Source organism: Chaetodon auriga, chromosome 11 (genome assembly GCF_051107435.1).
Source record: "Chaetodon auriga isolate fChaAug3 chromosome 11, fChaAug3.hap1, whole genome shotgun sequence".
Classification (NCBI taxonomy): domain Eukaryota; kingdom Metazoa; phylum Chordata; class Actinopteri; order Chaetodontiformes; family Chaetodontidae; genus Chaetodon; species Chaetodon auriga.
In genome coordinates, this window is record NC_135084.1 from 4,454,503 (window position 1) to 4,526,591 (window position 72,089).

The following is a 72,089-nucleotide window of genomic DNA, read 5'->3' on the forward strand; positions in this document are numbered from 1 at the left end:
CAAACATTATGGGGTTCTGCCCGTTCAAGGCTTTAACCCTAACTAATGGTAATAATTGTTTATTTATATGCACACATTTACATTGCAATATTTTATTGATTGAAGCATGACCCAATGTCTGGGATGAGCCCCAGATATCGACTGATCCTAAGAACTGCCCCTGGTAAGAGCCACTCAAAGGTGAGACGAATGTTTTGTTTTAAAGGAGAAAAGACCTCAAACATGAGGACTATGCTTGGTTCAGTTTATGTTCTCACTCTATATGTGTGTCACCAGAGTTCAAATGTCTAGGCTCTTGCCTAATACTCTGATGCCTTTAGAACCTTAGCGTGCTTCCAGTTTAACCTATGCTGTGCAGTCAGGTTTTCTTCAGCTGTCAATGTGTCTAAAAATATATAGAAAAGTGTATCACTCATACTCTCACCTGACATTTATTTTGCCGCAAACTCTGGTTATGGAGGACAAAAATCAGCCCTGGGATTTAAAAAAAAAAAAAAAAAAAAGATTTTCCAGCCGCAATTGAGCAGTATTCTCTCCCTACATGGAGAGTCAGTGGCTTGTGCACACCAGAAGAATTCCTCTGCATTGTTAATCCCCCTCTAGTCCCTAAAAGGATGGAGACTGCCAGAGGACAAGGCCTGTCTGCTGTTTATCTCTGAGAAAGCTCCTGACCACACCCTACACCTTAACCTCTCTTTATCCTTCTTGTGTGTCTTTAACTACCAGTCTATTGTCATGGCTCTGTGAGTGTAGGTGTGGTTCCTCTCCAGAATTACAGGGACATTAGGTAAACACAAGCGGCAAATCCACCTTAAAAACAGAGAGCAGGGCAGGAAAATCAAGCTTTGCAATTGACTTTTAAGCTTGTAACCCACAGTGATTTTGAATGAGATAATAAAAAAAAAAACCAACCCAGTCTTGAAGTTATCAAGGTCTGACCATGTATGGCTAATACGTTCTGTTTTCCTCAAACACATCTCTGCCTGTTAGTCGAGCTCACAGCTCAGCGGGATGGAGCGTCCTTCATTTCAATGCAAATAAAACTAAGTACACACACACACACACACACACACACACACACACACAATCGTGCTTCCATTACTACAGAGGATATCACGTTAACGTACATTCATTTCCTGCAGACTTATCCTACCATAACCACTCCTCGCAGCACTCACTCCACTTACCGTAACCTTAACGTTAACCCAAGTCTTCACTCTAACATTTAATGATTTACGCTACATGGGACTTGTGCTTTGTCGCCAAAAGGAAGCAGTTCCCACAGTGTGACTGTGTAAACATATTTCTGTCCCCACAACAAGAGTAATACACACACAGAGAGAAGCAGGAAGATGTCTTATCATGTCATAAAACAACGTCACGCAGGCTGCAACAGACAGTTAGGCACACTGCAGTGGGCATCGGCACACCCAGAGGCCTGCTTCACAGGAACTAGTGATTCATTGCTCATTACAAAGAAATAAAAGAATAGTTTTTACTGCAACTGTAACAGCAGATCTATTCCTTCACAGTGCAGAGGGTCAAAGGGTGACAGTCTGCTCTGTCTATGAATTCTGATGTTACTCCTTTATGCAGTAATTTAACTGCATTGAAATAAAGTTTCCATCTATGTAGACAGATACAGAAATTATATTCTGTCGAATTCATGTAAAACTAGGGGGCAAATCATGAAACCAAAAAAATGCAACTATCAATCTTTCCCTTGAGGTTTCTGATTTTTTTTTTTCTCACAGGACAACAGGGCAAGTGATTCACCGAGCAGAAAATTATGTTGTAACAGAGCAAAAAGCTGCTCTAATCAATATGTTTTATTTTAAATGGATCAAAGAAGAAGAGTTACTTGTTGTGACAACACACCTACAGACAATTATCAGGTGGCTGTCTGCTGTTACCACATTAGCCACATCAACTTAATAACATGTTGTGCTTACAGGGTTTTCAGGTTGATGCCACCACAGCTACAGGCACAGCCTAATACTGACCAAGGAACAAAAGAAAGACCTGACTGCTATCTTGAATGCTTTGGAAAATTACCTCAAGCCACAGAGAAATGTGATTCATGAGAAATACATGTTCAGGTGTTGCAAACAGGAAACAGGGCACCAGATGGCACACGTGTGAGCAAGAGATGGTATCAAGAGAGGCAGCTGAAATCTGTCAGCTTGCAGAACGAATGGAGAAACACATCATGATTATTGAGGGCCCACAAGTGCAAACTGTGTGAATGCTGTGTTTACGCAAAGCAAGAGGCACAAAATTCAAGGTAAAATGGTTGGGAGAGATCCACCCTGGAAATGTACATACTGTGGAGACAACTGCCCAAGAAGCAGAGAGCAATGTCAGCATACAGCAATGCTTCATGTCACTTCATGCCAAAATATGTCAGGCCAGCAGCAAGTCCAACAAAATGAAAAAAGTCTAGGTGCTTGAAAATGCTGAGCAGATTCTCATGATAGACTGTTTCTGGCCACTGAATGCGAACATGGTTTGTCCACCTGCATTTGATCAATGAAAGGCAGGTATGCCAGCCGCCACCTGCAACATCATGAGCCACAAGACCCGCAGACACCAGAAAAAGCCTGGATGTGCAACAGCCATGCCATTATTATTTGGTTAGTATTTGGAGTCAAGAAAATAAAAAAATGTGGCAAACATTATGTTTGTTGTGATGAACGCTGTTAATTGTTTGCATGCACTTATTATGCTAAGCATGTTTTATGAAGTGTGAAATGGTTGCAGGCACAACAGAAACATTAAAGCGAACCACCCGATATGTGAAATGTGTTTATAGTCCAACAGCTAAAGGAAATATGTTGGTGTAATAACTGATTCTAGTCATACATTTAAAAATCAAATTGATAAAAATGGATATTGACGACCTGTTAATACTGTACTTTGTGCCAAGAAACAAACAAACAAAACTCCCAGAAGAATATGAAATCCCCAAATTCTTAAAAGATGAGAAAAAAAAAAAAGATTAGAGCTATAAAATAGATGTTTAATTTTGGTATGTATGATGTTTGTTTGATGCTAATTGTTAGCTGACAACTACCAGTTTTTCCAGAAACAAAAAAATAATTATTATTTTTTGCCTTCATTTGATAGAGCAGCTGAAGAGAGAGGGGTTGACATGCAGTAAAGGGCTCTGGGTTGGAGTCGAAGCTGAATTAAACAGGATGTGATTTACATAAGGAGCTGTGAATGTGCATGTGCAGAAGCTGGTTGCTATAAACTTAAAGCTGATACAGAAACAACTTTTTTTAAAAGCGGGTCCCTGTTCAGTTTGTTGTTGAGTGCTCTGTGACATGTTGTTTCGCTGATCTACAGCTGGTAGAAACATGCCAAGAACCACTGCCATGTGCCAACAAAGACTGCTAGGAAAATGTAAATATGCAGGTTTCAGAATTATCCAAAAATCAGCTTGGCAGAATGTTTATGAGAACGGAAATGCATTTAAGACATCAGACATCAGGGATACACACAGTGTGTTTCAGCGAGAAACACTGGACCTAAACAGAAACTTTGCTCGTTTACAAGAAAACTCCACAACAGACATTTAAATTATACACAAAGCACAAGAGCAACCTGTTAAAATCCAACAATCGTGCACAGTTTTACTCTGGTTGGTCCAAGTTCCATGATAAATATCATTTTCTCAAGCTTTTAAGATGCTCGCCTTTCTTCACCAGCCACTTGTTTACTTAAACCCTTCCATTCCAGACACGGGTCTGCTCACCTGATCTTGTTTGCTGTAAACTGCTCTCAGTTTCATATCTTACGAATGTTAATGAGATTGGTGAGACTCAACCATTATGTCTTTTTCTTCCAACCACATATAGACTGTATGTAGGTTGGCCGTTCTCAGTGTGTTTGGTACTAAGAGAGCTCGGTTCACATTACAATTGTTTTCAACTGTTAACATCAAATATATTGCTTAAAGCAGGTTGAAGTTTATTGTTGCTCTGCATGTTTGCACACTGGGGAGATTTAGAAATAAACTTATTAGTGTTCGATGCTTGTATTTCTTGTCTGACAGGCATGACAGACTGACAGACAGATTGAAAAACTACAGGCACATGATAAGGTCCTCTGACTCTGAATCCCTGTGCAGGGTTCACACACAGTGTGTTGTGAACTGAAACTGGAGTCTAAGTGAAAGTAACAAAGGCAGCAGGATGGACTTCACCCTCTTTAAACAACAGGCTGTTTCAGACAGGGCGGGTTGGGACCTGCACTGACACACAGATGGGAATGCTGCAAAGCCTGAATCATCAAACTGTTAGGTGTTGTGCAACCATACCTAACCAACAAACCTGTGAAGAATTGTGATGTGGAAGAATTTCTGTCACTAGGAATTAAGCATTATAATGTCATGTATGTCAGTCTCAGCAGTCTGAATTCTGTGATGAAGTCACTGTGAAACTGAAAAGAATTCATGTTTCACTGTTGTTCCCTCTCGGCCGTGTTGAATACAGTCCAGTGCTGGACTGTGTAGGTATAAAGATGATTGAGAATTTGTCTCCATCTGCTGGACTACAATCTCAAATCAACTCTGTTGAAGTAAGACATGCGTAGTTGAGCAAATTTAGATGTGAAAATGTTCTGTCTCCACCTGCTGGTTTCCCCCGTTGCTTAAGAGTTTGTTTCAAACAATCCGGAGTTACTGGTGATAGAACTGATGATGTAAGAACAATGAAAAGACAAACCAAGGAGGTTTTAGGAGCTTTACTGTGTTTGTCACATTTGAATGAAGTATGTTTCATGATGATAAAGTGACCGTGAATGGAGTCTGGTAGTTTTGGTGAGTGATATAACGGCTGTTTCTGCTTAAACAAACCTGATCTTACTCTTTAATAAAAATTTCTGGCTCTGTAGGGAACCATGATGTTGTCAGAACAATCTAGGCCTGTCAGTGGCATAGCTGCAATGCCTTTTGTGGCTGGAATATTTGGAACATCATTTTAGGCCAAAATAACACCAAACACAGACACAATACAGACAATTACTTCAAACAAAGTCTACTAATCCAGTTTTCATGTCTTATAGATAAACTACAGTATGAATGAACAGATACTATAATACCATGGCTCTAGCTGTTAGGGAATAAGACAGCAGCTAAAAGCAAGCTGCCAAGGCCATAAAGCCAATAACATAAAGACAGTGCAAAAGAAAAGAAATAGAAGAACCACACTAGAGTTAGTCCTCACTTTATTAAGACAGGTTTCCTGGCATGAAGATCTTATATCCATCAGCTCTGAAGTCTTGTTCCAGTAGCTGGACCTGGATTATAATAGGATCTTTAAAGCCACTTCCACTTTAAAAATCAATCAGCATATACACAACACTTAAAAATATTATCTTAAGCATCTTAATTACCTATAAAGCAAGGAATCTGTGTGTGTACGTCCTTGTATCTCAAGATCTGCTCAACTTCCGCTTTACACTTGGTGGGTATATCGCTGGGAAGATGTTCAGTGTTGAATTTGGTCCAGGCCGGACCTGCAACATGTTCAGTTGTAATAAACTCAGAATAAACCATAGGAATAAACAAGCGAGAGACACTCTGAGAAGCAATGGGTGCAGATCTTCCACGCTTTTATGTTATCCCTCATGTAAACGGAACATTTCTTACTGCTTCAGATTTGCGTTAAAAGAGAACAACTGTTTTTCTGTTCCAGCAAGAATATTTACATCTCATAGTGTTTTCTTCAGCATCCCATGGACTTTCAGTCAAGTGAAGGGCACTTACCTTGGCAGGGAATTCAGTGTTTTTGCCAGCTCACTGGGTTGACTGCTGTTGGCAACAACCATTTACCTACAAGCATATAAGTCACCGGCATCATCTTTGATACCTATCAGTGATACAGTGCCTGAGCAGCTTAAAGGATCCTATAAGACAATACCCACCACAGCCACAGCCACTTCACCCTGCAATACAGAAGTCTCTGCTGCTGTACCACCAGACTACAGAGCAGCTTCTTTCCTCACTTAGGTTTACTGTTCACTTAAATACAACTGAATTACTGTATATAGAGAAAAACAAATAATAAACATTTGTTAGGACTCTGTATTGGCACATAGTAAATATTGAGGGCACAGGAGCAATACATGTTACTGGGACATCCGTACCTTTGACTGAACCCTGTGACTTTCCAACATCAATGCTAACTTCAAACACAGGCTGTGATTTTATTTGACCTCTGGCCCTATAGGCTATTTCAGAAATCCAATGAGGTTGCCCCAGGTGGATCCAAGCCTATGTGGGAGAGATCACTTTAAGGAAAGGTTTTAGCATGCCTCGAACTTGACTGGGTCATGTGTTACCTACGTGCAGACATTCATTCACACAAACTACACTTCGCACTCTCTGCATGCAGAAAGAATTTGAAGTAGCCGTGCTTAGCTTCTCTTTGTCCAGTTGGCCTGCCTCTGTAAGGGCCAAAGAAGTGTGATACAGTATGCTGTGACAGAAACCATGTCCTGTGCTGCTGTGCATGTCTGCTCACTGTCACGGGTTGCTGGGACACTTAGGAAGAGAGCCTTTGTAATGTCGATAGTAACACTTGTGCTTGTCTGACTTGAATAATCCAGAGTGAATACTGTGGAGAAGGCCTATATCACACAGACTTTCTAATAAATAAGTTGGAAGACTGTGACATTATTATAGATGCATAAATAACAAGATCTGCTTATAATGTTTACTGCAAACTACTGCAAGCCACAGACATGCACAAGATGCCAGATGTCCTGCACTTTATGAACTAACTATGCACCACAATGTCATTGCTGTGAGACACACAAAATCAGCTCACTCAAAAAGTTATGACTATTCTCCTGGCAGCAATTACATTTAGCCGCAGGTTACATTCTACCAAAGTAACCTTCAAGGATTCTGCCCATCTGTAAAATTTGGTCTATTGATACATTTTATTCTTTGACGTTCTCCTAGTGGATAGACCAAGTCCACCTAAAATGTGGTCAGACAAGCCTCAAGACCTTGATGATGCTTTATTATAAAGATTGGTCAGTGCACTGCAAAGAGATAAAGAATTTACGTGATCACTCATTTACAACATTTAACTTATTTTTAACTGTTTTTATTGAACTGTAAACATACTTCTGTGCTTTCCTTTCATCAGAATGTCATCACAGGAGATATTTTATATTTTAGGTAAAAATGCAGACAAGTGAGATGGAAAAGGAACTGCAAAATGTGCGCATTGCATTTCTAATACCACAATGGTGTTGGTCTTTGGAAAATGTGCACACAACAGCAAAGTATTAAGAAAGATGAATTTGAAGACAAATAAAGCACTGCTTAACTTTTCAAACATTTAATAAAAAAATGAAACCAGGATGTGAGGTCATACTTAAGACATACCATACTTCAATGTATTCACTGTAATGTAAAAACAAGTAGGAAAGATGTAAATGTGAAAAAATGTGGCGACAGCCAAACCAAAGTGATATCAATTTCATCTTTTTGCTTCCAGTAGAATTCAGCCTGGGATGTGTTTGACCGTGGCTGGCACAAACACTGGAAGCACACTGGAAAATTCACCTCCAAGAACTCCCCCACTTGCAGTTTTGGTGCTAATTATACTAGATGCACAAGGATGAAATTGATATTAATCTTCTCTTTTGACTATCGTTGACAGCAATAAGCGCACTTCCCAATATGTCAGGCTTCCTTAATGCCTTCCTCTCTCTTCTGATCACACCACTAAAAAAAGAACTAAGCCTAAGAGAAAGGAAAGCAACAATGTGGTTCCCTGGAGTGTCCTGATAAAACTCAACCTTTTTAAGTGCTGAAACTCAGGCAGCAACAAGCTGCCAACATCATCTCAGGGATCGGTCTGGTATGGATATGGAATCTGATGAGCATAATACAACAATTAGGACTTATCAGTCTTCTTCTTCTTTTTCTCCTTCTTCTTCTTTTTCTTCTTATGTGTTTTAGCTTTTGGGGTTTTCCCTTTGTCACTGTCACTACTATCACTGCTTTCGTCTTTTACTTTATCTTTTTCTCTGCTGTTCTTGGAAGACTTTCTCTTGCTGTCTGTGTTTTCTACTTTAGCTTTGTTGTGGCTTCCGACAGCCTGCAGGTCCTTGTTGACTTCCTCCTTGACACTGACATTTGGAAGAAGTGTCGGTCCACTGGACACTGTTATGAGCATCCTCTCCTTTCTCATCTCTTCTTTCAAGGAGATATTTTCCTGGCTGGTCGTGTGACTTCTGTGATCCCTCTTATCTCGCCAGTCTTGTTGATAGTCCCTGTGGTTCCTGTGGTCTCCTGAACCTCTGTGGTGACTGTAGTCCCTGTGATCCCTCCTGTCTGGAGGGTGTTCCTGTTGGTTACTGCTGCTGCTGAAATAGTGCAAGTGTACTTTGCTGTCTCCAGGAAGCTTGTCCATCTGCACTTTTGGCTAAAAACAAATAAAAAAAACAATTTTACAGTGTGAAGATAAAGAAACCAAAGACTCTATAGGCACCTTGAGACTGAGGTGGTCAGTAAACATAGGAAAGTGCGGGACAACAGATTGTTCTTCTGATAGGGCCTTGTCAACAGGGATAAAATGTAATGTTGTTTGTTTGAGAGTAGATGAACAGTCATTGGATTGATAAAATCAAAGGACTTATACCCATTAGAGCAGAGATGGGATGATGTCTGGCCTCTGAGCCACATGCAGCCTTTGTGACCATTTGATCTGGCCCACAAGGCAATTCATAAATACAAAAAAACAACTCAGAAATACAAAAAAAAAAACCCAGCAATCTGGACAGCAATCACTTTTAATATACCGTGTGGCTAAGGTGATCCCTGAATGCAACACACAATAGTTATAGTAGTAGTGTCATACTTATGTGATGTGTCATCAGTGACATGCATCATGGCAACTGTCAATAAAAGTAGATGCAGAGTGTCGTATGTTCCAAGAGAAATGGACAATTTTTTTTGGTTGAGGTAAAAGGCTAGCCTGCGTGCCTAAGTTAGTTCGTGGGGACGAGCTCATAGTGATGAAAAAGGCTAATCTCAAACACCGTTACAGCTCAAAAAATGCTAAACTGGATGAGCTACAAGAACAAGTGCACTTGGATAAGGTCTTCGGTGAAGTAGCTTTCACAAGACCACATTCTGACAATGTTACGCAGGCGCGTTTTGTGGTGAGCAAACTAATAGTTCACCACATAAGCTTAAAATTTTGTCTCCTTATTTTATTATGTTCTTAACCTGAATATATGCAGGACATGAAACCTCATTCAGAAGGAGAATTTGTGATGGAGTGCCTTGTGCCAGGTCTAAGCCAGTACCTTGGTCACATGCACTGACAGGAGAAATAACATAACGTACATGTTTTTGTTTACATGATGGTAGGGGAAACCAGAGCACCTGGAGGACATTTTGGCTTTAAAGCTCACCATGTTATTACCATTTGGGTGATTAATAGGACAACTAAGCCACTGCAGGCTTTTCACACTTCCTGTGGTTCTGGCCATTCTGAACAGATATAACCAATTTCATTTAGACTGAACCGACGACACATATAAACTAGGCCATTTAAGCACACTGAGGACTTAAGCATCCCTTCCTTGTTAAAAGAATATAGTGCCTTATAAAATTAATTACATTTTTCTTGTAGTCAACCTACTCTATAAAAGCACCAAAACCAACAATGAATTATTCCGTCTACAATACTTTCTGACTTTCCTACCCTGTCTGTGACTGTCAGCACCAAGCCCTACACACTGAAGATGTCAATCTTTGAAAAAGGATTAATCCACATTCGGTGCTCCAGTGAATATTTGGGGCAGCAGGATTGTGCATGTTGGACTGAGTATAAACTCTGTGTGTGTACATGGTAATAAAGGAAAATATGACCCAGTGCAACCATGTGGCTCACTGATGTGTTTTTTTATTAATTCTGGACAACAACAGAGCTCCATGGCTCTGAGGAATAAGGTATATCATGCTTTGATACACACACAGTACATTCAGCGTTGATCAAGTCTTTTCATGGGAATTGCTGACAATTAAAAAAAATAATAATAATAATCACCAGACTATATATAGGAAGTATACTTACACTGCTAGAGTTACTATGGTGGTGGATGCTTGAATGATTTTCAGCACTATTCAGATCTCCAATGAACTCCTCACACTTCTGGCAGTAAAACCCAATTACTGGTGTCAGAAAACTCAATGCTGCAAATGGACAAGAAAGGCAGTGAAGTATATGGATTGTTTTAGTGTGTAGAAGACAACAAAGAGGGTGGAATCAGGAAGTACAGGTTTGTCTTTTGAGAAAGCTGCTTTACCATTCTGTTTCAACAACTCCTCCAGTTCTTTCATCAAGGTTTCAATTTTACTCATTCTGACTTGTTTCTCCCTCTTCCGTTCCTCATCGTCACCTGCCTGGGAAACACAAGTGACAATTTCAAAATTAAGGGGTTTTGCCATTCTTGAATGTGTTCAACCACTCAGATCTTGGGCAATAAATGGCACAGCTTGGAGATCCTTTACCTTGTGTTTCTCAGAGGATATTTGAGATGTGCCACTGATATCTCTTTTTGCCCGCTTCTCCTTTGTCGCTTAAGGAAGACAGAACAACAACATAATTCTGTATTCTACAGTAATATCATTAAACAATGAAGACAGAGAACATAATTCATCAAGCCAGGTGGCAGAAGTTTCCAACTTATTGAGCACACCTCCACGTTCAGCTGTCACAAAATCTTATCCTTGACAACTGGAGAGAAAACAGATCCAAAATTAACTTGACACATCTTTTAATTCTAAATGACTACCATTAGGCAAGTAAACGTGCAACAAAATAAACTAGACATTAACAATGCACCCACACCTTTTACAGATGAGTGGACTTTTTTTAGGTGTTGCAGAAGTGAATTGTTTTCCACAGACATATCAAACTTCAGTTGAAAAATGTCAAACAGTTTTCGTCCAATCCATTAATCTTTGTCCATTTTTGGTGTAACTAACTGGGAAACCATAACGCTCAGGCTAAGCCCTGTGTGAGGAGTAGACATAGGCTACTTTGCCAGTAAATGTTTGATCACAGGACACACTGAACCAAGGAAGTTATATACAAAATTGAACATCGTGTTCTGAACGGTTCAGGACCAACACACGTACCATTACACCCCTTACAGCCATATAACAGCTATAATATCAAATATAAATAAACTATCATTTAACAAGTTGAGTGATTAAGTTGAATCTTTCATTGAACAAAGGATTCTCACCTTTGATCAGTGACTGTAGAGACTCCAGAGCTTGCCGTACATTCGGGTCACTCACTGCTGGCAATGCTAAGCTTGCTGCTGCTGCTGCTGCTGCTGCTGCTGCTGCTGGGTCTGAACTGAGAGGTGCAGGAGACAGCTGCTTCCCCTCCTTCTGCCCCTGCATCTTCACCATGATATCACTGATGTTTGCTGGGCCCAGACTTTTTAATATGTTTTTGATTTTCTCACACTCACTGCTGCTCAGATTAGCAGAGGCAAAGCTTGAGGAAGTCATTTGAAGGGGTTGTTTCAGATCAAGAAGATCCCCAAAGCAACTGAACATGGATTTGTTCTGATGCTGCTGACTGCCAAAAGCAAGACTATCCTTTTCCTGTAGGTTTGCATGTTCTCCAGTCTGGGAAAATGCTGAAAAAAGTGCAGTAGAGGAATTATTGGCTGGTTTTCCTCCGATGTCTTCATTCCCATACAAGAATGACTCTTCGTCTTCAAGCTCATCAGCCTTGTGGATTGAGCAGTCCTCTTGATTTTGTGCCTGGAGCCAAGAGAAGTCACTGCCTACTCTGTCGTGAGGAAGAAGCATACTGTCGTTTTCCAACACTGAAATCTCTTGACTGTCATGCTGTCGATGTCTGTGCTCATCAGGCACAGACTCCACTTTTTTGCTTTCATCTGAGGCCTATACAGAAGAGATCACAACAATTACATACAATTAACAGAAGGGAGTGTCGTCACTTTATTGAGTTACAGCCAAGTCTATGCAATTCAGTCATTTTTACTGTCTGTGTTCACCCCTGTATTAAAGTCTTTGCAGGTCAGCTCAAGCAAAGTTGAAGAGGCTGATCGCTGCAGCAGCTGTTAATGCAGTCAGTTCAACAAATAGGAAACTTCCTAAACATAAACAGATATGGAGGTGGATACCAAGAAGGGCACTGCTGCAGACCGTATAGTGTGTGAACCGTGCAGGCAAGAACACACCAGAGCTCATCGCTTAATATTTGTAAAGCATCTATCAATATGCACAGCAGCATGGCTTTTCCACAAAAAATTCTGAAAATGAATTTCAATGGAACTTCATGAAATATGCACAACAGTATTAAAATATTTCGTTATACCAAACATACCAACGCACTGTTCTCCAATCATATCAAGTTATTTGAAGCAGGCTAAGGTTTAAATGTGGTTGTGGAAGTGAATCAGTATTCTCAGGATGAGTATCACAGAAAGGTGAGCCTCTCTTTTCAGAAACCTGTGATTTGACCTGATACATCCTGGCATCGTCCTTGCTATATCAGCAGTGCTATGATGATGTCCTGACTGTTGGGGAAAGAACAGGGCATCATCCTCAGTGCTGTTCATAGGTGCAGGAAAGGGCGGTGAGAACAGTATATTAAATTGGTTACATCTGTGGTATGGGGGTGTGCCAAAAACTAAATTAATTTCCTGAGTAGATATTTGTCCATGAAATGCACTATTTGAACAATAGACAACAGAAATGCCATTTCCACTGCACTACAGCCTCTTAATGCAGACATGCCTCCCACTCCCACTGTACAGACATTAGCATATGTGATCAAGTCTCCTGGTGTTTGCAATTTGTGGATTTGAATTTCACTGCACATAACATGTTTCTTGGATTCGACAATGCCTGTGATTCATCAGCAGAAATGCTGTTTTCATGAATCAAAGAATTTTTTCTCCATTTTTATATTCATCTGCAACAATTGCAGGGGTACTGTTTCGATGGTGCATCTAACATGTCTGGATGCATCAATGGTGGACAAGCCAAACCAAAAGCAGAGTGCCCAGGCTCCTTATTTGTCCACTGCAGTAATCATGCATTGGACCCCACTACGCAGGAAGCAGCGAGACAAGTAAGACTCATAGCTGACGTGTTGCATTTTGCTCAATGGGTTTCTGTGGTCATTAGAGAATTGTCCAAATGCAAGAGTTTGTTCCAGTCTCTTTTTGGCCCAGAAAAAGTGGTGTGCAACATTTTTAGACTATGCCCTACTCAACAGTACATCTGCATCAATACCATTTCACAAGTTATCTCCACATATATGACACTTCTCGAGACTCTAACAGCACTGGAGCAAGACAAGACAATGAGGGATGAGACTTAAGCCAAGATTTCTGGACTGCATAAACAAGCAATGAAAGCGAGGACATATTTCAGCTTGGTGTGCAGCAAGACTCCTTTCAGGCCTGCATGGGCAGAGGCCAGAAGTCTTCAAAACAAGTCTTCTGAACAAAAAATCCACTGCTGGTGAAGACCTGGAATGCATCAAAGTTTTTCCGCAATGGACGCAGGTACTTTGGGAGAATGATTTGCTAAAGCAGCTCATAGCCAAAGTTAACATCTGTGCAGCCCGCAACAGAGTGAGCAAAACCCCATCTTGTCTTCGCAACACTACAGAACCTGAAACTGCAGTGTCCGACTCAGGAGAGGCACAGTTCTAGGGAGCTCTGGACTTAGTCCATACAGAACTAGATCAAAGAATTGACCAAGAGTTGGTGAGGAAGGCTGCCCAGAGAGAAATCACTCATCAATGCTGCAAATCAAAACTTGTCTGGACTGAATGAGGTTCCACTCCACAAACAGACAGATCAGGCCTGCAAATGCAGCTGACTTTACTGGGTGACCTGGCAAAGAACAGACATTCAGCTCTGCCCAGGAGGTTGCCAAATTTCTGACAGCTTTGCACAGGGGGAACCAGGGAACTGTTTAAAGACGTTGAGAGCTTTGTTAAACTTTGAGTCTCCCCATGTCAGCTGCCTCATCAGAAAGGTCATTCTCCATTCTACACCAACTCAAAACTTCGCTGCGAAGCACCATGAGCCAGAAGAGGCTGACTCACCTACCTATTATGCATGCGCACTGTAACATTTTGGACAGATTGGACATATCAAATCTCCTTATGCGCTTCATTAGCAACACACCAGAATGCAAGGCTGTGTTTGGTAGAGCATGTAAAACCGTGATAACCCTGCTGCTGTGCAGTTTCTGGTATTGAGCAGTTGTTGTTGCTTAGCACCTGTAGACAGGCTAACGTAAATGGATTTTGCCAATGATAATGCTGTTGCTGCATAGTTGATGTTGTTGTTGCTGCTGCTGTTGAGTACCTGTATTAGCAAGCAGGCTAACTTAAATGGATTTAGTGTACGTGTGTTTCAATGAATATTCCCATAACAGGACCACATCATTAAAACTGAGTGGGAAAGCTGTTCAGCTTCGCTACATTGCGTTGCTTTGAACCACTGGCTAACAGGAAATCAGTAGTTTAAATTTCCTATGCAACTTGATGCAGAACACTATGACAGATATACAGATGTCCTGAATGAGAACACAATCGCTGGTATGTATGTGTATAGTACATGGCTGTGAGCCTAGTGAGTGGTTGCATGCGTTGTTCCCACTGTCACTGTTACTACTGCGAATGACACTGCCATAGATGCCCTATTCTGCACTAAAAATACATGTCATTACACTTGTATTTTCAGTTGACAGCTCCACTTACTTAAAACATCTTCCTGTGCATCTGCCACTGTTTAGGATTGGGAATGCAGTGATGAGCCAGCAGTCAGCTGCAGCACAGACTAGGGTAATAGTTCAATAATAAATGCCTGATGGAAATGGCTAGGATTTATGTAGGCCTATATCTTTAAATTTAAAAGTCCTTATGGAATAATTGGTGTCTATAAGCACTAACACTACCACTGGCATAATTTGTTTATGATTAAATTAATGTATCAGCCACAGTAAAATTAAATGTGTGACAAGGATCATTATAAAATCTGGCCTCAGTTCATTACCTTGTCATCAGCGTCACCACTTTGTGTCTCCAAAATGTCTGTATGAATGGGTCAGAATTTCCATTGCACATGTTGTTACAGTTATAAATGAAGCTCCTGGTCATTTGGTCCTGCTTTACTTACCGACTGTCATTTAAAATAAATTATGTAATTTATCCATGTTCAGGACAGCATCCCCTCACCTACTTGACACCTCTCTCTGTCTTTGGATTATCTTAATAAAAACACTAGATGCACATCTGTTTATGGTACATGCTAGTAGTTTGTCTTGTGATGTTTTGGTAGACAACAAGCTGCTACGACAAACTGCCTCTCCATGTAGTTGACACAGAATTTTTTGCTTTGAATGGAACCTTTGGATTAGGATGCATTATGCAAATGCCTTTGGTGTACTGAGCACACTATCTTCAAGAATCACACATTTTTGGAGATTTACACTACTCACATACAGAAACAAGGCATTTTGCAGAAAGAATTATGAACTCTACCTTAATAGTGAGGATGGCATCTTTAAGGGTGGGCAGCCGTTCTTCCAGTTCTTTGCTGTTCATGACCAGCTTCAGGCCTTCTAACAGACTATTCCCCATCAGATTCTTACTGCTGCCAAAACCGCTGTTGCAGCTATGGCTGGGGCTCCTCTTTCTTTTTTTGTCTTTGTCATGATTCTTTTCACTGCTACTACTTCGTGACTTTGATCTCCTGACTCGGCTCTTGCTCCGTACATGACTGTTCTTGTTTCGGCTGCGGCTCCGACTGCGGCTCCGGCTCCGGCTCCGACTACGAGCCCTGCTTTTGCTTCTTGCTTGACTCTTGCCACGAGCACGACTTTTGCTCCTTCCCCTGCTTCGGCTGCGTGCTCGGCTTCGTGCTCGGCTTTTGCTTCGCACATGGCTCTTGGCTCGAGATTTGCCCCGGCTTTTGCAACGACTTCGGCTTCGACTATGGCTTTTGCTCCTGGTCACATGCTTCTGGAACTCAGGGTCTGATTTGACTGCTTCTTTCAGGACATTCGCTGACTTAAATGCATCAGCCAGGTTGTATGCCATGTTCCCTTTGAGATAATCTGGGAAAGGCTTATTTGCTGCAATGCATCTTAGGAATTCCTCACCAGCTTTGTCACTGAAAATCAACAATGTGTTTCAAAAATCAGCAAACATGAAAAATACATCCGTGTGACTGTTCCAGCTTAGATTTATACAAAAAAAATGAACACAAATACACATATACCTGTTGTCTGAAGGACGATGTTCCACAGGAGTTGGATTCCATTGTGGGACTTGAGTGTGCGGTGATTCTGCAGGAGGGCCGATCTGCTGCCTGCCTCCCAAAGCATTCACTGTACTATGGTCTATGGAGAAGCTGCTACAGTGGGGCTGAGAGTATTCAGAATTCATGTTATAGTGCTAATCAAGACAGAACTACAACAGCATATGTAAGATATTTGATTACAAATTTACAGATTATAAATAATTTGTAAATACAAGGGACGGTTGTACGCATTCCAAGGTTTAAACGGAATAAAAAGTGCACACAGTACACTTCACATTTGGTCTGTGGATGCAACATAGACAATGTAAAGCATACTATTTGCCTGGGACTCATATTACATCTTACTGCTGATCATTTGCATCTTCTCATAAATGACATGCTCAAAAGACTGACATGCTCAAAAGATTGAAAATGCTCCTCAACAGAAAAAAGGAAGGATATAAAAAAATAATGTGCAGAATACAGAACAACCAGGACAGGTGGATCAATGATTTTCTGTTCGCCTACATGACCAAATAATGCTGCTAAATCTGTGCTTTCTTCCTTTGTAGACCAGTAAACTACAAAAGTATATTATGCGTCAAAATCCTTCAGTAACTGGTTTACTTTTTCTGTTTGAATGTTGAAAAACTAAATAATCTATTCCATTAAACATGAAACATTGTATTCGCCCAAATATGAGACAATATTTTTGTGTCATTACTGAACAGGAGACTATTTTGTGCAATCACCACGTTCACAGTCTTTGATTCCATGCGATAGGCAGCTGTTAATGCAGCGCTGTTCTACAAATTGCATAATGTTGTCTTCGCTGTCAACAATCTCTCCCAGCATTATATACTTGTAGGAGTAAATACTAGCAGCATAAGAAGCCTAAGCCTGGGGATACATTGCACATCAGCTACTACTGCTATAGCAGAAAATATGCATCATTGCACTTTATCTTATAGGTATTCTTGTCAGAATGGTTTTCCTTTTTCATAGTACATCACTACATTTTCTACACTTGATGTACTCAAGACAGTGTTGGTATGATAAGAAAGGCCACAGTGTGTATTTCCAATGGTGGCAGATAAAAGTCAGTCTGCCAAATTAGTCATTTGGCAGACAGACTTTTATCCAAAGCGATGTACATATGAATTCACACACCAATGGTGCAGCATCGGGGGCAGCTTTAGCGTTTCGTATCTTGCCCAAAGGATACTTTGGCATGTGATCGAAACACCAACCTACCGACTGGCAGACGACCACTTTACCTACTGAGCCACAGCTGCCCACATTTGTAGCAGAGTAGAGGTACAATGTGAGGTGTGCCAGTGTTGAGAGCAGAGACCACAGTAAAGATGAAATAACTTAAAGAAAGACAGCAAACAGATTTTCTTTTAAACTTCTGATATATTTTAAATTAACACTAAATTCTCTTTATGGGATAAAACAAAACAGACAAAATGAAGATATTATCATAGGTTACTACACATATAACACAGTAAAATATTAGACCAACATTTCAAATCCTGCTTACATAGATTTTCTTTTGTTTGTAGATAATTGTTTTAAACATTATTTACAGAAAACAAATGTCCTAGTTGTGCCTTTCAGCCAACAAAAAGGTTCAACAGATCAATGACATCTCAGTGAACGAGTTGGAGATTTTCAATAGACTTACAAAAAAATAACATGGACAATAAACACTGAAACAAATTGACTTTTGTTTAAAAAGAAAAAGAAAACTTTGAGGGACAATTCTTCATTCAGGCTTTCAGTCAATCCATCCAATAAATGTCCAAATATTGCACTCTGGACAAAGGACAGACCAACATAATCATCCTTCAGGCACAGTCACACCAGCATTTGAAAAGGGTTTAGCTCTGCAACTGTTGTGATCAGGCCTTTATAATCATGTTGCTAGCATGGCTAAGAATAACAGAAAAAAATGTAGCGATGACATCTTTGGCCCTTATAAAACTTAACTCAAATTGCATTGAAAAAAGTGATCAGCAGCTACAAATTAAATGGATTTCTCTCTCTTTAAGTAACTCAGCAGTGTACTTCCGTCTGCAAGCTTTCTTCCTCTTTACTCCAACTGCACAGGAATGCTGCAAATACCTTTCAGCCTGGTCCCATGCTCTGCAAATCCTTGATTCTTTTATATTTTCACTGGAAAATATAGGAAGCAATTTCAAAGACACTGCCTGTTAGACATTAGTTAATAATTAATAAAAAAAAAATATATATATATATCACAGTATTATCATTTCTGCTAAAATAACCTTGATTATATAGAAGCAAAAGCTTAACTTTGTAACTGTAATAACAAAAAAGTAATAAACTAAGTCTAGCAGTCATTTAGGTTGCACAAAACTTTAAACCGATGCAATATGTAGCAAAAAAAGCATAGCTCACAAACAACCTAGTCTACTTTCCTTTAAAAAGAACAAAAATGATGATCTACTGACCATTTTGATTTATAGCAGACACACAAACCACTGTGGCCAGTGCAAGTGGCTGATCCGTACTGTGCTGAAAAAGTTGATCGCTCTGTCTGTTGTGATGCAACTGAAATTTCCTCTGCAATATGGTCATTTAAATGGGAAATCTGTAGACGGTAACTGTATTAGAGGCTGAGATTTCTTTTAGAAATCCTGAACTCATCATGTGATGAGTTTATATAGTCAGCTTATGCGCGCACGCACGCATGCGCGCGCACACACACACACACATACACACACACACACACACACACACACACACACAGAGTTGTAAAATTAATAGATTCTATATATGTAAAACACTTTATTTAGAACATAACGCTAACTGTTCTGTCTGTCATTAGTTTACCTTGGCATAGTTAAAAAAGGTTGCACCTACCTTAATCAATTACTGATTGCCACGTGACCTAAATCAAACACACCCACAAGGCAAACAGGTGCATGCTATGTTTGGCTAAATGCTAAAATGCTCATGGTGGACCCGCCAGTGTTGATTTCTACATTTACTACATTGCTCGGGAACTTCTTCCTTCAAGTGTGAGGACTTTCTGCTTTGTCTGCTTTGTCTGCTTTGACTTTCTGACTTGTCTGCCTTAATAATGTTTTCTGCTGTTAAAGAGGCAGCATTTTCTTTCCATAGCCTAATATTGCTTGTTGCACTTGCTATGGTGTCTATTGCTCTTTTTATTTATTGTTGGTCATTGTGTTATTGTCTGACTTTTGTCCTCTTTTCTGGTTAATTCTAGTGATATTATACAGGAGAGGGCCATTGTATATGTATAATTGATAATCAGTGGTATGCACCAGCAGCAAAATCTGTCTATACAAAGGAAATTTACTGTTGATTTGGACATCTAGGCTGGGTGGCATGATGTGATGTTGTTCCACTAGTGTTGTTGGATTGACAATGAATGCAATTGTAGCCCAAAGTTGTTCTTCACTCTAAAATTAACATCAGATATCACCAATAATTTCCAAAATATAACAGGGTAATGTTTACAGTACAGTACATTCTAAACAACTTTTTACTTTTACCAAGGTAAGTTATCTTACCTCTCTTTCATGTAACTGTACTTTTATTTGAGTATAATATTCTGGTACTCTTTCCATCTCCGTCTAAAAGTAATCTGAATAGCCAGAACATCAAACCAAAATCTTGCCACTGTCAGATACTCTTATCATCCACGGTTGAGTTAGTTGGACTTTATTTTGTATCATTAGTTAGGGGTAATTAAAAAGTCATTTCTGCATTATTATTATGTAGTTTTTCCACTACTTTTATATTGTCCAAACAGTAATTTTGATGGATCATATGTTTTTCAACTGTTCTAACTTACAAATCACAACCTTTAAGCTTAACTATACAAAAACGTTCCTTGTTTAAAAGAAACATTTAGCATGGCCTCAAAAGTAGTGTCACAGGAGCAACTATTGACGAATCCGCTGAGCCACAAGTCCCAAAGAGGATACATTCAAAACAAAGTACAACCTACAGGTAACTTTTGAGATGCTACCTTTCTTGGTCACATGATCCATTCGTACCACTCTCCTACAACAGGTTTCATCACTGAGAGATGATTTTACTTTTGCCTTCATACTGTAATGTAAGCATTGGCACAAATAGGGTAGAGTTGACCTATTTCCACCTTGGTGGATACCTTTACCAATAGTTTGTTGACATGGGGTCAAAAGACAGCAGAAAGACAATGGGCTGAAACATGCTTCCTGCATCATCTCTTATGAGGACATGCTACTGAAGTATATATGTGGTTTTACACATCTCACACTATTATTGTATAATTACAGCCGAGGGATGTATAAGCACTGTAAACGTGTAAATATGGGGTGGGGGGCACTATACCAAACTGGAGTTGAATGTTAAGCTTAGGTATATATTAGATCAAACGTGGATAACTTCAGGTATGGGTTTACAAAGTGTGAAGACCACCGGCTGTATATAAACAAGCTTTTCTTGAAATACGCTCTACGAGACAGAGAACAACACGTCAAGGAGATTTTAGCTACCTTTGTTGGTCACATGACTCATGTCATATTTGGCCCAAAAAATGCAAGAGATTGTAAGGAAAATAGTAATTTGGTTGAGATGAGAAATCCACACAAAAAGATATGATGGTGTGTACTCAGGTGACCCTTCTTCTTCTGTAAATTCAGAGATACACATTGGCTAGCTGGTTACATTTGTAGCTAATTCTCATAGAGGCCTACAAAACAACGCTGAAGGTAACTTCCAACTGGGCAGTCCAGGGGGAAGTTAAGGTAAACTTAACCTACACTATCCTTTTTGTTAAAGAGTAAGATTTGTTTAACTGATCAGTTATATCGCTCTCGCCAAAGCCACCACATTATAATACTTGTAGTATTGCTGGTAGTTAACTCTCATCAGTTAACTACCAGCACATGGTGTCACTGGGGATGAGCATTTCATGCACAAATAGTATCTGACATTCACTGGGAACTATTTTACCATTCTTCAAAGAACTCACATCTAGACCACACTGGACCAGGTCCAGATCAAAGGATTCTGTGAGAGACAGTTCAGATGCGTGAAAAGAAACAATGAAATATCTTTTTTGTTTGTTTGTTTTTGTAATTTTCACAAATACAATACAGGTTTCAAAAATCTGGAATTGTGTTTTTAAGAGCCTCTGACTTCTCTGGGATAATCTAGTGCAGCTTTGACATGTCAAGGTATAGTGGTTCTTGACCCGGACCTAGTCCAATGTGGTTTAAAGTGAAAAAGCAGTGGAATTTCATAAATTTTAAAGGTGGTTTCTGACAGCGTTACATACATTGTGCAACACCCCATTAGTAAATAAGTCGTTCGATGTACGAGAAGTGAACTACCCGGTTGGAAGTTGCGAATAAGAACCAAATCGCTGTGTCGATAAATCTGTTTTATCCGTCAGAGTTATGCTAGCTAATCCCTATCTCATGCAATGTATGCTAACATCCAGCTAGCTTTATCAACCTGTTGGGTACGTACCCTAGTGAAATGCCCACTTGGTGGCCTGTTATGGATAAAATGACTGTCCATTGCTGAAGCCGAAAATGGTCCACAAGGTCCATGGGGCAAGTGTCCAGTAGGAGGAACACCACAAGGGCCCATGAGTCTGAACGGAGGGCCTTGGGGTGGCGGGGGTCCGAACGGCGGCTGCCCGTGTACAGATTTACCTGGGCGGTACATGTTCATGCTCAATACGGTATTCTGACTCGGGTATAGCTCAGTGAAGAAACCAGCATGAAAGAGAGCAGTTTCTCGGAAAACGTGGAATTTTATCCACGCACTTGTGTATCTTTCATTCCACTCTCTGCAAAGAGACTATGGCTTCCAGCAAAACACAACACAGGCGCAGAGCGATTTTTCTTCTTCGGCTTTTACAGTTTAATGGTGGTTGGCAAACAGCTTTTAGGTGCATTATCGCCACCTTGTGGACCGGAGTGTGAATCACAACAGATACCATACTATTGGATGAAGACCTCCTGTTGTAATTATCTGACTGTAACTGATACCCGACATCACCTGAACTCCTCTACAACATTTCCCTAATACCTAATGTCATGTGATTCCTCTGGAGACTCGTTTTAAGCGTATGGCTCTCTGGGTTATATATTGGACAGTATAAAAAGAAAGGTTCTACCATTTCATGTAAGCTGCAATGTTGACATCTACTGGAAGCATGTTTATTCGTTATGTTTGATGTACTGCCTAGACCGGTGTGACCAAACTTCATCCTTGATTTAATGGCCTGTTCTATTTTATTCTATTGTGTTCTATCATTTCTCCTACCTTTCTTTGAATGTTGTAGGAGCATCTGCTGTTTCCTCTATCCCACTCTTTCTGCCATTATTCTTACATTCTGGTTTGACTGAATTGTAACCCCAGCCTTGCTATATTTTCCAATCATACTTTTGTTTCTTGTTGCTCCTTTTGGATATTGATCTGCTAGCTTGTTTTCATTCACACAAGCATGTGCAGGAATCCACACAAATATATATCTATTCCTGCCCTCTTAATTCTGAATATTTGAGCTATGTCCATTACTATGTCATGCCTTGCATGTGACCACGTGTTTAATACTTGTTCATGTACTGCTGGACCATCAAACTAACTAACTATCAAAACTTTGATTGGCTTTACCTCCTCTATCCCAACAAACAATACAGAGTAATTACAATTAATTCCAATATCAATCAATTCATATGCCAGAGCTAATTCATTTTTGTATTATACTAGATAATTAACCCACTGAATGAAAAAGTGATCATGTTCTCATTTCAGATTTTATTGCTCATTCACACGTCCATGCAAACTTTCCAACATCCATATTTGTATGCACACAATCTTCCATGAGCAGTACAAGATGACATCTTTTAAATAAGTAACAAAGGAGATTCCAGTCAAATCTACTGAAACAAAATGTAGACTGGAAAGATGAAGCTGTTTTCAAGTAACTGTAAAATTCAATTAAACTATTCAGGATTTCAAGAATCCTACATGAAATAATGAGGTGCACTTCTCATGTCGGACACACAGCAAGCGCACCAACAGTGAAATCTTAGGACTTTTTCCTGCTTTCAAAAAAAATGTTCCATATAAGGCTAACTCATCTGTTAAGTGTCAAAAGGAGGTCAAAACAGCAGAGTCCAACTAATCGATCAACCATTTATAGCAGAGTTGTTGGCTTGAACACTCATTTTGAGGAGGCAGAGAAAACATGAACACACAAGTATGAAAAAGCAAAGGACTACATTAGAACAGTCGTCTATAGTAAAACGAGAACTCCCAAACAGCCTGTGGTGAGTATATACAGTATCTGTATGTGTAGATGTCCTAGATCCTCATTTAACATTTCAGTCAACTTTCAACCGTGCTGAAAATTCAAGATGATAAGGCATTTAAAATCTGTTCACGCATGAAAAGCAGTTGAGTGGACTCTGCTGCGATGCCCCCACGGTCTTCAACTAGTGTAGTGTCTGCCTTGATTAAAGCCAGCTTGGTTGTAGTGCTGCCCACCATGTTGGAAGAACTGTTCAAACTGTCCTCCTTGGTTAAAATTCTGACCTCCTCTCCCTCCCCAGCCCCCTCCTTGTCCTCCTCCTCCTCGACCCCCTCTACCCCTGCCCCCGCGACCTCCTCGACCGCCACCTCTCTCATGATGCCAGCTTCCATCTTGGTGGTAACTGTCATGGTAACCACCTCCTCCTCCATGGTGACCAGAGTCCTGGAAGCCTCCTTGGTTGCTCCCTCCTCCTCCGTAACCACCTCTCCCTCCTCCCCCCTGATGACCTCCTGCATCTTGATAGTGGCCCTGACTGTAATTGCCTCTCCCTCCTCCACCTCCTTCTCCCCAGCCTCCCTGCACCTTCCCCCCTCTGGCGCCTCCTCTGCCTCCCCTTTCTCCATGTCCTCCTCCGCCTCCTCTCTCATATCCTCCTCGGCCACCTTGGGAGTAGTGATCATAGCCCCCCCTGCTGCCTCCATGCCCACTCCCAGCATAGTGTCCTCCACCTTGGGGAGCATCCTGACGCTTCTGCCAGGAGGGCATCTCTGGAGGAGGAGGCTCAATCTCACAGGGTCGTCCTCCTCTGTCTGGCACTCGGCCCATTAGAACCTAAGGGAAGGACAAAGGTTACAACAGGACAGTTCAAAAGGAAGCCCGCTAGTCAAATTTGACAGTCTTTTGTTTGTATGAGGTTCAGTTTCTGTCGGTTTGACTGAACTTGATGTGTTAAAAAAGGGCTCCCAAGCACTTTTCTGCCACAGAAAAACACTATATGGACACAAGCCCTTAGTCTGCAAGCTTAAGCGCATCACAACAGACTTTTGCATGTGTCTTATGAACAGAGAAATGGGACAAAAAAAAGCCTTAATCAAAAATGAAACAGAAACAGAAAACATCTTGTGACCACACTGTGTTTAACCCACCTTATTAATGGCACACGCAGTCTTCTCTCTGATCTTGCCGCTGCTTGTGCGGAGGATCTTAGAGAAATCTTGTCGAGCAGCAAGAAGGTGGGCAACAGAAATTTTGCTTTTGGTCCCGAGGGCAGAACGCAGCGGCTGGTAAACTTTGGCCAACTTTTCAGCATGTGTCTGTAATAAAACATACAAAAGGAAGTCATATTCATTTTTGTAAAGCCAATACATCAAGGACATCAGTCAAATACTGTATATACATGAAGAATGCGGTTTGCAGCAAATCACCAGTCACTGTTATTCATATGTCCCACTATTGTGCCTCATGTAATTCATTTAGCATGGACCATTTTGATGGTATGATGAAAAAATAATAAGAAGAAGAATCAGAGGGACAATCCCCTTTATTTGTCACACAGATACATCCATGCACACACACGCCATGCACTGGTGAAATTTGTCTTCCGCCTTTAACCCATCCTGGTCGTCCTTCCTCCGCGGCAGACCAGGAGCGGTGGGCTGCCATCCAACCGCCGCCCGGGGACCCAGTTCCTTTTGTCACCATTGGTCAGGTGGTGATCTTCTTGCATGTTTTTAGTGGGGGTATTTTTTATGGAGGATACCCCAGGTGAACACGGGGAGAACATGCAAACTCCACAAAGAAAGGCCCTTTTTCCTCGAGCAGCAGGCACCGAAGGCATGGTGGAGGACACGCCCCCGGTGCCCACAGCGAGATTTGAACCCGGGACCTTCTAGCTGTGAGGCGACAGTGTTACCACCAGAATTCATTCATTCATATTGCAGAAAATTAGGTCAACGCACAATAATTTAAGGAACAGTGAAAAAAGAACCAAAAAATGTTTCCATTACATCTTGCAGAAACACTGAAGAAACAAAGCTAAGAGATCTTTCAAATCATACTCGACACATGTGAACAAGAACAATTTTTATCAGATACTGACAGGCCTGATACAGAATCAAGTCATGTTGGTGTTTATATAGAATTCAGAAGTGTTGTTGTGGCTGCACTCAGTTCAGAATATGGTAAAGTTTAGTAGACTGACAGAAAATCAGCCAAAATGAGCCAATATATGTACAATAGACTAATCTTTTGTCAAGCAGAAATGCCAAAGATTTGACAGTTCAAGCTTATTTTCCTCTTATTACATCATTGTGCACAAAGAATCTTTAGAAGTTTTTTTGTTTAACAGACCAAACAATAATCGAGAAAATAATTGTCCATTCACTCAAAATGACAATAAGGTTTAGGTGCAGTGCCAGGAGGCTCCGTTTACATGGATCATATGGGGTTAGAAAAAAACAGCAGTGTATTGTGCCCTTTTCAAATGTAGGATTGGACGTTTCCACATACCTTTGCTCTGTCAGACCAACCAAAAGACTGCACCGTCACATCGAGACGTTTCAGCAGCATTTTTCTTCTCACGTCATACTCATTTACAAGTGCTTGGTTTATAGCTTCAATTTTTTCCTGGAAAACAAGGAGGGAGTATATTCATGCATACGATCATTCATTTATGCAGTGCTCCTCAATTACACAGTATTTCTATATTGTTTTTGAGTATTTACCAAGTGCACGGGTCCAAGGGCCTTCTTCATCAGAGGCTCCCCTACGTGATTTGGTGGGACTCTGCTTATGGCTTCTTTCAGCTGTAGATGTGTGTAGTGTGAGTGCATGGACAGTTAAAAGCATAGAACAGATGCAGCACATTAAACCACAATGACAAAAGCAGAAATGGGTACAACTTGATTTCGTCTCCAAAATAGGCATTTCCTGTGAGGACAGAAAATGCAGTGAAACTGGCTTCACATCATTATGATGCACAAAAGTCACATCTAATACTGCAATTTAAAAAGAACTGTGTTGGGTCTGTAGCTCTTGAAGCCAGTTTAAACAATCAGATTAAACTGTAGGGGACACATTACAATCCAACTGCACAGTAGTTTCACGAGGTGTGTTTCAGCAGCTATTGTCAGGAAATGAAAGAGAACAGGCAGCTTCAAAAGCAGGTTTAACCAGCCTAAATGTTCAGCTCATCTCGTGAGTGCACACCATCTGGCTGAGTCATCAACTGACCTTCTTCTCAATTCCACTGAAGAACTGGAACATGGTGATGTTGGCTGGAGGCTTGGACATACCCAGTGCCATGCAGATGCCCTTCAGCTCCAGGAACAAGGGGCTGCCCGACTCCTGGGCTTTCTTCTCGGGCTTATTAACCAGGATCATCCTTGATGCCTCCAACTCAGACACCAGAAAGGCTGAGATTAAAAAAAATGGATTTAGTTAAATTCTAACTGCTGTTACACGATGCTTAGATTTCAGTGCTATCTGAAATTAAATAAACAAAAAAACTGACAAAAAAAGTCACCAGGCAGGACTCAAGACTCATTTTTTACACTAGTGGTGCTCCCAAATGAGAGTTTATGTATTTTCCATCTCAACTGCATTGGTGAGAAATAATAATAGGCAGTTTACAGAAACAACAACGTGCTGCCTAATTTTAAAGGAAAAGACTAGGAAGCAAAGTGCCTTAAGAGAATGTCATTTTACGTGACTTTTTAAAGGAGGGGCTGCAGCAGCAGCTAAAACCAGATATAATACAAACCATCAACTGATCTACTGAAAACAAATGTGTTTTCCTCTTTCTCACTGTCTATATGTGGAGCACACAAGTATTTGTATTGGGAAAGAGGATTTGCTTTGTTTTTGTTTATCATCAGGATCGTGTATTACTCCATGATTCCTTGAGATGCTGTCACCTGAATCCAAGTAACAGACATCAGTGCTCGACAGACCAACTGGAGACACTTCAAAAAGTAACTGCTATTACGGCTCTGTACAGCGTCACTTGTGGGCAATTTGAAGGCAGGTCTCACAGATATAAAGCTGCAACAGCCACCTGTGGCCTATTCAGATCCCACAATGTTTTGTATTTGTGATTTTTTTTTAATCACTGTGGCAGCCTGCCACCACAAAACATTACCAGCAGAAACACTACTCCTGTTGATTGACGTGATGATTGTAAAAAACAAACAGATGGCTTACTTTTAAGTCGCACTGGTGCTCTTAGAACTAAAATTTAGCCACACTGTCTCCAAAAATGGTTGCAAAAGGTGACTAAATGGTCTCAGCTCAGAGTCCTGCCAGGAAAGTAATTAAGGCTTATTGAATTCAGCTCTTCACAAAGACATGCAGGAAATCCACCTGTCATAGGCCATTCCAGTGCCAAACATTATGACATGTCACAGCAGGAAACCCACAGCTGAAACTGATATCACTGATGATGGGGATCCATTTTATTTCAGTTGGGAGGGACCATAGAGGTAACCCGAACCCTAGATCTTCCTGTTAGATGACAGTTTGAACAGTTTCTTGGATGCTGTTGTGAAACGATTCACTATAAACTGTACTGCTTGTTTTAATATAACTGGAGTATGATTTTACATGTTGTAGCTTAAAGTGTAGTCTTGACCTGTCTGCATCTTCCACCCGTCAGCAGCTCTGTAGTTCTCTTTTTAAAATTAAGATACCACTTCCTGATTGATCACTTGGCATATAACTTAAATTGTGCAGCAAACATTTGACAATATTAGTTTTTTTTTCTAATAGGTCATAAGCTACTTAAATAAAGATATACAAGTCGAGATACAAGTGCATAAATACAGTAAACAAACAAAAGCATTAGACTAAAACCAACTAAAAATAAGTGACGAGCTAATATATAGCAGCTACAGTGATGGTAACAAGGACAGAACACGAAACAATGTTCAATAAAACTTAAACTAATCATTTGCTCACGTCTGCCTTCCCGGCTTGAACTGAACACTGACCTGCTGTGTTCTTATGGAGGCCATTAGCATTGGTGTGAAACAGAATTCTTCAGCAGGCCTTTTATTACAGCTCTATGTTTACATTATGCATTTATATCCTGCAAACAGTGCAAACAGCAATCTTTGCAGACTATTTGTAATGATAATTGATTGCTATGATTTGGTTTCAATCTTGTATTATTAACTGTAAATAACTACAAATGAATACAACCCATTTTAAAACAAATCAATTACTCATCCAAACAAATTTAGTCATTGGTTTTGACCAGTTGCATTTATGCAGAATGCACAAGTACGTTAAATTGTTAATGTCAGTAATGCACTCATTTGTTACTACTTGAGTTCATGCAGATAAACACTCTGGAATAATAACAAAAAATTAATTAATTGCAAATGGTGGCGTAAAACCTTTGCGTGACTAATTAGAGAATTTCATCAATACCATTGGGTAAAAAAAGAAAAGAAAAAAGAGCTGACAACAACAGTAGGAAATTCCTGGAGGAGACACAGTCAGCATCTCCACAACAGGCATGCACACCTCGCACTGCATTATTGGCGACGGCCCCCATTTGCCATAACGCCTGCTGAACTGAGTAGATGGCAAAGTTTGCAGTTTTATGTTCTGAAATGCAAATGTTACTTTTTGGTTTGTGTTTGGAATGTGCCTGTGCAGAGCATGGTGGTTTATGTAGTTTCATTTTTGTGCTGGTGAGTGAGGTTTCTGTTACATTTCTTTACTGCAGCTGCATTTTGGCAAAATACTCCTGGCGTGCTGCTGACACACGGGGTAGTGTGTGCACATAAACATAAAGAATTGAATTGAATAGAACGTCCACATATCTGCCCCACTGTCGCCAATACCCACCCAGCTATTTGGGTCAGTATCAGACCAACATCAGATAATGCAACTGCGTTCTTGCAGGGATAGAGTGAGTGTTTCCTTCTATAAATAACATGAATTCTGAATATTTAAAATGGCATAATGTAGATAATGATTTTCAAACAAATCTGCCTCCTCTGGTAAAGTATTTCCATACTTTTGACTGAAGTCAAGCACGGACGTACATCCATGTTTATTTCTGCGTCCAGATGCATGTCTGCTGCTTTAGCCGCACACACTGCACAGTGTTAAAGTCATGCATGACAGCTGTGAACTGTCAATGAAGACCCTCAGCAGCCCCATGCCCATCTATCTGCTGTTGATGCACTGCCACTGTTTCCTCACGTACTGCACCATGAAAAAACCACAGATGAACAATTATTCTACAACAATGCAGTGCTGACCAGTGGTTCTGACAGCCAACTACTCGACAATTCTGTGAAACCCAGAGTAAAGTGAAGCAAGTTATATCAGCTTCAGTGCTAAATGCTGTGTGGGGGTAATAATCAAAATCTTCACAAAATCCGACATGCACTATTTAAGCTGGAGTTAGCTGCCAAAATAAACCCCCTCCAATGAAAGCTAACAGCCTATACTGGTATTGAAACAGATGTAATACAATAAACAAAAGATGCTACTTTGTTCACTTTCCCTGGGATTACAATGTTCTCCAAAGTGAAGCAAGTGAAGGCAGTACATCATCACATATCACAGTCAGATTTGAACACGATTACTGGGATGAGACCCTAAAAGGGACATACTTGTACCAGTTTAAGAGATGTTCAGGTCCTTTTAACAGCAGAGATTTGGACATGGGACTGCTGAAGTTGGACGGTAGGAAAAGCAAAGCCGTAGTTCTAAACAATGTTGGCTGTATTCCATTTAGATGCATCAGTTCCGGAGTGCGTATATAATGCATGCTCGCTCACTTGAACACTTCAGTGAAACCAAGCTATCACTGACAGTGTTAGCTCCACCTCCACCTTTTGCTCAGGTGGAAGTTGGGCACAGCTATGATGGGAAGTGAGTTCATCCAACTTTGTAACTCGAAAATACAGTTACATTATCCTTCAATTTAATGAAACTGCCCTACATTGAGCCATGAAAAAAAGGTCCCAGCTCCAACACGCGTAATACATGAACACTGCTCTCACCAACTGTAAACAACCTGCGAGGGTGATGCTGCAGTCTGTAGTGTTGGAGTGAAATATTGCACTAATGTAATATGACCATATCTTTATACAAATGGTTGGCTCATTATCAAAGCACTCAGGCTTGATATAGACAGTGTGGGTGAAATTAGCTATTAAAATCAAGCAGTAAAGCTTCCCTGTTCACTCCAACCCAAGAGCCAAGACTGACGCCGACAAAAACAATTAATACAAAAAAAAAACATCTGGCACAAGTGTGGCACCATTTAAGTTCCCGACACCCAATAGGACCTCTTTCAGGGCTCTGTTGGCTTGTACAGACTGTGTTAGATTTACTTTTGTCTTTGTTTTGTCATTTCAACAGAGCTCCATCCTCTGTCCACCTGAGCAGAGATCTGCTCAGCCAGAATAACTGAAAACACCTGTGTAGGTGTACAGAGCCTTGACAAGGTAACTGCACACAGGCTGCTAATACAGCCATCTAGTGGTGGCTGCATGAAATGCCAAACCCTGTGCTGCAAAGCACTTCACAATATGACTGTGAGGCTCTTTATCACAGGTGGGTGTGGTAGAACAGTTGGCATAAAGTGCAATTCACTTCAACCTTTCAGTCCACAGGTCAACACAACAAAACTATTCTTCCAGCTAAGATGCCCTTGAGGAAGGCACTGTGCTATGCAGCTGCCCCATTATTCTAACATATTTCCACTTACGCATGTGTGTATGTCCTCTGTGTACGTGTGTGCATTTCAGGTTTGTGTGTGTAAATGAAAAAATAACAGAGTGAAAAAATGTAGTGTTCCCCAAGGAGAAAAGCAATTGTTCTATCTTCTTCTTATTTAAATATTTAGGGTTAACTTGCTCTTTAAACTGAGGTGTTGCAAAGTGCTTTTATCATACTGAGGAGCAGCAGACAGTCTGTCCTGTTGAGGAGCCTCTGGGTGATGTCTCCGCTGATGAGGACAGAGTAAGGACAGGCGAGCTCTGACAGCAGACCGCTCATCTCCAACTGGAAGCTCTCTGCCTCGCTCGGACCTAGGAGTGGTAAACACACCAAACACGAGGTGACAAGACAGACAAATAATCTGTTTAAATCTCACATACCCACTCTGAGCAATACAGTTAAAAGCTTAGTGATTTGACATCATGGCTTCCTTAATTACTCACAAACCCAAACCATAACAGGTGTCATTTAACAGAAGTATATATTTTACTTTTCATTTCTCCATCAACCTTCCACTAGCAGGAAGAGGAAATGATGCTAGTAGAACCATTTGATTCAATGTGCTCTCTTGCTTCTGCATCAGAGGCAACTTTACTGAATAATGCAACATGTCTTACAGTTTGTGGCCTGGACATTCTCCTCCAGCTTGCAGTAGAGTTTAAGCTCTGAGACAATCCAGGCACAGAGCTTGGTATACTCAGGTGAAGCTGCACCTCTGCTCACAGCAGAATCCAGAGCTCCTTCCTCCAACAGAGGGCCTTGGTACCTACAGTAACACACAGAACTGAAACTTAAAACAACATAAGACCACGTTCACTCTCAACCACAACTCTTCTCTTGCCAGCAGTTACAATAAGTAACACTGAGGTTTGATTCAGTGAGCAGAGCCAGGTTTGACACTACCAATGAAACAACACCACACTTTAAAATCTGGTTATTTTAAGAAGTCTTCCTCATTGCTCGTATATGCCGAACAGAGCTTGGTTCCCCTGATGACGTGTGAGAAGCTGCCGGATATTTCACTGAATCAATAAATGATGCATCTTGGCAAAGTGCTGCAAGAATCAGTAAACAGACAGAAATGTGTTGGGGTTATCCTGGCATGAACCATGACAGGAGCCCATTCTGCTGACGCAGCTTGTGGCACGACATGTAAAATCAGACTGTAATGAGGTCTAGTGATACCGGTGCGCACAGAGTTCGCTATGACGCACATAAATGGCTATGGGGAAAAAATCCATCGCCATCAAACTCACGTTAGCTACAACAGCAAGTTAGCCCTTTGGCTAAAACAAGCTACACTGTAGTGGCTATACAGGCTAAAGTGGGGAAAGACCGGCACGGCTGGTCATTACACTGCCAGCTTTTGCACATATTTTTTCATACAGCGACATATGGCGTTTTCTGACTTACCCTAAATCCTCAAGAGAGACGAGAATGTCATTCTCCATCCCGATAATCTTTCGTTATGCTCCAAAATTACGTACTGTCAAATAGGGTATTCCACATGAGCCAGCTCAGCTGATAGCATACACGTTTTACTTCGTCTTCTTCTTCTTTGGTTTGGCAGTCTAGACGAAGCGATGGCGTGTTGCTGCCCCCTCAGTCAGAACAACAGCATTGGTACAAGTCTATACACGCGAAAATTGTGGTAGAGAGCAGTCTCAGCAGTTTCCGTTTTTCGCTGCTTATTTTAGATTAAGTATGATTGAGAGATTAATGACAGTTTTCCCTCAGTTCCAATGGGTCTCTGCACAGAATAAATTGTGCACTGCAGAAGAACATGTTCACTTTCTCAGTGTACCCACATTGAGACTTGATGATGCTCTTTCATCACGGCATGCCCACTGTTAAAGGGGAATTTTACCACTGGAAAGATGGCCTTATCATAAAAGTCTTCTGTCAATGCAGTAGAGAGATGCAAATGTTTTTGAAATTAGTGGTACCCCTGACCAGAGAAAATAAAAAAGGGTTGTAGTGTTCCCCTTTGCTCGAATGTACAAGGCCTACAATAACCACAATGCATGGTGCACATTGTTCTCCAAGGCCACGCCAAGGCTGCTCCAGGCTTGACCAGAGTTTTCACGTCAGACCACACCAGCATCATCCCTCGCTCTGCCCCAGCCTACACTGCCAGTCAGCATTGCACTGATGCCCAAACCATCAAAGGGCACTAACACAAATCTGAAGCTGCTTCTGAGGACAGTGCATTCATTGCTTTAGCTGATTAAAATATCCTCATCAATACATTTCCAGTCTGCTGTTTAAACAGTCAGTTTCCATGTAATTGCAGTAGAAATCAGAAAACTTATTTTTTAATTTCTGAAACAACCATACTGACATAAAACAGACCTTTGATCTTTAGGGTTTGTTATCAAACTTTTTCCACAATAAAAAAATATTTTTTCTTAGTTTAATACAGCACTCTAGTGTTACAGCACTGATATAGCAAATTATATTCAAGTAATGATGAAGGTTCAGAATGAATCTATGACAGCTATAACTGTGTGCAAAGAGAAACCATAGCAAGAAGCAGGTGTCAGGTGATGGAAAGTTTACTTTATGTCCAGCAAACCTAGATGACTGTGTCTCCCAAGTCTCTTGCCCTGTAGAACCTTCTCCAAGAAATGGTGACAGTTTGTTATGTAATAAATTGATGAATACAGGGTATCAAACAGATGACAGAATGTGCATGTTGAAGAGACATACAATCAGTCGAAAATCATTGTTGCTGATAAATTGATTCACATTGATAATACAGACAATACTGACAAGGTAGGTAGGTGACAAGGAGTACTGACTTTTCTATTGGATGATCTTCATACAACATATCAATGGACAAGCTCATAGGTGTGGTCAAAAGAAGAAGAAGAAGAAGTGGCACGGTGGAAACACTGTCGCGTCACAGCAAGAAGGTCCCGGGTTCGATTCTCGCTGCGGGCACCGGGGGTGTGTCCTCCACCATGGCTTCGGTGCCTGCTGCAAAAAAGAGGGCCTTTCTGTGTGGAGTTTGCATGTTCTCCCCGTGTTCACCTGGGGTATCCTCCGTAAAAAATATACCCCCACTAAAAACATGCAAGAAGATCACCACCTGACCAATGATGACGGCAAAGATGGGTCCCCGGGCGCCGGTCTAGCTGCCCACCGCTCCTGGTCTGCCGCGGAGGAGGGACAACCAGGATGGGTGAAATGCGGAGGACAAATTTCACCTCGTGTGCAGTGTTCCGCATGTGCATGTGTGTGACAAATAAAGGGGAATGTCTCCCCCCGATTCTTCTTCTTCATATCTTTATACAGGGAATTTCTGTTGACATTTCATCAGTCACGGATATGGTTCTGTCCGATCACTACTTAGTTGAATTTGCTGTCTCCTCACATGCAGAATTTTAGACACACTTTTTTCAGGGAAAAAAAAAGAAAAAAAAGAATCAATCAGAATTCAAGTTGTTTGGGTAGCTCCATGCTACTCTCCTGCTACTGCAGCCAGGACATAAAGAGCTGGATAACATGCAATTTTCTCATGCTAAACTCGGACAAAACTGAAGTTATAGTACTAGGCCACCTTAGGAACTCACTTTCTGATGACACAGCAATTATGGATGGCATTGCGCTGGCCTCCAGCACCACTGTAAAGAATGTGGGAGTTATTGTTGATCAGGACACGTTCACTCCCATGTAAAATAAATTTCAAGGACTGCCCTTTTTCACCTGTCTAACATTGCAAAAATCAGGCACATCCGGTCTCAAAACGATGCAGAAAAACTAGTCCATGCATTCATAACTTCCAGGTTGGATTATTGCAATTCCTTACTATCAGGCTGCCCAAATTTGTTACTAAATAGTCTCCAGTTGCTCCGGAACGCTGCAGCACGTGTTCTGACAAAAAATGAGGAAGAGATATCATATTTCTCTGATATTAGCCACTCTGCAGTGGCTCCCTGTGAAATTTAGAATAGAATTTAAAATTCTCCTCCTTACTTACAAAGCCATAAATGGTCAGGCACAATCTTCTCTTAAAGAGCTCATACCTCATTACCCCACTAAAACACTGCATCCCCGGAATGCAGGCTTACTTATTGTTCAGAAAGTCTTCAAAACCAGAACAAGAGCCAGAGCCTTTAGCTATCAAGAACCATCTTCCAGTCTTCGTGCGGGAGGCAGACACTCTCTCTATATTTTAAAGCAGGCTTAAATCTGTCCTTTTTGCTAAATTTAATAGTTAGGTTTAGGTAGTAGTTAGGGTTAATAGTTGCCCTGGACCAGCCCCTAGTTATGCTGTTATAGCATTAGAAAAGTGATTTCTTTATGCTTCTGTAGTGGAGTACACAGCACACATGTTGGGAAGTGTTTGTGAATGCACTTCCAGGCTGCACTCCACCCAGACCTCTCTACTCTCCCAATCAGGGTCAGGCTATATAAAGCACCAGTGAGCAGGTCATCACTCCCTTTCACTCCTGCTGTTGGATGGCCCACAGGATAGTGACCCCCCCTGTTGAAGTGTAGTATTGTTTTGTCTTGGTTATTCATTGTTTTGGTATTTACCTTTGAGTTGTTCTTTTGAATATTAAATTAACTGGGTTGCTATATTTTGTTTTTGTTTTTTTTTATTATTGTTATTATATTTTAGTTATTTTGTTTTAGTGAGGTGGAGCGCCATTTTGTTGGGGAGGCTAAGCACCCCGGGTGAGGTTCCTACACTTAATGCACGTGAGTGAAGGCACCGGGCACAATTGACTACACTATATTTACTGGGAGGATTGCAGTGTTGCTGTGTTCACTGAGCTGAGTAGTGGTAGCACCCCTAGGCACCTAGGTAGTCTGCCTCTCCACTAGTGGCCTCTGACCACCATATTCTTAGTTATCTCAGATGGACTGGGTTTTAGCTATTTTAACATCTAACCATTGAATTTTAGATTGGGCCTTTTTAGGTAGTAAAATGATAGTAATTAAGTAAGTAATTAGTAAGTAATAGTAAGTAATTCTAACTCCCCTTATTGATTTGTTGTGATTTGTTAAAGCTTTTTCTCTTTTGCAGCTCCAGTCCCTGTCTGTTTAGTTTTGAAAAATAAAGAACATTTGGTTTATTCAGAAACGTCCTGTCCTACCAGTTAAATGCATCAATACCTGATGGTAGAGACATTTGACACTCCTCCCTCCGCCACACTTCAATCAGCAGTATGAGATATGACCATGGATGAGCTTGTCGCAAGCAAGACAACTCAAAGAGAAGCACTTGTGAAAACAGAATCATCAGTGGCTCTATTTGAAGTGATCTGAGAGTTTTTGTTTCTGTCAAGACACAGCAAGAGTTTTTGCTTTGTCCAGAAAACCTTAACGACGGGTTAAACCTTAAACCTTAAGACATAACGACGAGACAACCACCATGCTAAATATGTGCATACCATTAGAGTGCGATGAGTGGTCAATTACAGTCCAGTGTTTTCTTGATGGAGAAAACTATGTGGAAATTACGCAAAACAGAAGATGCAGAGGTCAGCAAAACTACCCCAACAAGAAGCACTTACTGAACTGAGAACCAAAGTGAGTGTTTGAGTTAGGGTAGTAGTAATGACCAAATGTAGAACTTGAAAAGAACTTGTGTATGACATTTAAGTTATCATAAAGAATTGTGTACAGCAGACTCCAGAGGTCAGCAAAACTACCCCAACAGTTAGCACTTACTGCAATCAGAAGTCAAGTTAGTGCTGGTGTTTGGGTAATGTTGGTGACAAATGCCTGTATTGGGCAAGTCACGTGAAAAGGGAAAGTAATGTGACAGTCGTGTGTTTGTCCATTGGTAGGCCTGTTGAAGCAGTCACAAGCAAGACAACCCCAAAGAGAAGCACTTATGAAGACAAGAATCATCAGTGTCTCCATTTGAGGTGATCTGAATGTGTTTCCACCATATGTTGAGCTGGAGGATGTAGCATTTGTCATATACCACCGCCCCAACAAGTAGCACTTACTGAATTCAAGTCAAGTCAATGCTCAAGTTAGGCCAATCACACTGACTTGCTTCCGAGTTTCTGTGCAGTCCCCGTGTCTCCTTCTGGCATCTTCTGTGTTGTCCCAGTAGCAGTGGAAGTGTTGTTCCTTGCCAAGATTTGGCCACCTTAAATACTGAATTGAGTCATTTCCACCATACTCCGCCTTCTTTCCAGACAATGATGAGACAACAATAGCGCTATTTGGACTTAACGACGAGACAACCACCATGCTAAATACGTGCATACCATTAGCGTGCGATGAGTGGTCAATTACAGTCCAGTGTTTTCTTGGTGGAGAAAACTGTGTGGAAATTGCGCACAACAGAAGATGCAGAGGTCAGCAAAACTACCCCAACAAGAAGCACTTACTGAACTGAGAACCAAAGTGAGTGTTTGTGTTAGGGTAGTAGTAATGACCAAATGTAGAACTTGAAAAGAACTTGTGTATGACATTCAAATCAATGGCAACTCCATACAACTTTCCTGGTACTGCAGCCAGAGGGCTACTTAATGTTGACCTGTATTTGCCACTGAAAACGATCTCTGCAATTTAAATGTGATTTCTCTATGCTTCAATCAGCAGTACGAGATATGCCCATGGAGGAGCTTGTCACAAGCAAGACAACCCCAAAGAGAAGCACTTGTGAACACAGAATCACCAGTGGCTCTCTTTGAAGTTATCTGAGAGTGATTCTCTGAAAAGCTGGCTTCCTGTGAATCTGAATTCATGGGAGTTTTTTTTAATTTCATTATTGTCAATAACAGCTGCCAGACGACTCAGCACTTACTGGATTGAAAAATCAAGCCATTGTCCAAGTCAGGGAATACTAAGACCTTCCACATCCATTCCAAACACTATGCGTCACACAGTAAAAATCATCTTGAACAGTTATCATAAAGAATTGTGTATGGCAGACTCCAGAGGTCAGCAAAACTACCCCAACAGTTAGCACTTACTGCAATCAGAAGTCAAGTTAGTGCTGGTGTTTGGGTAATGTTGGTGACAAATGCCTGTATTGGGCAAGTCACGTGAAAGGGGAAAGTAATGTGACAGTCGTGTGTTTGTCCATTGGTAGGCCTGTTGAAGCAGTCACAAGCAAGACAACCCCAAAGAGAAGCACTTATGAAGACAAGAATCATCAGTGTCTCCATTTGAGGTGATCTGAATGTGTTTCCACCATATGTTGAGCTGGAGGATGTAGCATTTGTCATATACCACCGCCCCAACAAGTAGCACTTACTGAATTCAAGTCAAGTCAATGCTCAAGTTAGGCCAATCACACTGACTTGCTTCCGAGTTTCTGTGCAGTCCCCGTGTCTCCTTCTGACATCTTCTGTGTTGTCCCAGTAGCAGTGGAAGTGTTGTTCCTTGCCAAGATTTGGCCACCTTAAATACTGAATTGAGTCCACCATACTCCGCCTTCTTTCCAGAAGATGATGAGACAACAATAGCGCTATTTGGACTTAACGACGAGACAACCACCATGCTAAATATGTGCATACCATTAGCGTGCGATGAGTGGTCAATTAGAGTCCAGTGTTTTCTTGGTGGAGAAAACTGTGTGGAAATTGCGCACAACAGAAGATGCAGAGGTCAGCAAAACTACCCCAACAAGAAGCACTTACTGAACTGAGAACCAAAGTGAGTGTTTGTGTTAGGGTAGTAGTAATGACCAAATATAGAACTTGAAAAGAACTTGTGTATGACATTCAAGTTATCATAAAGAATTGTGCACAGCAGACTCCAGAGGTCAGCAAAACTACCCCAACAGTTAGCACTTACTGCAATCAGAAGTCAAGTTAGTGCTGGTGTTTGGGTAATGTTGGTGACAAATGCCTGTATTGGGCAAGTCACGTGAAAGGGGAAAGTAATGTGACAGTCGTGTGTTTGTCCATTGGTAGGCCTGTTGAAGCAGTCACAAGCAAGACAACCCCAAAGAGAAGCACTTATGAAGACAAGAATCATCAGTGTCTCCATTTGAGGTGATCTGAATGTATTTCCACCATATGTTGAGCTGGAGGATTGTCCCAGTAGCAGTGGAAGTGTTGTTCCTTGCCAAGATTTGGCCACCTTAAATACTGAATTGAGTCCACCATACTCCGCCTTCTTTCCAGATGAAGATGATGAGACAACAATAGCGCTATTTGGACTTAACGACGAGACGACCACCATGCTAAATATGTGCATACCATTAGCGTGCGATGAGTGGTCAATTACAGTCCAGTGTTTTCTTGGTGGAGAAAACTGTGTGGAAATTGCGCACAACAGAAGATGCAGAGGTCAGCAAAACTACCCCAACAAGAAGCACTTACTGAACTGAGAACCAAAGTGAGTGTTTGTGTTAGGGTAGTAGTAATGACCAAATGTAGAACTTGAAAAGAACTTGTGTATGACATTCAAATCAATGGCAACTCCATACAACTTTCCTGGTACTGCAGCCAGAGGGCTGCTTAATGTTGACCTGTATTTGCCACTGAAAACGATCTCTGCAATTTAAATGTGATTTCTCTGTGCTTCAATCAGCAGTATGAGATATGCCCATGGAGGAGCTTGTCACAAGCAAGACAACCCCAAAGAGAAGCACTTGTGAACACAGAATCACCAGTGGCTCTCTTTGAAGTTATCTGAGAGTGATTCTCGGAAAAGCTGGCTTCCTGTGAATCTGAATTCATGGGAGTTTTTTTTTAATTTTATTATTGTCAATAACAGCTGCCAGACGACTCAGCACTTACTGGATTGAAGAATCAAGCCATTGTCCAAGTCAGGGAATACAAAGACCTTCCACATCCATTCCAAACACTATGCGTCACACAGTAAAAATCATCTTGAACAGTTATCATAAAGAATTGCAATCAGAAGTCAAGTTAGTGCTGGTGTTTGGGTAATGTTGGTGACAAATGCCTGTATTGGGCAAGTCACGTGAAAAGGGAAAGTAATGTGACAGTCGTGTGTTTGTCCATTGGTAGGCCTGTTGAAGCAGTCACAAGCAAGACAACCCCAAAGAGAAGCACTTATGAAGACAAGAATCATCAGTGTCTCCATTTGAGGTGATCTGAATGTGTTTCCACCATATGTTGAGCTGGAGGATGTAGCATTTGTCATATACCACCGCCCCAACAAGTAGCACTTACTGAATTCAAGTCAAGTCAATGCTCAAGTTAGGCCAATCACACTGACTTGCTTCCGAGTTTCTGTGCAGTCCCCGTGTCTCCTTCTGGCATCTTCTGTGTTGTCCCAGTAGCAGTGGAAGTGTTGTTCCTTGCCAAGATTTGGCCACCTTAAATACTGAATTGAGTCCACCATACTCCGCCTTCTTTCCAGAAGATGATGAGACAACAATAGCGCTATTTGGACTTAACGACGAGACGACCACCATGCTAAATATGTGCATACCATTAGCGTGCGATGAGTGGTCAATTACAGTCCAGTGTTTTCTTGGTGGAGAAAACTGTGTGGAAATTGCGCACAACAGAAGATGCAGAGGTCAGCAAAACTACCCCAACAAGAAGCACTTACTGAACTGAGAACCAAAGTGAGTGTTTGTGTTAGGGTAGTAGTAATGACCAAATGTAGAACTTGAAAAGAACTTGTGTATGACATTCAAATCAATGGCAACTCCATACAACTTTCCTGGTACTGCAGCCAGAGGGCTGCTTAATGTTGACCTGTATTTGCCACTGAAAACGATCTCTGCAATTTAAATGTGATTTCTCTGTGCTTCAATCAGCAGTATGAGATATGCCCATGGAGGAGCTTGTCACAAGCAAGACAACCCCAAAGAGAAGCACTTGTGAACACAGAATCACCAGTGGCTCTCTTTGAAGTTATCTGAGAGTGATTCTCTGAAAAGCTGGCTTCCTGTGAATCTGAATTCATGGGAGTTTTTTTTTTAATTTTATTATTGTCAATAACAGCTGCCAGACGACTCAGCACTTACTGGATTGAAGAATCAAGCCATTGTCCAAGTCAGGGAATACTAAGACCTTCCACATCCATTCCAAACACTATGCGTCACACAGTAAAAATCATCTTGAACAGTTATCATAAAGAATTGTGTACGGCAGACTCCAGAGGTCAGCAAAACTACCCCAACAGTTAGCACTTACTGCAATCAGAAGTCAAGTTAGTGCTGGTGTTTGGGTAATGTTGGTGACAAATGCCTGTATTGGGCAAGTCACGTGAAAGGGGAAAGTAATGTGACAGTCGTGTGTTTGTCCATTGGTAGGCCTGTTGAAGCAGTCACAAGCAAGACAACCCCAAAGAGAAGCACTTATGAAGACAAGAATCATCAGTGTCTCCATTTGAGGTGATCTGAATGTGTTTCCACCATATGTTGAGCTGGAGGATGTAGCATTTGTCATATACCACCGCCCCAACAAGTAGCACTTACTGAATTCAAGTCAAGTCAATGCTCAAGTTAGGCCAATCACACTGACTTGCTTCCGAGTTTCTGTGCAGTCCCCGTGTCTCCTTCTGGCATCTTCTGTGTTGTCCCAGTAGCAGTGGAAGTGTTGTTCCTTGCCAAGATTTGGCCACCTTAAATACTGAATTGAGTCATTTCCACCATACTCCGCCTTCTTTCCAGACAATGATGAGACAACAATAGCGCTATTTGGACTTAACGACGGGACAACCACCATGCTAAATATGTGCATACCATTAGCGTGCGATGAGTGGTCAATTACAGTCCAGTGTTTTCTTGGTGGAGAAAACTGTGTGGAAATTGCGCACAACAGAAGATGCAGAGGTCAGCAAAACTACCCCAACAAGAAGCACTTACTGAACTGAGAACCAAAGTGAGTGTTTGTGTTAGGGTAGTAGTAATGACCAAATGTAGAACTTGAAAAGAACTTGTGTATGACATTCAAGTTATCATAAAGAATTGTGTACAGCAGACTCCAGAGGTCAGCAAAACTACCCCAACAGTTAGCACTTACTGCAATCAGAAGTCAAGTTAGTGCTGGTGTTTGGGTAATGTTGGTGACAAATGCCTGTATTGGGCAAGTCACGTGAAAGGGGAAAGTAATGTGACAGTCGTGTGTTTGTCCATTGGTAGGCCTGTTGAAGCAGTCACAAGCAAGACAACCCCAAAGAGAAGCACTTATGAAGACAAGAATCATCAGTGTCTCCATTTGAGGTGATCTGAATGTGTTTCCACCATATGTTGAGCTGGAGGATGTAGCATTTGTCATATACCACCGCCCCAACAAGTAGCACTTACTGAATTCAAGTCAAGTCAATGCTCAAGTTAGGCCAATCACACTGACTTGCTTCCGAGTTTCTGTGCAGTCCCCGTGTCTCCTTCTGGCATCTTCTGTGTTGTCCCAGTAGCAGTGGAAGTGTTGTTCCTTGCCAAGATTTGGCCACCTTAAATACTGAATTGAGTCCACCATACTCCGCCTTCTTTCCAGAAGATGATGAGACAACAATAGCGCTATTTGGACTTAACGACGAGACAACCACCATGCTAAATATGTGCATACCATTAGCGTGCGATGAGTGGTCAATTACAGTCCAGTGTTTTCTTGGTGGAGAATACTGTGTGGAAATTGCGCACAACAGAAGATGCAGAGGTCAGCAAAACTACCCCAACAAGAAGCACTTACTGAACTGAGAACCAAAGTGAGTGTTTGTGTTAGGGTAGTAGTAATGACCAAATGTAGAACTTGAAAAGAACTTGTGTATGACATTCAAGTTATCATAAAGAATTGTGTACAGCAGACTCCAGAGGTCAGCAAAACTACCCCAACAGTTAGCACTTACTGCAATCAGAAGTCAAGTTAGTGCTGGTGTTTGGGTAATGTTGGTGACAAATGCCTGTATTGGGCAAGTCACGTGAAAGGGGAAAGTAATGTGACAGTCGTGTGTTTGTCCATTGGTAGGCCTGTTGAAGCAGTCACAAGCAAGACAACCCCAAAGAGAAGCACTTATGAAGACAAGAATCATCAGTGTCTCCATTTGAGGTGATCTGAATGTGTTTCCACCATATGTTGAGCTGGATGATGTAGCATTTGTCATATACCACTGCCCCAACAAGTAGCACTTACTGAATTCAAGTCAAGTCAATGCTCAAGTTAGGCCAATCACACTGACTTGCTTCCGAGTTTCTGTGCAGTCCCCGTGTCTCCTTCTGGCATCTTCTGTGTTGTCCCAGTAGCAGTGGAAGTGTTGTTCCTTGCCAAGATTTGGCCACCTTAAATACTGAATTGAGTCATTTCCACCATACTCCGCCTTCTTTCCAGACAATGATGAGACAACAATAGCGCTATTTGGACTTAACGACGAGACGACCACCATGCTAAATATGTGCATACCATTAGCGTGCGATGAGTGGTCAATTACAGTCCAGTGTTTTCTTGATGGAGAAAACTGTGTGGAAATTGCGCACAACAGAAGATGCAGAGGTCAGCAAAACTACCCCAACAAGAAGCACTTACTGAACTGAGAACCAAAGTGAGTGTTTGTGTTAGGGTAGTAGTAATGACCAAATGTAGAACTTGAAAAGAACTTGTGTATGACATTCAAATCAATGGCAACTCCATACAACTTTCCTGGTACTGCAGCCAGAGGGCTGCTTAATGTTGACCTGTATTTGCCACTGAAAACGATCTCTGCAATTTAAATGTGATTTCTCTGTGCTTCAATCAGCAGTATGAGATATGCCCATGGAGGAGCTTGTCACAAGCAAGACAACCCCAAAGAGAAGCACTTGTGAACACAGAATCACCAGTGGCTCTCTTTGAAGTTATCTGAGAGTGATTCTCTGAAAAGCTGGCTTCCTGTGAATCTGAATTCATGGGAGTTTTTTTTTATTTTATTATTGTCAATAACAGCTGCCAGACGACTCAGCACTTACTGGATTGAAGAATCAAGCCATTGTCCAAGTCAGGGAATACTAAGACCTTCCACATCCATTCCAAACACTATGCGTCACACAGTAAAAATCATCTTGAACAGTTATCATAAAGAATTGTGTGCGGCAGACTCCAGAGGTCAGCAAAACTACCCCAACAGTTAGCACTTACTGCAATCAGAAGTCAAGTTAGTGCTGGTGTTTGGGTAATGTTGGTGACAAATGCCTGTATTGGGCAAGTCACGTGAAAGGGGAAAGTAATGTGACAGTCGTGTGTTTGTCCATTGGTAGGCCTGTTGAAGCAGTCACAAGCAAGACAACCCCAAAGAGAAGCACTTATGAAGACAAGAATCATCAGTGTCTCCATTTGAGGTGATCTGAATGTGTTTCCACCATATGTTGAGCTGGAGGATGTAGCATTTGTCATATACCACCGCCCCAACAAGTAGCACTTACTGAATTCAAGTCAAGTCAATGCTCAAATTAGGCCAATCACACTGACTTGCTTCCGAGTTTCTGTGCAGTCCCTGTGTCTCCTTCTGGCATCTTCTGTGTTGTCCCAGTAGCAGTGGAAGTGTTGTTCCTTGCCAAGATTTGGCCACCTTAAATACTGAATTGAGTCCACCATACTCCGCCTTCTTTCCAGAAGATGATGAGACAACAATAGCGCTATTTGGACTTAACGACGAGACAACCACCATGCTAAATATGTGCATACCATTAGCGTGCGATGAGTGGTCAATTACAGTCCAGTGTTTTCTTGATGGAGAAAACTGTGTGGAAATTGCGCACAACAGAAGATGCAGAGGTCAGCAAAACTACCCCAACAAGAAGCACTTACTGAACTGAGAACCAAAGTGAGTGTTTGTGTTAGGGTAGTAGTAATGACCAAATGTAGAACTTGAAAAGAACTTGTGTATGACATTCAAGTTATCATAAAGAATTGTGTACAGCAGACTCCAGAGGTCAGCAAAACTACCCCAACAGTTAGCACTTACTGCAATCAGAAGTCAAGTTAGTGCTGGTGTTTGGGTAATGTTGGTGACAAATGCCTGTATTGGGCAAGTCACGTGAAAGGGGAAAGTAATGTGACAGTCGTGTGTTTGTCCATTGGTAGGCCTGTTGAAGCAGTCACAAGCAAGACAACCCCAAAGAGAAGCACTTATGAAGACAAGAATCATCAGTGTCTCCATTTGAGGTGATCTGAATGTGTTTCCACCATATGTTGAGCTGGAGGATGTAGCATTTGTCATATACCACCGCCCCAACAAGTAGCACTTACTGAATTCAAGTCAAGTCAATGCTCAAGTTAGGCCAATCACACTGACTTGCTTCCGAGTTTCTGTGCAGTCCCCGTGTCTCCTTCTGGCATCTTCTGTGTTGTCCCAGTAGCAGTGGAAGTGTTGTTCCTTGCCAAGATTTGGCCACCTTAAATACTGAATTGAGTCATTTCCACCATACTCCGCCTTCTTTCCAGACAATGATGAGACAACAATAGCGCTATTTGGACTTAATGACGGGACAACCACCATGCTAAATATGTGCATACCATTAGCGTGCGATGAGTGGTCAATTACAGTCCAGTGTTTTCTTGGTGGAGAAAACTGTGTGGAAATTGCGCACAACAGAAGATGCAGAGGTCAGCAAAACTACCCCAACAAGAAGCACTTACTGAACTGAGAACCAAAGTGAGTGTTTGTGTTAGGGTAGTAGTAATGACCAAATGTAGAACTTGAAAAGAACTTGTGTATGACATTCAAGTTATCATAAAGAATTGTGTACAGCAGACTCCAGAGGTCAGCAAAACTACCCCAACAGTTAGCACTTACTGCAATCAGAAGTCAAGTTAGTGCTGGTGTTTGGGTAATGTTGGTGACAAATGCCTGTATTGGGCAAGTCACGTGAAAGGGGAAAGTAATGTGACAGTCGTGTGTTTGTCCATTGGTAGGCCTGTTGAAGCAGTCACAAGCAAGACAACCCCAAAGAGAAGCACTTATGAAGACAAGAATCATCAGTGTCTCCATTTGAGGTGATCTGAATGTGTTTCCACCATATGTTGAGCTGGAGGATGTAGCATTTGTCATATACCACCGCCCCAACAAGTAGCACTTACTGAATTCAAGTCAAGTCAATGCTCAAGTTAGGCCAATCACACTGACTTGCTTCCGAGTTTCTGTGCAGTCCCCGTGTCTCCTTCTGGCATCTTCTGTGTTGTCCCAGTAGCAGTGGAAGTGTTGTTCCTTGCCAAGATTTGGCCACCTTAAATACTGAATTGAGTCATTTCCACCATACTCCGCCTTCTTTCCAGACAATGATGAGACAACAATAGCGCTATTTGGACTTAATGACGGGACAACCACCATGCTAAATATGTGCATACCATTAGCGTGCGATGAGTGGTCAATTACAGTCCAGTGTTTTCTTGGTGGAGAAAACTGTGTGGAAATTGCGCACAACAGAAGATGCAGAGGTCAGCAAAACTACCCCAACAAGAAGCACTTACTGAACTGAGAACCAAAGTGAGTGTTTGTGTTAGGGTAGTAGTAATGACCAAATGTAGAACTTGAAAAGAACTTGTGTATGACATTCAAGTTATCATAAAGAATTGTGTACAGCAGACTCCAGAGGTCAGCAAAACTACCCCAACAGTTAGCACTTACTGCAATCAGAAGTCAAGTTAGTGCTGGTGTTTGGGTAATGTTGGTGACAAATGCCTGTATTGGGCAAGTCACGTGAAAGGGGAAAGTAATGTGACAGTCGTGTGTTTGTCCATTGGTAGGCCTGTTGAAGCAGTCACAAGCAAGACAACCCCAAAGAGAAGCACTTATGAAGACAAGAATCATCAGTGTCTCCATTTGAGGTGATCTGAATGTGTTTCCACCATATGTTGAGCTGGAGGATGTAGCATTTGTCATATACCACCGCCCCAACAAGTAGCACTTACTGAATTCAAGTCAAGTCAATGCTCAAGTTAGGCCAATCACACTGACTTGCTTCCGAGTTTCTGTGCAGTCCCCGTGTCTCCTTCTGGCATCTTCTGTGTTGTCCCAGTAGCAGTGGAAGTGTTGTTCCTTGCCAAGATTTGGCCACCTTAAATACTGAATTGAGTCCACCATACTCCGCCTTCTTTCCAGAAGATGATGAGACAACAATAGCGCTATTTGGACTTAACGACGAGACAACCACCATGCTAAATATGTGCATACCATTAGCGTGCGATGAGTGGTCAATTACAGTCCAGTGTTTTCTTGGTGGAGAATACTGTGTGGAAATTGCGCACAACAGAAGATGCAGAGGTCAGCAAAACTACCCCAACAAGAAGCACTTACTGAACTGAGAACCAAAGTGAGTGTTTGTGTTAGGGTAGTAGTAATGACCAAATGTAGAACTTGAAAAGAACTTGTGTATGACATTCAAGTTATCATAAAGAATTGTGTACAGCAGACTCCAGAGGTCAGCAAAACTACCCCAACAGTTAGCACTTACTGCAATCAGAAGTCAAGTTAGTGCTGGTGTTTGGGTAATGTTGGTGACAAATGCCTGTATTGGGCAAGTCACGTGAAAGGGGAAAGTAATGTGACAGTCGTGTGTTTGTCCATTGGTAGGCCTGTTGAAGCAGTCACAAGCAAGACAACCCCAAAGAGAAGCACTTATGAAGACAAGAATCATCAGTGTCTCCATTTGAGGTGATCTGAATGTGTTTCCACCATATGTTGAGCTGGAGGATGTAGCATTTGTCATATACCACCGCCCCAACAAGTAGCACTTACTGAATTCAAGTCAAGTCAATGCTCAAGTTAGGCCAATCACACTGACTTGCTTCCGAGTTTCTGTGCAGTCCCCGTGTCTCCTTCTGGCATCTTCTGTGTTGTCCCAGTAGCAGTGGAAGTGTTGTTCCTTGCCAAGATTTGGCCACCTTAAATACTGAATTGAGTCCACCATACTCCGCCTTCTTTCCAGAAGATGATGAGACAACAATAGCGCTATTTGGACTTAACGACGAGACAACCACCATGCTAAATATGTGCATACCATTAGCGTGCGATGAGTGGTCAATTACAGTCCAGTGTTTTCTTGGTGGAGAAAACTGTGTGGAAATTGCGCACAACAGAAGATGCAGAGGTCAGCAAAACTACCCCAACAAGAAGCACTTACTGAACTGAGAACCAAAGTGAGTGTTTGTGTTAGGGTAGTAGTAATGACCAAATGTAGAACTTGAAAAGAACTTGTGTATGACATTCAAGTTATCATAAAGAATTGTGTACAGCAGACTCCAGAGGTCAGCAAAACTACCCCAACAGTTAGCACTTACTGCAATCAGAAGTCAAGTTAGTGCTGGTGTTTGGGTAATGTTGGTGACAAATGCCTGTATTGGGCAAGTCACGTGAAAGGGGAAAGTAATGTGACAGTCGTGTGTTTGTCCATTGGTAGGCCTGTTGAAGCAGTCACAAGCAAGACAACCCCAAAGAGAAGCACTTATGAAGACAAGAATCATCAGTGTCTCCATTTGAGGTGATCTGAATGTGTTTCCACCATATGTTGAGCTGGAGGATGTAGCATTTGTCATATACCACCGCCCCAACAAGTAGCACTTACTGAATTCAAGTCAAGTCAATGCTCAAGTTAGGCCAATCACACTGACTTGCTTCCGAGTTTCTGTGCAGTCCCCGTGTCTCCTTCTGGCATCTTCTGTGTTGTCCCAGTAGCAGTGGAAGTGTTGTTCCTTGCCAAGATTTGGCCACCTTAAATACTGAATTGAGTCCACCATACTCCGCCTTCTTTCCAGAAGATGATGAGACAACAATAGCGCTATTTGGACTTAACGACGAGACAACCACCATGCTAAATATGTGCATACCATTAGCGTGCGATGAGTGGTCAATTACAGTCCAGTGTTTTCTTGATGGAGAAAACTGTGTGGAAATTGCGCACAACAGAAGATGCAGAGGTCAGCAAAACTACCCCAACAAGAAGCACTTACTGAACTGAGAACCAAAGTGAGTGTTTGTGTTAGGGTAGTAGTAATGACCAAATGTAGAACTTGAAAAGAACTTGTGTATGACATTCAAATCAATGGCAACTCCATACAACTTTCCTGGTACTGCAGCCAGAGGGCTGCTTAATGTTGACCTGTATTTGCCACTGAAAACGATCTCTGCAATTTAAATGTGATTTCTCTGTGCTTCAATCAGCAGTATGAGATATGCCCATGGAGGAGCTTGTCACAAGCAAGACAACCCCAAAGAGAAGCACTTGTGAACACAGAATCACCAGTGGCTCTCTTTGAAGTTATCTGAGAGTGATTCTCTGAAAAGCTGGCTTCCTGTGAATCTGAATTCATGGGAGTTTTTTTTTAATTTTATTATTGTCAATAACAGCTGCCAGACGACTCAGCACTTACTGGATTGAAGAATCAAGCCATTGTCCAAGTCAGGGAATACTAAGACCTTCCACATCCATTCCAAACACTATGCGTCACACAGTAAAAATCATCTTGAACAGTTATCATAAAGAATTGTGTACGGCAGACTCCAGAGGTCAGCAAAACTACCCCAACAGTTAGCACTTACTGCAATCAGAAGTCAAGTTAGTGCTGGTGTTTGGGTAATGTTGGTGACAAATGCCTGTATTGGGCAAGTCACGTGAAAGGGGAAAGTAATGTGACAGTCGTGTGTTTGTCCATTGGTAGGCCTGTTGAAGCAGTCACAAGCAAGACAACCCCAAAGAGAAGCACTTATGAAGACAAGAATCATCAGTGTCTCCATTTGAGGTGATCTGAATGTGTTTCCACCATATGTTGAGCTGGAGGATGTAGCATTTGTCATATACCACCGCCCCAACAAGTAGCACTTACTGAATTCAAGTCAAGTCAATGCTCAAGTTAGGCCAATCACACTGACTTGCTTCCGAGTTTCTGTGCAGTCCCCGTGTCTCCTTCTGGCATCTTCTGTGTTGTCCCAGTAGCAGTGGAAGTGTTGTTCCTTGCCAAGATTTGGCCACCTTAAATACTGAATTGAGTCCACCATACTCCGCCTTCTTTCCAGAAGATGATGAGACAACAATAGCGCTATTTGGACTTAACGACGAGACAACCACCATGCTAAATATGTGCATACCATTAGCGTGCGATGAGTGGTCAATTACAGTCCAGTGTTTTCTTGGTGGAGAAAACTGTGTGGAAATTGCGCACAACAGAAGATGCAGAGGTCAGCAAAACTACCCCAACAAGAAGCACTTACTGAACTGAGAACCAAAGTGAGTGTTTGTGTTAGGGTAGTAGTAATGACCAAATGTAGAACTTGAAAAGAACTTGTGTATGACATTCAAATCAATGGCAACTCCATACAACTTTCCTGGTACTGCAGCCAGAGGGCTGCTTAATGTTGACCTGTATTTGCCACTGAAAACGATCTCTGCAATTTAAATGTGATTTCTCTGTGCTTCAATCAGCAGTATGAGATATGCCCATGGAGGAGCTTGTCACAAGCAAGACAACCCCAAAGAGAAGCACTTGTGAACACAGAATCACCAGTGGCTCTCTTTGAAGTTATCTGAGAGTGATTCTCTGAAAAGCTGGCTTCCTGTGAATCTGAATTCATGGGAGTTTTTTTTTATTTTATTATTGTCAATAACAGCTGCCAGACGACTCAGCACTTACTGGATTGAAGAATCAAGCCATTGTCCAAGTCAGGGAATACTAAGACCTTCCACATCCATTCCAAACACTATGCGTCACACAGTAAAAATCATCTTGAACAGTTATCATAAAGAATTGTGTGCGGCAGACTCCAGAGGTCAGCAAAACTACCCCAACAGTTAGCACTTACTGCAATCAGAAGTCAAGTTAGTGCTGGTGTTTGGGTAATGTTGGTGACAAATGCCTGTATTGGGCAAGTCACGTGAAAGGGGAAAGTAATGTGACAGTCGTGTGTTTGTCCATTGATAGGCCTGTTGAAGCAGTCACAAGCAAGACAACCCCAAAGAGAAGCACTTATGAAGACAAGAATCATCAGTGTCTCCATTTGAGGTGATCTGAATGTGTTTCCACCATATGTTGAGCTGGAGGATGTAGCATTTGTCATATACCACCGCCCCAACAAGTAGCACTTACTGAATTCAAGTCAAGTCAATGCTCAAATTAGGCCAATCACACTGACTTGCTTCCGAGTTTCTGTGCAGTCCCTGTGTCTCCTTCTGGCATCTTCTGTGTTGTCCCAGTAGCAGTGGAAGTGTTGTTCCTTGCCAAGATTTGGCCACCTTAAATACTGAATTGAGTCCACCATACTCCGCCTTCTTTCCAGAAGATGATGAGACAACAATAGCGCTATTTGGACTTAACGACGAGACAACCACCATGCTAAATATGTGCATACCATTAGCGTGCGATGAGTGGTCAATTACAGTCCAGTGTTTTCTTGATGGAGAAAACTGTGTGGAAATTGCGCACAACAGAAGATGCAGAGGTCAGCAAAACTACCCCAACAAGAAGCACTTACTGAACTGAGAACCAAAGTGAGTGTTTGTGTTAGGGTAGTAGTAATGACCAAATGTAGAACTTGAAAAGAACTTGTGTATGACATTCAAGTTATCATAAAGAATTGTGTACAGCAGACTCCAGAGGTCAGCAAAACTACCCCAACAGTTAGCACTTACTGCAATCAGAAGTCAAGTTAGTGCTGGTGTTTGGGTAATGTTGGTGACAAATGCCTGTATTGGGCAAGTCACGTGAAAGGGGAAAGTAATGTGACAGTCGTGTGTTTGTCCATTGGTAGGCCTGTTGAAGCAGTCACAAGCAAGACAACCCCAAAGAGAAGCACTTATGAAGACAAGAATCATCAGTGTCTCCATTTGAGGTGATCTGAATGTGTTTCCACCATATGTTGAGCTGGAGGATGTAGCATTTGTCATATACCACCGCCCCAACAAGTAGCACTTCCTGAATTCAAGTCAAGTCAATGCTCAAGTTAGGCCAATCACACTGACTTGCTTCCGAGTTTCTGTGCAGTCCCCGTGTCTCCTTCTGGCATCTTCTGTGTTGTCCCAGTAGCAGTGGAAGTGTTGTTCCTTGCCAAGATTTGGCCACCTTAAATACTGAATTGAGTCATTTCCACCATACTCCGCCTTCTTTCCAGACAATGATGAGACAACAATAGCGCTATTTGGACTTAACGACGGGACAACCACCATGCTAAATATGTGCATACCATTAGCGTGCGATGAGTGGTCAATTACAGTCCAGTGTTTTCTTGGTGGAGAAAACTGTGTGGAAATTGCGCACAACAGAAGATGCAGAGGTCAGCAAAACTACCCCAACAAGAAGCACTTACTGAACTGAGAACCAAAGTGAGTGTTTGTGTTAGGGTAGTAGTAATGACCAAATGTAGAACTTGAAAAGAACTTGTGTATGACATTCAAGTTATCATAAAGAATTGTGTACAGCAGACTCCAGAGGTCAGCAAAACTACCCCAACAGTTAGCACTTACTGCAATCAGAAGTCAAGTTAGTGCTGGTGTTTGGGTAATGTTGGTGACAAATGCCTGTATTGGGCAAGTCACGTGAAAGGGGAAAGTAATGTGACAGTCGTGTGTTTGTCCATTGGTAGGCCTGTTGAAGCAGTCACAAGCAAGACAACCCCAAAGAGAAGCACTTATGAAGACAAGAATCATCAGTGTCTCCATTTGAGGTGATCTGAATGTGTTTCCACCATATGTTGAGCTGGATGATGTAGCATTTGTCATATACCACTGCCCCAACAAGTAGCACTTACTGAATTCAAGTCAAGTCAATGCTCAAGTTAGGCCAATCACACTGACTTGCTTCCGAGTTTCTGTGCAGTCCCCGTGTCTCCTTCTGGCATCTTCTGTGTTGTCCCAGTAGCAGTGGAAGTGTTGTTCCTTGCCAAGATTTGGCCAACTTAAATACTGAATTGAGTCATTTCCACCATACTCCGCCTTCTTTCCAGACAATGATGAGACAACAATAGCGCTATTTGGACTTAACGACGAGACGACCACCATGCTAAATATGTGCATACCATTAGCGTGCGATGAGTGGTCAATTACAGTCCAGTGTTTTCTTGATGGAGAAAACTGTGTGGAAATTGCGCACAACAGAAGATGCAGAGGTCAGCAAAACTACCCCAACAAGAAGCACTTACTGAACTGAGAACCAAAGTGAGTGTTTGTGTTAGGGTAGTAGTAATGACCAAATGTAGAACTTGAAAAGAACTTGTGTATGACATTCAAGTTATCATAAAGAATTGTGTACAGCAGACTCCAGAGGTCAGCAAAACTACCCCAACAGTTAGCACTTACTGCAATCAGAAGTCAAGTTAGTGCTGGTGTTTGGGTAATGTTGGTGACAAATGCCTGTATTGGGCAAGTCACGTGAAAGGGGAAAGTAATGTGACAGTCGTGTGTTTGTCCATTGGTAGGCCTGTTGAAGCAGTCACAAGCAAGACAACCCCAAAGAGAAGCACTTATGAAGACAAGAATCATCAGTGTCTCCATTTGAGGTGATCTGAATGTGTTTCCACCATATGTTGAGCTGGATGATGTAGCATTTGTCATATACCACTGCCCCAACAAGTAGCACTTACTGAATTCAAGTCAAGTCAATGCTCAAGTTAGGCCAATCACACTGACTTGCTTCCGAGTTTCTGTGCAGTCCCCGTGTCTCCTTCTGGCATCTTCTGTGTTGTCCCAGTAGCAGTGGAAGTGTTGTTCCTTGCCAAGATTTGGCCACCTTAAATACTGAATTGAGTCCACCATACTCCGCCTTCTTTCCAGAAGATGATGAGACAACAATAGCGCTATTTGGACTTAACGACGAGACAACCACCATGCTAAATATGTGCATACCATTAGCGTGCGATGAGTGGTCAATTACAGTCCAGTGTTTTCTTGGTGGAGAAAACTGTGTGGAAATTGCGCACAACAGAAGATGCAGAGGTCAGCAAAACTACCCCAACAAGAAGCACTTACTGAACTGAGAACCAAAGTGAGTGTTTGTGTTAGGGTAGTAGTAATGACCAAATGTAGAACTTGAAAAGAACTTGTGTATGACATTCAAATCAATGGCAACTCCATACAACTTTCCTGGTACTGCAGCCAGAGGGCTGCTTAATGTTGACCTGTATTTGCCACTGAAAACGATCTCTGCAATTTAAATGTGATTTCTCTGTGCTTCAATCAGCAGTATGAGATATGCCCATGGAGGAGCTTGTCACAAGCAAGACAACCCCAAAGAGAAGCACTTGTGAACACAGAATCACCAGTGGCTCTCTTTGAAGTTATCTGAGAGTGATTCTCTGAAAAGCTGGCTTCCTGTGAATCTGAATTCATGGGAGTTTTTTTTTATTTTATTATTGTCAATAACAGCTGCCAGACGACTCAGCACTTACTGGATTGAAGAATCAAGCCATTGTCCAAGTCAGGGAATACTAAGACCTTCCACATCCATTCCAAACACTATGCGTCACACAGTAAAAATCATCTTGAACAGTTATCATAAAGAATTGTGTGCGGCAGACTCCAGAGGTCAGCAAAACTACCCCAACAGTTAGCACTTACTGCAATCAGAAGTCAAGTTAGTGCTGGTGTTTGGGTAATGTTGGTGACAAATGCCTGTATTGGGCAAGTCACGTGAAAGGGGAAAGTAATGTGACAGTCGTGTGTTTGTCCATTGATAGGCCTGTTGAAGCAGTCACAAGCAAGACAACCCCAAAGAGAAGCACTTATGAAGACAAGAATCATCAGTGTCTCCATTTGAGGTGATCTGAATGTGTTTCCACCATATGTTGAGCTGGAGGATGTAGCATTTGTCATATACCACCGCCCCAACAAGTAGCACTTACTGAATTCAAGTCAAGTCAATGCTCAAATTAGGCCAATCACACTGACTTGCTTCCGAGTTTCTGTGCAGTCCCTGTGTCTCCTTCTGGCATCTTCTGTGTTGTCCCAGTAGCAGTGGAAGTGTTGTTCCTTGCCAAGATTTGGCCACCTTAAATACTGAATTGAGTCCACCATACTCCGCCTTCTTTCCAGAAGATGATGAGACAACAATAGCGCTATTTGGACTTAACGACGAGACAACCACCATGCTAAATATGTGCATACCATTAGCGTGCGATGAGTGGTCAATTACAGTCCAGTGTTTTCTTGATGGAGAAAACTGTGTGGAAATTGCGCACAACAGAAGATGCAGAGGTCAGCAAAACTACCCCAACAAGAAGCACTTACTGAACTGAGAACCAAAGTGAGTGTTTGTGTTAGGGTAGTAGTAATGACCAAATGTAGAGCTTGAAAAGAACTTGTGTATGACATTCAAGTTATCATAAAGAATTGTGTACAGCAGACTCCAGAGGTCAGCAAAACTACCCCAACAGTTAGCACTTACTGCAATCAGAAGTCAAGTTAGTGCTGGTGTTTGGGTAATGTTGGTGACAAATGCCTGTATTGGGCAAGTCACGTGAAAGGGGAAAGTAATGTGACAGTCGTGTGTTTGTCCATTGGTAGGCCTGTTGAAGCAGTCACAAGCAAGACAACCCCAAAGAGAAGCACTTATGAAGACAAGAATCATCAGTGTCTCCATTTGAGGTGATCTGAATGTGTTTCCACCATATGTTGAGCTGGAGGATGTAGCATTTGTCATATACCACCGCCCCAACAAGTAGCACTTACTGAATTCAAGTCAAGTCAATGCTCAAGTTAGGCCAATCACACTGACTTGCTTCCGAGTTTCTGTGCAGTCCCCGTGTCTCCTTCTGGCATCTTCTGTGTTGTCCCAGTAGCAGTGGAAGTGTTGTTCCTTGCCAAGATTTGGCCACCTTAAATACTGAATTGAGTCCACCATACTCCGCCTTCTTTCCAGAAGATGATGAGACAACAATAGCGCTATTTGGACTTAACGACGAGACAACCACCATGCTAAATATGTGCATACCATTAGCGTGCGATGAGTGGTCAATTACAGTCCAGTGTTTTCTTGGTGGAGAATACTGTGTGGAAATTGCGCACAACAGAAGATGCAGAGGTCAGCAAAACTACCCCAACAAGAAGCACTTACTGAACTGAGAACCAAAGTGAGTGTTTGTGTTAGGGTAGTAGTAATGACCAAATGTAGAACTTGAAAAGAACTTGTGTATGACATTCAAGTTATCATAAAGAATTGTGTACAGCAGACTCCAGAGGTCAGCAAAACTACCCCAACAGTTAGCACTTACTGCAATCAGAAGTCAAGTTAGTGCTGGTGTTTGGGTAATGTTGGTGACAAATGCCTGTATTGGGCAAGTCACGTGAAAGGGGAAAGTAATGTGACAGTCGTGTGTTTGTCCATTGGTAGGCCTGTTGAAGCAGTCACAAGCAAGACAACCCCAAAGAGAAGCACTTATGAAGACAAGAATCATCAGTGTCTCCATTTGAGGTGATCTGAATGTGTTTCCACCATATGTTGAGCTGGAGGATGTAGCATTTGTCATATACCACCGCCCCAACAAGTAGCACTTACTGAATTCAAGTCAAGTCAATGCTCAAGTTAGGCCAATCACACTGACTTGCTTCCGAGTTTCTGTGCAGTCCCCGTGTCTCCTTCTGGCATCTTCTGTGTTGTCCCAGTAGCAGTGGAAGTGTTGTTCCTTGCCAAGATTTGGCCACCTTAAATACTGAATTGAGTCCACCATACTCCGCCTTCTTTCCAGAAGATGATGAGACAACAATAGCGCTATTTGGACTTAACGACGAGACAACCACCATGCTAAATATGTGCATACCATTAGCGTGCGATGAGTGGTCAATTACAGTCCAGTGTTTTCTTGGTGGAGAAAACTGTGTGGAAATTGCGCACAACAGAAGATGCAGAGGTCAGCAAAACTACCCCAACAAGAAGCACTTACTGAACTGAGAACCAAAGTGAGTGTTTGTGTTAGGGTAGTAGTAATGACCAAATGTAGAACTTGAAAAGAACTTGTGTATGACATTCAAGTTATCATAAAGAATTGTGTACAGCAGACTCCAGAGGTCAGCAAAACTACCCCAACAGTTAGCACTTACTGCAATCAGAAGTCAAGTTAGTGCTGGTGTTTGGGTAATGTTGGTGACAAATGCCTGTATTGGGCAAGTCACGTGAAAGGGGAAAGTAATGTGACAGTCGTGTGTTTGTCCATTGGTAGGCCTGTTGAAGCAGTCACAAGCAAGACAACCCCAAAGAGAAGCACTTATGAAGACAAGAATCATCAGTGTCTCCATTTGAGGTGATCTGAATGTGTTTCCACCATATGTTGAGCTGGAGGATGTAGCATTTGTCATATACCACCGCCCCAACAAGTAGCACTTACTGAATTCAAGTCAAGTCAATGCTCAAGTTAGGCCAATCACACTGACTTGCTTCCGAGTTTCTGTGCAGTCCCCGTGTCTCCTTCTGGCATCTTCTGTGTTGTCCCAGTAGCAGTGGAAGTGTTGTTCCTTGCCAAGATTTGGCCACCTTAAATACTGAATTGAGTCCACCATACTCCGCCTTCTTTCCAGAAGATGATGAGACAACAATAGCGCTATTTGGACTTAACGACGAGACAACCACCATGCTAAATATGTGCATACCATTAGCGTGCGATGAGTGGTCAATTACAGTCCAGTGTTTTCTTGATGGAGAAAACTGTGTGGAAATTGCGCACAACAGAAGATGCAGAGGTCAGCAAAACTACCCCAACAAGAAGCACTTACTGAACTGAGAACCAAAGTGAGTGTTTGTGTTAGGGTAGTAGTAATGACCAAATGTAGAACTTGAAAAGAACTTGTGTATGACATTCAAATCAATGGCAACTCCATACAACTTTCCTGGTACTGCAGCCAGAGGGCTGCTTAATGTTGACCTGTATTTGCCACTGAAAACGATCTCTGCAATTTAAATGTGATTTCTCTGTGCTTCAATCAGCAGTATGAGATATGCCCATGGAGGAGCTTGTCACAAGCAAGACAACCCCAAAGAGAAGCACTTGTGAACACAGAATCACCAGTGGCTCTCTTTGAAGTTATCTGAGAGTGATTCTCTGAAAAGCTGGCTTCCTGTGAATCTGAATTCATGGGAGTTTTTTTTTAATTTTATTATTGTCAATAACAGCTGCCAGACGACTCAGCACTTACTGGATTGAAGAATCAAGCCATTGTCCAAGTCAGGGAATACTAAGACCTTCCACATCCATTCCAAACACTATGCGTCACACAGTAAAAATCATCTTGAACAGTTATCATAAAGAATTGTGTACGGCAGACTCCAGAGGTCAGCAAAACTACCCCAACAGTTAGCACTTACTGCAATCAGAAGTCAAGTTAGTGCTGGTGTTTGGGTAATGTTGGTGACAAATGCCTGTATTGGGCAAGTCACGTGAAAGGGGAAAGTAATGTGACAGTCGTGTGTTTGTCCATTGGTAGGCCTGTTGAAGCAGTCACAAGCAAGACAACCCCAAAGAGAAGCACTTATGAAGACAAGAATCATCAGTGTCTCCATTTGAGGTGATCTGAATGTGTTTCCACCATATGTTGAGCTGGAGGATGTAGCATTTGTCATATACCACCGCCCCAACAAGTAGCACTTACTGAATTCAAGTCAAGTCAATGCTCAAGTTAGGCCAATCACACTGACTTGCTTCCGAGTTTCTGTGCAGTCCCCGTGTCTCCTTCTGGCATCTTCTGTGTTGTCCCAGTAGCAGTGGAAGTGTTGTTCCTTGCCAAGATTTGGCCACCTTAAATACTGAATTGAGTCCACCATACTCCGCCTTCTTTCCAGAAGATGATGAGACAACAATAGCGCTATTTGGACTTAACGACGAGACAACCACCATGCTAAATATGTGCATACCATTAGCGTGCGATGAGTGGTCAATTACAGTCCAGTGTTTTCTTGGTGGAGAAAACTGTGTGGAAATTGCGCACAACAGAAGATGCAGAGGTCAGCAAAACTACCCCAACAAGAAGCACTTACTGAACTGAGAACCAAAGTGAGTGTTTGTGTTAGGGTAGTAGTAATGACCAAATGTAGAACTTGAAAAGAACTTGTGTATGACATTCAAATCAATGGCAACTCCATACAACTTTCCTGGTACTGCAGCCAGAGGGCTGCTTAATGTTGACCTGTATTTGCCACTGAAAACGATCTCTGCAATTTAAATGTGATTTCTCTGTGCTTCAATCAGCAGTATGAGATATGCCCATGGAGGAGCTTGTCACAAGCAAGACAACCCCAAAGAGAAGCACTTGTGAACACAGAATCACCAGTGGCTCTCTTTGAAGTTATCTGAGAGTGATTCTCTGAAAAGCTGGCTTCCTGTGAATCTGAATTCATGGGAGTTTTTTTTTATTTTATTATTGTCAATAACAGCTGCCAGACGACTCAGCACTTACTGGATTGAAGAATCAAGCCATTGTCCAAGTCAGGGAATACTAAGACCTTCCACATCCATTCCAAACACTATGCGTCACACAGTAAAAATCATCTTGAACAGTTATCATAAAGAATTGTGTGCGGCAGACTCCAGAGGTCAGCAAAACTACCCCAACAGTTAGCACTTACTGCAATCAGAAGTCAAGTTAGTGCTGGTGTTTGGGTAATGTTGGTGACAAATGCCTGTATTGGGCAAGTCACGTGAAAGGGGAAAGTAATGTGACAGTCGTGTGTTTGTCCATTGATAGGCCTGTTGAAGCAGTCACAAGCAAGACAACCCCAAAGAGAAGCACTTATGAAGACAAGAATCATCAGTGTCTCCATTTGAGGTGATCTGAATGTGTTTCCACCATATGTTGAGCTGGAGGATGTAGCATTTGTCATATACCACCGCCCCAACAAGTAGCACTTACTGAATTCAAGTCAAGTCAATGCTCAAATTAGGCCAATCACACTGACTTGCTTCCGAGTTTCTGTGCAGTCCCTGTGTCTCCTTCTGGCATCTTCTGTGTTGTCCCAGTAGCAGTGGAAGTGTTGTTCCTTGCCAAGATTTGGCCACCTTAAATACTGAATTGAGTCCACCATACTCCGCCTTCTTTCCAGAAGATGATGAGACAACAATAGCGCTATTTGGACTTAACGACGAGACAACCACCATGCTAAATATGTGCATACCATTAGCGTGCGATGAGTGGTCAATTACAGTCCAGTGTTTTCTTGATGGAGAAAACTGTGTGGAAATTGCGCACAACAGAAGATGCAGAGGTCAGCAAAACTACCCCAACAAGAAGCACTTACTGAACTGAGAACCAAAGTGAGTGTTTGTGTTAGGGTAGTAGTAATGACCAAATGTAGAACTTGAAAAGAACTTGTGTATGACATTCAAGTTATCATAAAGAATTGTGTACAGCAGACTCCAGAGGTCAGCAAAACTACCCCAACAGTTAGCACTTACTGCAATCAGAAGTCAAGTTAGTGCTGGTGTTTGGGTAATGTTGGTGACAAATGCCTGTATTGGGCAAGTCACGTGAAAGGGGAAAGTAATGTGACAGTCGTGTGTTTGTCCATTGGTAGGCCTGTTGAAGCAGTCACAAGCAAGACAACCCCAAAGAGAAGCACTTATGAAGACAAGAATCATCAGTGTCTCCATTTGAGGTGATCTGAATGTGTTTCCACCATATGTTGAGCTGGAGGATGTAGCATTTGTCATATACCACCGCCCCAACAAGTAGCACTTCCTGAATTCAAGTCAAGTCAATGCTCAAGTTAGGCCAATCACACTGACTTGCTTCCGAGTTTCTGTGCAGTCCCCGTGTCTCCTTCTGGCATCTTCTGTGTTGTCCCAGTAGCAGTGGAAGTGTTGTTCCTTGCCAAGATTTGGCCACCTTAAATACTGAATTGAGTCATTTCCACCATACTCCGCCTTCTTTCCAGACAATGATGAGACAACAATAGCGCTATTTGGACTTAACGACGGGACAACCACCATGCTAAATATGTGCATACCATTAGCGTGCGATGAGTGGTCAATTACAGTCCAGTGTTTTCTTGGTGGAGAAAACTGTGTGGAAATTGCGCACAACAGAAGATGCAGAGGTCAGCAAAACTACCCCAACAAGAAGCACTTACTGAACTGAGAACCAAAGTGAGTGTTTGTGTTAGGGTAGTAGTAATGACCAAATGTAGAACTTGAAAAGAACTTGTGTATGACATTCAAGTTATCATAAAGAATTGTGTACAGCAGACTCCAGAGGTCAGCAAAACTACCCCAACAGTTAGCACTTACTGCAATCAGAAGTCAAGTTAGTGCTGGTGTTTGGGTAATGTTGGTGACAAATGCCTGTATTGGGCAAGTCACGTGAAAGGGGAAAGTAATGTGACAGTCGTGTGTTTGTCCATTGGTAGGCCTGTTGAAGCAGTCACAAGCAAGACAACCCCAAAGAGAAGCACTTATGAAGACAAGAATCATCAGTGTCTCCATTTGAGGTGATCTGAATGTGTTTCCACCATATGTTGAGCTGGATGATGTAGCATTTGTCATATACCACTGCCCCAACAAGTAGCACTTACTGAATTCAAGTCAAGTCAATGCTCAAGTTAGGCCAATCACACTGACTTGCTTCCGAGTTTCTGTGCAGTCCCCGTGTCTCCTTCTGGCATCTTCTGTGTTGTCCCAGTAGCAGTGGAAGTGTTGTTCCTTGCCAAGATTTGGCCAACTTAAATACTGAATTGAGTCATTTCCACCATACTCCGCCTTCTTTCCAGACAATGATGAGACAACAATAGCGCTATTTGGACTTAACGACGAGACGACCACCATGCTAAATATGTGCATACCATTAGCGTGCGATGAGTGGTCAATTACAGTCCAGTGTTTTCTTGATGGAGAAAACTGTGTGGAAATTGCGCACAACAGAAGATGCAGAGGTCAGCAAAACTACCCCAACAAGAAGCACTTACTGAACTGAGAACCAAAGTGAGTGTTTGTGTTAGGGTAGTAGTAATGACCAAATGTAGAACTTGAAAAGAACTTGTGTATGACATTCAAGTTATCATAAAGAATTGTGTACAGCAGACTCCAGAGGTCAGCAAAACTACCCCAACAGTTAGCACTTACTGCAATCAGAAGTCAAGTTAGTGCTGGTGTTTGGGTAATGTTGGTGACAAATGCCTGTATTGGGCAAGTCACGTGAAAGGGGAAAGTAATGTGACAGTCGTGTGTTTGTCCATTGGTAGGCCTGTTGAAGCAGTCACAAGCAAGACAACCCCAAAGAGAAGCACTTATGAAGACAAGAATCATCAGTGTCTCCATTTGAGGTGATCTGAATGTGTTTCCACCATATGTTGAGCTGGATGATGTAGCATTTGTCATATACCACTGCCCCAACAAGTAGCACTTACTGAATTCAAGTCAAGTCAATGCTCAAGTTAGGCCAATCACACTGACTTGCTTCCGAGTTTCTGTGCAGTCCCCGTGTCTCCTTCTGGCATCTTCTGTGTTGTCCCAGTAGCAGTGGAAGTGTTGTTCCTTGCCAAGATTTGGCCACCTTAAATACTGAATTGAGTCCACCATACTCCGCCTTCTTTCCAGAAGATGATGAGACAACAATAGCGCTATTTGGACTTAACGACGAGACAACCACCATGCTAAATATGTGCATACCATTAGCGTGCGATGAGTGGTCAATTACAGTCCAGTGTTTTCTTGGTGGAGAAAACTGTGTGGAAATTGCGCACAACAGAAGATGCAGAGGTCAGCAAAACTACCCCAACAAGAAGCACTTACTGAACTGAGAACCAAAGTGAGTGTTTGTGTTAGGGTAGTAGTAATGACCAAATGTAGAACTTGAAAAGAACTTGTGTATGACATTCAAATCAATGGCAACTCCATACAACTTTCCTGGTACTGCAGCCAGAGGGCTGCTTAATGTTGACCTGTATTTGCCACTGAAAACGATCTCTGCAATTTAAATGTGATTTCTCTGTGCTTCAATCAGCAGTATGAGATATGCCCATGGAGGAGCTTGTCACAAGCAAGACAACCCCAAAGAGAAGCACTTGTGAACACAGAATCACCAGTGGCTCTCTTTGAAGTTATCTGAGAGTGATTCTCTGAAAAGCTGGCTTCCTGTGAATCTGAATTCATGGGAGTTTTTTTTTATTTTATTATTGTCAATAACAGCTGCCAGACGACTCAGCACTTACTGGATTGAAGAATCAAGCCATTGTCCAAGTCAGGGAATACTAAGACCTTCCACATCCATTCCAAACACTATGCGTCACACAGTAAAAATCATCTTGAACAGTTATCATAAAGAATTGTGTGCGGCAGACTCCAGAGGTCAGCAAAACTACCCCAACAGTTAGCACTTACTGCAATCAGAAGTCAAGTTAGTGCTGGTGTTTGGGTAATGTTGGTGACAAATGCCTGTATTGGGCAAGTCACGTGAAAGGGGAAAGTAATGTGACAGTCGTGTGTTTGTCCATTGATAGGCCTGTTGAAGCAGTCACAAGCAAGACAACCCCAAAGAGAAGCACTTATGAAGACAAGAATCATCAGTGTCTCCATTTGAGGTGATCTGAATGTGTTTCCACCATATGTTGAGCTGGAGGATGTAGCATTTGTCATATACCACCGCCCCAACAAGTAGCACTTACTGAATTCAAGTCAAGTCAATGCTCAAATTAGGCCAATCACACTGACTTGCTTCCGAGTTTCTGTGCAGTCCCTGTGTCTCCTTCTGGCATCTTCTGTGTTGTCCCAGTAGCAGTGGAAGTGTTGTTCCTTGCCAAGATTTGGCCACCTTAAATACTGAATTGAGTCCACCATACTCCGCCTTCTTTCCAGAAGATGATGAGACAACAATAGCGCTATTTGGACTTAACGACGAGACAACCACCATGCTAAATATGTGCATACCATTAGCGTGCGATGAGTGGTCAATTACAGTCCAGTGTTTTCTTGATGGAGAAAACTGTGTGGAAATTGCGCACAACAGAAGATGCAGAGGTCAGCAAAACTACCCCAACAAGAAGCACTTACTGAACTGAGAACCAAAGTGAGTGTTTGTGTTAGGGTAGTAGTAATGACCAAATGTAGAGCTTGAAAAGAACTTGTGTATGACATTCAAGTTATCATAAAGAATTGTGTACAGCAGACTCCAGAGGTCAGCAAAACTACCCCAACAGTTAGCACTTACTGCAATCAGAAGTCAAGTTAGTGCTGGTGTTTGGGTAATGTTGGTGACAAATGCCTGTATTGGGCAAGTCACGTGAAAGGGGAAAGTAATGTGACAGTCGTGTGTTTGTCCATTGGTAGGCCTGTTGAAGCAGTCACAAGCAAGACAACCCCAAAGAGAAGCACTTATGAAGACAAGAATCATCAGTGTCTCCATTTGAGGTGATCTGAATGTGTTTCCACCATATGTTGAGCTGGAGGATGTAGCATTTGTCATATACCACCGCCCCAACAAGTAGCACTTCCTGAATTCAAGTCAAGTCAATGCTCAAGTTAGGCCAATCACACTGACTTGCTTCCGAGTTTCTGTGCAGTCCCCGTGTCTCCTTCTGGCATCTTCTGTGTTGTCCCAGTAGCAGTGGAAGTGTTGTTCCTTGCCAAGATTTGGCCACCTTAAATACTGAATTGAGTCATTTCCACCATACTCCGCCTTCTTTCCAGACAATGATGAGACAACAATAGCGCTATTTGGACTTAACGACGGGACAACCACCATGCTAAATATGTGCATACCATTAGCGTGCGATGAGTGGTCAATTACAGTCCAGTGTTTTCTTGGTGGAGAAAACTGTGTGGAAATTGCGCACAACAGAAGATGCAGAGGTCAGCAAAACTACCCCAACAAGAAGCACTTACTGAACTGAGAACCAAAGTGAGTGTTTGTGTTAGGGTAGTAGTAATGACCAAATGTAGAACTTGAAAAGAACTTGTGTATGACATTCAAGTTATCATAAAGAATTGTGTACAGCAGACTCCAGAGGTCAGCAAAACTACCCCAACAGTTAGCACTTACTGCAATCAGAAGTCAAGTTAGTGCTGGTGTTTGGGTAATGTTGGTGACAAATGCCTGTATTGGGCAAGTCACGTGAAAGGGGAAAGTAATGTGACAGTCGTGTGTTTGTCCATTGGTAGGCCTGTTGAAGCAGTCACAAGCAAGACAACCCCAAAGAGAAGCACTTATGAAGACAAGAATCATCAGTGTCTCCATTTGAGGTGATCTGAATGTGTTTCCACCATATGTTGAGCTGGATGATGTAGCATTTGTCATATACCACTGCCCCAACAAGTAGCACTTACTGAATTCAAGTCAAGTCAATGCTCAAGTTAGGCCAATCACACTGACTTGCTTCCGAGTTTCTGTGCAGTCCCCGTGTCTCCTTCTGGCATCTTCTGTGTTGTCCCAGTAGCAGTGGAAGTGTTGTTCCTTGCCAAGATTTGGCCACCTTAAATACTGAATTGAGTCATTTCCACCATACTCCGCCTTCTTTCCAGACAATGATGAGACAACAATAGCGCTATTTGGACTTAACGACGAGACAACCACCATGCTAAATATGTGCATACCATTAGCGTGCGATGAGTGGTCAATTACAGTCCAGTGTTTTCTTGGTGGAGAAAACTGTGTGGAAATTGCGCACAACAGAAGATGCAGAGGTCAGCAAAACTACCCCAACAAGAAGCACTTACTGAACTGAGAACCAAAGTGAGTGTTTGTGTTAGGGTAGTAGTAATGACCAAATGTAGAACTTGAAAAGAACTTGTGTATGACATTCAAGTTATCATAAAGAATTGTGTACAGCAGACTCCAGAGGTCAGCAAAACTACCCCAACAGTTAGCACTTACTGCAATCAGAAGTCAAGTTAGTGCTGGTGTTTGGGTAATGTTGGTGACAAATGCCTGTATTGGGCAAGTCACGTGAAAGGGGAAAGTAATGTGACAGTCGTGTGTTTGTCCATTGGTAGGCCTGTTGAAGCAGTCACAAGCAAGACAACCCCAAAGAGAAGCACTTATGAAGACAAGAATCATCAGTGTCTCCATTTGAGGTGATCTGAATGTGTTTCCACCATATGTTGAGCTGGATGATGTAGCATTTGTCATATACCACTGCCCCAACAAGTAGCACTTACTGAATTCAAGTCAAGTCAATGCTCAAGTTAGGCCAATCACACTGACTTGCTTCCGAGTTTCTGTGCAGTCCCCGTGTCTCCTTCTGGCATCTTCTGTGTTGTCCCAGTAGCAGTGGAAGTGTTGTTCCTTGCCAAGATTTGGCCACCTTAAATACTGAATTGAGTCCACCATACTCCGCCTTCTTTCCAGAAGATGATGAGACAACAATAGCGCTATTTGGACTTAACGACGAGACAACCACCATGCTAAATATGTGCATACCATTAGCGTGCGATGAGTGGTCAATTACAGTCCAGTGTTTTCTTGGTGGAGAAAACTGTGTGGAAATTGCGCACAACAGAAGATGCAGAGGTCAGCAAAACTACCCCAACAAGAAGCACTTACTGAACTGAGAACCAAAGTGAGTGTTTGTGTTAGGGTAGTAGTAATGACCAAATGTAGAACTTGAAAAGAACTTGTGTATGACATTCAAATCAATGGCAACTCCATACAACTTTCCTGGTACTGCAGCCAGAGGGCTGCTTAATGTTGACCTGTATTTGCCACTGAAAACGATCTCTGCAATTTAAATGTGATTTCTCTGTGCTTCAATCAGCAGTATGAGATATGCCCATGGAGGAGCTTGTCACAAGCAAGACAACCCCAAAGAGAAGCACTTGTGAACACAGAATCACCAGTGGCTCTCTTTGAAGTTATCTGAGAGTGATTCTCTGAAAAGCTGGCTTCCTGTGAATCTGAATTCATGGGAGTTTTTTTTTATTTTATTATTGTCAATAACAGCTGCCAGACGACTCAGCACTTACTGGATTGAAGAATCAAGCCATTGTCCAAGTCAGGGAATACTAAGACCTTCCACATCCATTCCAAACACTATGCGTCACACAGTAAAAATCATCTTGAACAGTTATCATAAAGAATTGTGTACGGCAGACTCCAGAGGTCAGCAAAACTACCCCAACAGTTAGCACTTACTGCAATCAGAAGTCAAGTTAGTGCTGGTGTTTGGGTAATGTTGGTGACAAATGCCTGTATTGGGCAAGTCACGTGAAAGGGGAAAGTAATGTGACAGTCGTGTGTTTGTCCATTGGTAGGCCTGTTGAAGCAGTCACAAGCAAGACAACCCCAAAGAGAAGCACTTATGAAGACAAGAATCATCAGTGTCTCCATTTGAGGTGATCTGAATGTGTTTCCACCATATGTTGAGCTGGATGATGTAGCATTTGTCATATACCACTGCCCCAACAAGTAGCACTTACTGAATTCAAGTCAAGTCAATGCTCAAGTTAGGCCAATCACACTGACTTGCTTCCGAGTTTCTGTGCAGTCCCCGTGTCTCCTTCTGGCATCTTCTGTGTTGTCCCAGTAGCAGTGGAAGTGTTGTTCCTTGCCAAGATTTGGCCACCTTAAATACTGAATTGAGTCCACCATACTCCGCCTTCTTTCCAGAAGATGATGAGACAACAATAGCGCTATTTGGACTTAACGACGAGACAACCACCATGCTAAATATGTGCATACCATTAGCGTGCGATGAGTGGTCAATTACAGTCCAGTGTTTTCTTGGTGGAGAAAACTGTGTGGAAATTGCGCACAACAGAAGATGCAGAGGTCAGCAAAACTACCCCAACAAGAAGCACTTACTGAACTGAGAACCAAAGTGAGTGTTTGTGTTAGGGTAGTAGTAATGACCAAATGTAGAACTTGAAAAGAACTTGTGTATGACATTCAAGTTATCATAAAGAATTGTGTACAGCAGACTCCAGAGGTCAGCAAAACTACCCCAACAGTTAGCACTTACTGCAATCAGAAGTCAAGTTAGTGCTGGTGTTTGGGTAATGTTGGTGACAAATGCCTGTATTGGGCAAGTCACGTGAAAGGGGAAAGTAATGTGACAGTCGTGTGTTTGTCCATTGGTAGGCCTGTTGAAGCAGTCACAAGCAAGACAACCCCAAAGAGAAGCACTTATGAAGACAAGAATCATCAGTGTCTCCATTTGAGGTGATCTGAATGTGTTTCCACCATATGTTGAGCTGGATGATGTAGCATTTGTCATATACCACTGCCCCAACAAGTAGCACTTACTGAATTCAAGTCAAGTCAATGCTCAAGTTAGGCCAATCACACTGACTTGCTTCCGAGTTTCTGTGCAGTCCCCGTGTCTCCTTCTGGCATCTTCTGTGTTGTCCCAGTAGCAGTGGAAGTGTTGTTCCTTGCCAAGATTTGGCCACCTTAAATACTGAATTGAGTCCACCATACTCCGCCTTCTTTCCAGAAGATGATGAGACAACAATAGCGCTATTTGGACTTAACGACGAGACAACCACCATGCTAAATATGTGCATACCATTAGCGTGCGATGAGTGGTCAATTACAGTCCAGTGTTTTCTTGGTGGAGAAAACTGTGTGGAAATTGCGCACAACAGAAGATGCAGAGGTCAGCAAAACTACCCCAACAAGAAGCACTTACTGAACTGAGAACCAAAGTGAGTGTTTGTGTTAGGGTAGTAGTAATGACCAAATGTAGAACTTGAAAAGAACTTGTGTATGACATTCAAATCAATGGCAACTCCATACAACTTTCCTGGTACTGCAGCCAGAGGGCTGCTTAATGTTGACCTGTATTTGCCACTGAAAACGATCTCTGCAATTTAAATGTGATTTCTCTGTGCTTCAATCAGCAGTATGAGATATGCCCATGGAGGAGCTTGTCACAAGCAAGACAACCCCAAAGAGAAGCACTTGTGAACACAGAATCACCAGTGGCTCTCTTTGAAGTTATCTGAGAGTGATTCTCTGAAAAGCTGGCTTCCTGTGAATCTGAATTCATGGGAGTTTTTTTTTATTTTATTATTGTCAATAACAGCTGCCAGACGACTCAGCACTTACTGGATTGAAGAATCAAGCCATTGTCCAAGTCAGGGAATACTAAGACCTTCCACATCCATTCCAAACACTATGCGTCACACAGTAAAAATCATCTTGAACAGTTATCATAAAGAATTGTGTACGGCAGACTCCAGAGGTCAGCAAAACTACCCCAACAGTTAGCACTTACTGCAATCAGAAGTCAAGTTAGTGCTGGTGTTTGGGTAATGTTGGTGACAAATGCCTGTATTGGGCAAGTCACGTGAAAGGGGAAAGTAATGTGACAGTCGTGTGTTTGTCCATTGGTAGGCCTGTTGAAGCAGTCACAAGCAAGACAACCCCAAAGAGAAGCACTTATGAAGACAAGAATCATCAGTGTCTCCATTTGAGGTGATCTGAATGTGTTTCCACCATATGTTGAGCTGGATGATGTAGCATTTGTCATATACCACTGCCCCAACAAGTAGCACTTACTGAATTCAAGTCAAGTCAATGCTCAAGTTAGGCCAATCACACTGACTTGCTTCCGAGTTTCTGTGCAGTCCCCGTGTCTCCTTCTGGCATCTTCTGTGTTGTCCCAGTAGCAGTGGAAGTGTTGTTCCTTGCCAAGATTTGGCCACCTTAAATACTGAATTGAGTCCACCATACTCCGCCTTCTTTCCAGAAGATGATGAGACAACAATAGCGCTATTTGGACTTAACGACGAGACAACCACCATGCTAAATATGTGCATACCATTAGCGTGCGATGAGTGGTCAATTACAGTCCAGTGTTTTCTTGGTGGAGAAAACTGTGTGGAAATTGCGCACAACAGAAGATGCAGAGGTCAGCAAAACTACCCCAACAAGAAGCACTTACTGAACTGAGAACCAAAGTGAGTGTTTGTGTTAGGGTAGTAGTAATGACCAAATGTAGAACTTGAAAAGAACTTGTGTATGACATTCAAGTTATCATAAAGAATTGTGTACAGCAGACTCCAGAGGTCAGCAAAACTACCCCAACAGTTAGCACTTACTGCAATCAGAAGTCAAGTTAGTGCTGGTGTTTGGGTAATGTTGGTGACAAATGCCTGTATTGGGCAAGTCACGTGAAAGGGGAAAGTAATGTGACAGTCGTGTGTTTGTCCATTGGTAGGCCTGTTGAAGCAGTCACAAGCAAGACAACCCCAAAGAGAAGCACTTATGAAGACAAGAATCATCAGTGTCTCCATTTGAGGTGATCTGAATGTGTTTCCACCATATGTTGAGCTGGAGGATGTAGCATTTGTCATATACCACCGCCCCAACAAGTAGCACTTACTGAATTCAAGTCAAGTCAATGCTCAAGTTAGGCCAATCACACTGACTTGCTTCCGAGTTTCTGTGCAGTCCCCGTGTCTCCTTCTGGCATCTTCTGTGTTGTCCCAGTAGCAGTGGAAGTGTTGTTCCTTGCCAAGATTTGGCCACCTTAAATACTGAATTGAGTCCACCATACTCCGCCTTCTTTCCAGAAGATGATGAGACAACAATAGCGCTATTTGGACTTAACGACGAGACAACCACCATGCTAAATATGTGCATACCATTAGCGTGCGATGAGTGGTCAATTACAGTCCAGTGTTTTCTTGGTGGAGAATACTGTGTGGAAATTGCGCACAACAGAAGATGCAGAGGTCAGCAAAACTACCCCAACAAGAAGCACTTACTGAACTGAGAACCAAAGTGAGTGTTTGTGTTAGGGTAGTAGTAATGACCAAATGTAGAACTTGAAAAGAACTTGTGTATGACATTCAAGTTATCATAAAGAATTGTGTACAGCAGACTCCAGAGGTCAGCAAAACTACCCCAACAGTTAGCACTTACTGCAATCAGAAGTCAAGTTAGTGCTGGTGTTTGGGTAATGTTGGTGACAAATGCCTGTATTGGGCAAGTCACGTGAAAGGGGAAAGTAATGTGACAGTCGTGTGTTTGTCCATTGGTAGGCCTGTTGAAGCAGTCACAAGCAAGACAACCCCAAAGAGAAGCACTTATGAAGACAAGAATCATCAGTGTCTCCATTTGAGGTGATCTGAATGTGTTTCCACCATATGTTGAGCTGGATGATGTAGCATTTGTCATATACCACTGCCCCAACAAGTAGCACTTACTGAATTCAAGTCAAGTCAATGCTCAAGTTAGGCCAATCACACTGACTTGCTTCCGAGTTTCTGTGCAGTCCCCGTGTCTCCTTCTGGCATCTTCTGTGTTGTCCCAGTAGCAGTGGAAGTGTTGTTCCTTGCCAAGATTTGGCCACCTTAAATACTGAATTGAGTCCACCATACTCCGCCTTCTTTCCAGAAGATGATGAGACAACAATAGCGCTATTTGGACTTAACGACGAGACAACCACCATGCTAAATATGTGCATACCATTAGCGTGCGATGAGTGGTCAATTACAGTCCAGTGTTTTCTTGGTGGAGAAAACTGTGTGGAAATTGCGCACAACAGAAGATGCAGAGGTCAGCAAAACTACCCCAACAAGAAGCACTTACTGAACTGAGAACCAAAGTGAGTGTTTGTGTTAGGGTAGTAGTAATGACCAAATGTAGAACTTGAAAAGAACTTGTGTATGACATTCAAATCAATGGCAACTCCATACAACTTTCCTGGTACTGCAGCCAGAGGGCTGCTTAATGTTGACCTGTATTTGCCACTGAAAACGATCTCTGCAATTTAAATGTGATTTCTCTGTGCTTCAATCAGCAGTATGAGATATGCCCATGGAGGAGCTTGTCACAAGCAAGACAACCCCAAAGAGAAGCACTTGTGAACACAGAATCACCAGTGGCTCTCTTTGAAGTTATCTGAGAGTGATTCTCTGAAAAGCTGGCTTCCTGTGAATCTGAATTCATGGGAGTTTTTTTTTATTTTATTATTGTCAATAA

At 42.0% G+C, this 72,089-nt stretch overlaps 2 protein-coding genes across 2 annotated transcripts; both read right to left on the minus strand.

Annotated features, from left to right (window-relative positions):
• Positions 1–7,116: 7,116 nt before the first annotated feature.
• On the minus strand, positions 7,117–22,252 carry LOC143327950 (uncharacterized). Its single transcript, XM_076742654.1, has 8 exons — positions 21,859–22,252; positions 16,324–16,469; positions 15,585–16,215; positions 11,284–11,959; positions 10,544–10,611; positions 10,339–10,435; positions 10,107–10,225; positions 7,117–8,447 (listed from the first exon to the last, which is right to left on the minus strand). Exons 1-8 carry the CDS (start codon positions 22,063–22,065, stop codon positions 7,917–7,919), a joined length of 2,475 nt encoding a protein of 824 aa, XP_076598769.1. The 5' UTR covers positions 22,066–22,252; the 3' UTR covers positions 7,117–7,916.
• Positions 22,253–23,137: 885 nt separating this feature from the next.
• fam98a (family with sequence similarity 98 member A) lies at positions 23,138–32,961 on the minus strand. The gene is made up of 8 exons (XM_076743790.1): positions 32,810–32,961; positions 32,014–32,162; positions 31,573–31,707; positions 26,888–27,069; positions 26,380–26,460; positions 26,165–26,281; positions 24,802–24,969; positions 23,138–24,487 (listed from the first exon to the last, which is right to left on the minus strand). The coding sequence occupies exons 1-8, from the start codon at positions 32,845–32,847 to the stop codon at positions 23,834–23,836; spliced, it is 1,524 nt and encodes a 507-aa protein (XP_076599905.1). The 5' UTR covers positions 32,848–32,961; the 3' UTR covers positions 23,138–23,833.
• Between the last annotated feature and the right edge of the window lie 39,128 nt (positions 32,962–72,089).

Coding starts and splice junctions, on each gene's coding strand:
- fam98a (XM_076743790.1), bottom strand. CDS start 32,847: ATGGAGAATGACATTCTCGTCTCTCTTGAGGATTTAGG. Junction 26,461..26,887: donor TCAGTGGAATTGAGAAGAAG/GTCAGTTGATGA, acceptor ACACATCTACAG/CTGAAAGAAGCCATAAGCAG. Junction 24,488..24,801: donor CTGCGTGTGCCATTAATAAG/GTGGGTTAAACA, acceptor TCCTTCCCTTAG/GTTCTAATGGGCCGAGTGCC.
- LOC143327950 (XM_076742654.1), bottom strand. CDS start 22,065: ATGAACATGTACCGCCCAGGTAAATCTGTACACGGGCAGCCGCCGTTC. Junction 16,470..21,858: donor CAAGTGGGCATTTCACTAGG/GTACGTACCCAA, acceptor GAATACTCTCAG/CCCCACTGTAGCAGCTTCTC. Junction 16,216..16,323: donor CATCGTCCTTCAGACAACAG/GTATATGTGTAT, acceptor GTTGATTTTCAG/TGACAAAGCTGGTGAGGAAT.